The 72,089-nt window shown below is 43.0% G+C and overlaps 3 protein-coding genes across 3 annotated transcripts in view; 1 reads left to right on the top strand and 2 right to left on the bottom strand.

Moving 5' to 3' along the window:
* Positions 1–6,435: 6,435 nt before the first annotated feature.
* On the bottom strand, positions 6,436–37,071 carry DCAF13 (DDB1 and CUL4 associated factor 13). The gene is made up of 11 exons (XM_084751024.1): positions 36,833–37,071; positions 30,901–31,100; positions 30,178–30,285; positions 26,268–26,357; positions 25,085–25,240; positions 20,598–20,675; positions 18,512–18,594; positions 14,447–14,611; positions 10,079–10,214; positions 8,512–8,675; positions 6,436–6,619 (listed from the first exon to the last, which is right to left on the bottom strand). Exons 1-11 carry the CDS (start codon positions 36,900–36,902, stop codon positions 6,532–6,534), a joined length of 1,338 nt encoding a protein of 445 aa, XP_084607150.1. The 5' UTR covers positions 36,903–37,071; the 3' UTR covers positions 6,436–6,531.
* A 171-nt stretch (positions 37,072–37,242) lies between these two features.
* Positions 37,243–54,209, top strand: SLC25A32 (solute carrier family 25 member 32). Its single transcript, XM_084751291.1, has 7 exons — positions 37,243–37,607; positions 43,852–44,002; positions 46,789–46,874; positions 48,572–48,732; positions 50,961–51,074; positions 51,361–51,506; positions 53,017–54,209. Exons 1-7 carry the CDS (start codon positions 37,454–37,456, stop codon positions 53,153–53,155), a joined length of 951 nt encoding a protein of 316 aa, XP_084607417.1. The 5' UTR covers positions 37,243–37,453; the 3' UTR covers positions 53,156–54,209.
* A 7,977-nt stretch (positions 54,210–62,186) lies between these two features.
* The window catches only part of CTHRC1 (collagen triple helix repeat containing 1), a 10,585-nt gene continuing 682 nt past the window's right edge, over positions 62,187–72,089 (bottom strand). The window contains exons 2-4 of the mRNA XM_084748236.1: positions 68,079–68,300; positions 64,792–65,008; positions 62,187–62,688 (exon numbers count right to left, since the gene is read on the bottom strand). Coding sequence (XP_084604362.1) covers positions 62,546–62,688; positions 64,792–65,008; positions 68,079–68,300 — 582 coding nt within the window. The 3' untranslated portion in view covers positions 62,187–62,545. The remainder of the gene's footprint in view (positions 62,689–64,791; positions 65,009–68,078; positions 68,301–72,089) is intronic.

A 72,089-nucleotide genomic window follows, 5' to 3' on the forward strand; every position in this document is an offset into this window, starting at 1 on the left:
TTCCCAGGCCCAGCTGACACACCTGTAACACCTGCTGCACCTGAGGTTCAGGGGTCACTGAGGAAGAGGAATGAGTGGAAGATGCAGAGGAACAAGAGGTTTGCTATGAGATTGAGTCTCCTAGCAATGTATCTACACCCGTGATGTTTCACCAATATGGCTGCCCAAAAACCACCTGGACAAGGACAAAAACATGGACACCCAATATGGAAGGCGAAAGCTCAAGGCCCCAGCCTTGGGCAAAAAACGATGGGCAACTAAGAAATGCTCAGAGTTGGAGACATAGCCTTCCTCAACTGGTTATCCAATACCAAATGCCTGGGCCTAAAAATATACATGCAAGGAACATTATACCAACTGAGCTGTGTGTGTGTGTGTGTGTGTGCATAACAATTAAAGAAAAAGAGGCCAGGAATTCAAGAGAGCGCAAGATAAGGAAAATACATAGGAAGACTTGTAGGGAGGGAAGAAAAGGAAAAATGGTGTTTTAATTAAAAAAAAAAAAAAGAAGTACCTTCATTGGTCAACTCAAAAACTACCCTAGGTGCCCTTGATTTGTTTCTTATATCTTGAAACAAGCAACTTGATCAAGGTTTCTATTTACTGAATTTCTTTTTTCTTTTTTCTCAGAAATCTCTATCTATATAAAGGTGTAGTACCTTGACATATCTATCTTACATATGACATGACAGTGTCAGAGAAGGCAAGTTAGTTATCATAGAATAAATAGATTTGGGATATTAATTTCTTCTGTCTTACTTACTCTATTTTACCAAAACTTAAGAAAAATTATTCAAAGATATCATTTCCTGTAGGAAATACTTGACATTTATTTTTATGAGTGATAGCAATTTGAAAGAAACAGATGGCTGACTAGAAAATTTACTACAAATGAAATTGAATTCATTCATTATAAACCAGATTGCATGATGCTATTCAAAGCTTTACATTTCACTTGGAAAGAAAACTAATTATTCAGATTGCTTTTTACAAATTAGTCTTCTGGCCTATTTCTTTACAAAATGAGACTAGATTAAAACATATTTGTTCTGACTTAGTTATATCTGAGCTTGAAACTTTCATATCTGGCCTTCTATACATACTTTGAACCTAAGTAAATTTTTGAATTAAGATTATACATTTTGAATCTGGGCAGCTTCATGCCTATAATACCAGCATTTGGAGGCAGAGGCAAGTGGATCTTTCTAAATTCGAGGCCAGCCTGGTCTACAAAGTGGGTCCAGGACAGCCAAGGCTACCCAGAGAAACCCTGTCTCAAATAAAAGAGGTTATAAACTTTGAGAATAATAATTTTAGAGGGACATGGATTACCATCATGCCAAACTCTGTATTTGAACATATACTCCCTGACAATTCTAATAATTTAAAGGAATTTTCACATTACCTAATACTGTCATTTCTCCAGCACTTCTATTTTATCCCTGCAAAGGTAAAAATAAAATTCCCTTTCATGTTATTCTGAATTCTGCAAAATTTGTGTCCTTATTGGGTGCACAGAGTGCTGGGACTCAGCTCTGGTCAGGTAAAACTGTTGAGAATGACTACAGTGCAGTCCAGTGGTTTTACAAGCTTGGCCAGAACTCCAGGGCTGACTAGTGCGAAGGCAGACGGCGCAAGAAAGGGTTTCAGTGTGGTTGCTTGGCTTAGCAGCCGAATGAGGCAAGTACAGAGCCCATCATGCAAGCATCCAGCACGTGGTCAACCGACTGGATGAAGCAGAGTTGGAAAGGAGGGGCCCTAGTGGAGTCAAATGGGAAAAGGATGGAAATAGAGCCCTACGCCTAAGATGGAAGACACTGAACCTCAAACCTTTATGTTTTTCCCATCTGTTAGACCAGAACAGAGACCAGAAGGCACTGAGGAGAGTATTTATGGGTGCATGTCCAGAGACCTAGGTGATGAGCTAGAAAAACAGACAACTGAAATGTGCTAAGGTCGGCATTTCCCATGACCTTTCATGAGCTTACCAATGACCAGTCCCAAGTCATTCCAGACACCCTTACATTTTCCTTCATGGTTAAGACTATGCTGCTATTTATTTGTTTGTTTGTTTTTAGAAATATAAACGACTTTATTTATATCTTAGTCTGTTCACAGAGTATCTCATTATGTATGTAAAGTATTTCAAAATCTGAAATCCAAGAGTACTTTCAGTTACAATTATTTCAAATACGGGATAATTAACTTGTACCTGGAAGTAAATCCATTTCTTGACTTGCTTTCAGAGGCAATTCAGCATTTTGGGAAATGGACTCTGACTAACACCGACTTGTTTAAAGTTTATTGGGCCCAAGGTTTTTGTTTTGTTTTGTTTTGTTTGTTTTGTTTTTTGTTTTTGTCCACATATGTTTATTTTTAAATGTTCATTACTACAAGTCATGGGTCTGGTTTGAGGCCTACAGTATCTTTACCAGATCCTCACTGGGACTGCTGTCAGATATCCTGTTGTTGCCGTGTGTCAAGGAGATTCTTAATCTGCAGGTCCAGCCCCTTCATGTGTTTCAGCAGGTCATACATGGGGTAGATGTTGGGGTGAGGTCGACTCAGAGCCCTGGATCAGGTCCCACTGCCTTGTCCTCAGGGTAGGGCCCACTCTCCCGCTCCCATGTCATCAGGGCAGGGCCAGCTGCTATCATGGCAGGGTCAGCTCTCCTGCTCCCATGTCCTCAGGGCAGGGCCCACTCTCCCGCTCCCATGTCATCACGGCAGGGCCGGCTCACCCACTCCTGTGTCCTCAGTGCAGGGCCAGCTCTCCAGCTCCCATGTTCCGAGGGCTGGCTCACTTGCTCCCAAGTCCTCAGGGATAGCTCTCCTGGTCCTGTGTCCTCAGGGTCAGCTCTCCTGCTCCCACATCCTCATGCCCAGCTCTCCTGCTTCCATTCAATTCACCAGATTGTTGCTGGCCATCAAGGCCTGGATGGCCTCCTACTCCTGTGGGTACTGGATCTTGTAGGCCATCAAGCAGGTGGCAAGTGGAGGCCCCTCAAAGTCCTCACTGAGTTGCTTACAGAAACCATTGATGTTGGCCCAGCTCAGCTTCTTGTCCAGGGGAACTTGTGGCTCTGTTGATTAGCACCTCCCAAGTCTCAGCTCCATCATGTGCTCCATCCACCATAGGCCCCGCCCCGGTGCTGCCCTGCAGGATCCAGCTCTCGGCACTGAGCATGGCCTTGGCCTATGAGAGGAGGTCCATGAGGCCTGTGGTGTGGGCGGTGCAGTCCTCACTCTGGCTCAACTCCAACAGCACCTGCTCATCGAATGCTATCTCCTTGGTCATCGGCCTGCAACCCAAAAAGCAGTGGCAGTGGCAGCAGTTGTGGCCTAGGATCTCTGGGAGCTCACCAGAGTGTGGTCCCATGGTCTTGTGGCGGGAGGGCATGGACAATCCATATGGCAGGATTTCCTCCTTTTTGGGAAACACCAGCACTACGTTTTGGAGCTCTCAGTATGCTCCTTTGATGGCTGTGCAGTCACTGCTGTTCCAAGGATCACAGTGTGTGATTGACACCATCTTGGATGATGTCGGCTTGGGTATTTCTAATACAACGTGCTAAGCGTTTCCTTTCAATCAGGCTGCTCTTTGGGGTGAACATTTCTGGGTAGCTCTGGAACACAATCATCTTCCTCAGAACACATTGAGGACCTCATCTGTCCCTACGTTGCCCTTTATTTTGGTGATTAGGTAAACTGTACTGGGCTTGCCTACCTTACACAGTGTGTTCCCAAGACCCTCACTTTTAGGTCATGCTAAGCCAGTGCCCAGAACCAGACATGTAGCTAGTCACTGAGGTCTCTCTGCTTTAAGGACCCCATTCCAAATGGAAGGAGCTTCTCCCCTCAGGAACTGAAATGGAAGGCAGAGAGCTAATGGGTCACTAGGACTGGAGAGTGACAGCAAGTCACTGTTTTGAGGCATGCCCAGCTGAAAGTACGTATGAGAGACCGGAAGTCAGTGTTTGGAGAGCCTACTGAAGACTCAGCTGTCGGGGACGTCTGCTTTAGCTGTGCTGAAATCCTGGCCCTGGGGCTCGACAGCTCCTTCCCACAGACTTCTTCAAGTGCCTTGAGGTAATCCTTTAGTGCAACAAAATGATCCCTGGTCTACAAAATACGTATTAACTAGAAATGGTTTTTATCTTTATGCTGTAGTACCCGCTCTGCCCCTGCCCCATGTGACTCATTATGTAGCTCTAATTGTGCTTGACCGCCTGATTCTCCCACCTCAGCTCCCCGCCAGCAAGCGAGCTGATATCTGAAGTGTGTCCACCATATCCATCTTCCTTGAGTTCCTTCTGATCCTCCGGGCATCCACCTTCCTAGAGCTGGAACTACAGGCACGCCCGCCCGCACTTAAGCTTTATGTTGTGGGTATCAAACCTAGGGCCTCGTGTAGGCAGGCAAGAATTCTACCAGCTGAGCTCCATCTCCAGCCTCTTTGGACTTTGAAAGCTGGCCCCCAAATGGATTTTTCTCCTGTGGGAGGGTGCATTGTGGGGATAAAGACCCAAAGTCATCTCCCTCCCTGCTCCCGTGGCTGGGCTTCTCTGATCCTTTGCCAAACGTGCGAACGTGTTTACACACACTGAAGACTTGGCAGTCTCCACTTTGTACCACCGGCATCTATGTTTCCTGCCCTCTGCTCTAAGGCTCCTAGATGTCAAGGCTGAGCTTTGTGAGCCATTAATCTCTATTACCCAATAAAGCACTTAGATGTAACCTGCCTTCTCTCTGGAGAAAGAATGTTAGCCCATCCTTTCTATGTTGACCTGGAACGGGAAGTTTCTAATATAGCATCGCTGAGACGTTTCCTCCCTTCTCCTTTAATGAACAGTAACACACTGGAGAGCTCTTGAGTGTACTTTGACAACATCCTCCCTCCATTTCCAGGCATCCCAGCAACAGGCAGGCCTGAATCAGCTGGCATTTGATAAACACTGCTCTTCTCTGCGAGCTTCTTCCACAGCAGGCAGGCTTTTCTTTTGTACTGCTGTATTATCTTACTAAGACATCATAATGCTCTACAATTACTTATTTCCTTTGAGGCTGACCCCTTTTGATTATGTGCATTGAGTACAGACTATACGTACTGTAATAAGGCCTCCCTTTGGGGTCTCTTATGAGAGACCAAAGTAAATTAATTTCAATTAAGTACATGCAAGAAACACTGTTTAGTAAACAGCAGGTCAACAGATACTACTGCTACAATTATTAATAAAGGCTGTGGTCTCATACAGAACTTTCTCTTGAGAATCTCTGTAGGCGGTAGGTATGCTATTCAAAGAGAAAATGCAAGAGACGACATTGAGGACTTGGAACAAAAGAACAAGGTCATTTCCTGACACTGGCTTAGGTGCTCATGAAGAAAACCAAGCACAAAGCTGGTACTGCACACACACACACACACACACACACACACACACACACACACACACACACACACAGAGGAGTAAGAGTAGGGATATGAGAGCACACACGTGCACAGCTGCTTGCTAGGACTCAACACAGGTTGATGAAATCAAAGAACACACAATAAGTAACCTGTCTATTCACAATACCTAAACCCCGGCAGACACTGGCTCACCGTGCTTCAAGGTCGCTGCCATCAAATACTTTAGCACTGTAGACGTGGCTTTAAGACCTCACGGGCTGAATCAACAGTGTTCACTGCATTGCAACCAATTTGGAATTCAGTACTCAAAGACCCAAGCTGCCCCTGAATGTTCTCTAAAGACAGCCTGATGACCTCATTTATGCCCATGACATGATCACAAACCAGGCAATGGGAATTATAACCGCGCTGAAGATCAACCTGTTTTCTGTTCCCATCAAAGCAAAGGGTCACAGTGGCCGCACAGCAAGACTTAACAACAAGGTGTTTGATACACAACTTTTCTTCCCCATGGGTAACTCTTCTATCTCTTAAGCAATTTCGCATTACCACCATCCTTACTCCTTCGAGTTCCACCCTGACTATGTCACTTGTGAAAAGCTGTCTGCGGATTTCTCACAGGAGACTATGAACTCCAAAAGTGACACTTCAAAATGGTCAGAATCATGCTGTCTAGATTAGTCTAGGCTTGAATTACAGGAAATTGCTCATGTCTCTAACTAGTCAGGCTCTGTAATGTGTGGGACACTGAAGCATCACTATGGAAACCAGGTCTAGCAGGAGGCCCTGCCAGTGACTCAGCAGGTGGCACTCTCTTAATGACAGTAGCATACAATGCTCTGACAAGACAGCAGGCAAGCACACCACAGTGGTTTCGCTGTTACATAGCAAATGAACTGACAGTTAATTTTGCAATTCTACAACCAGCTTTTAGATCAGCCAACGTAAGAGTAGTTAAAAAAAAAAAAAAAGGCAGAGAAAGCTGAGTCAGGCAGTGAAAAGGAAAGAAAAACACAACTACAATGTTTACTATTAAACCAGAGCCAGAACTTTTATTTACAGAGTTCCCAAATCAAAAGCAGCAAATAATTATATATCAAGCTTGGTAGGAAGGCAAAACATTATTTCACAACTGCCACTACGTGCTTCTTCCTCTCTGACACAACTGGCACAGATCCAGGCTTGCTATGTTTACGACGATTCATTTCCCTAGAAATAAACAAAACATATAAAATATGAGCAAGTACATAAGAAATCATCTCAGCCAAAAGAAAAAAGAACCATAAAGCATTTTCTTTCACTAGAACTACTGAAAAAAGAATCTCCAACTTTTATTACTTAATTGCTTTGTATTTATTAATGATGAGTACCTAAGGCCACACCAACCGGAAAGCACCTGATTGTGTCTGACCTTGGAAGCTCAGCGGGGTGAAAACTTGCTAGTACCTGGCGGGAGGCTCCTGGGAATCCTTAGTGCTGTAGGCTTTTAGGCCAGGTGGGGCTTTAGCCCCAGCACTCAGAAGGCAGAGACAGGGAGATGTGTGAGTTGGAGGCCAGGCTGGTGGGTTCTAGACCTACCAGGCTATCACACTGCAGACCGTCTCAAGAAAAAGAAACAGACAAACAAGCAAAACCACTCAAGCCAGCATCCTTTACTAAGCATAAAAACACAGCACAGTTAGTTACTAAGAAATAGAAATATGACCAAATCCCCCCATGGATCCAAAGAGCACAACAGTGAGCTACGCAGTCGAATAAAAACCACCCCCCAAAGCTCTAGCAGTGACGTCAGCACTGCATTAGCCCACGGCCCCAGGGCTCCAGAGACTGCACTCCACAGATGGGGTGCTGGCTGGGCAAGTTCTGCTTTGGGTTGAAAATGCTAGCTCTCCAGCTGTGCAGAAGGTTGAGCCAGGAGGATCCCGAGCCCAGGAGCTCAAAGGCAGCTTAGGAATCACAGTGAGACACTTACCTCAAGAAACAAGGCAAGACAGCAGATGTCAAATTATAATACAACATATTACAACTTTTCAGAGAAATGATTGCTAAATATGGGTTTTACAACTCTTTGCAGTCCAGGCTGCAGGATGCAGAGTACTGGGATTGCAGGTGTAAGCCAATATGCCCAGCTTCTTTAAATTCACTTAGAAAATACACAGTATTTCATAAGTACAGCTACAGTTGAACTGATTTTTTTGTTTTGTTTTTGTTTTTTGTTTATTGAGACAGGCTTTCTCTGTGTATCCCTGGTTGTCCTGGAACTCTCGCTGTAGACCATGCTGGCCTCAAACTCACAGACATCTGCCTGCCTCTGCCTCCCAAGTGCTGAGACTGAAGGAGTGCTCTACCACGCCCGGCTGGAACTGACTTTTAAGAGCATTGTGTGTCTGTAATTTTAGCACTGGAGAGATGAATTCAGGAGAACCCCGGAACTCACTCACCAACCAGTCCAGCAAGTAGGTGATGTCCAGGATCAGTGGGAGACTGTTCCCAAACAGGAAGATGGACGGTGCTACAGCAGAACACCTGACACTAGCCTCAATACATGTGCACGCTCACTCACACTCATGCATACACAACACACACAAGAGAGAAGCGATGCTTTTAAATGGAACATTTCATAAATTTGTGCACCATCCTTGTGTAGGGGCTATGCAAATGTCCCCTGTAGCTGCTGCCCAAACAAGCACAACAAATACATTTTAAACATCATTTTAAAGTTTTAAATGTGAGTTACTCTCTCCATTTCTTCTTTCATCCATGCTGGCAACTAAACCAGGGTCTTATGCTCCAGGCACTTACTCTACAACTGTACCGTTTCTCCACCTGAGAAGTGTTTTTCACTTTGATAACTCACTTTCTTCATTTGTACTTTAAAGAGACACAGTCTCAAAAGTAACTAATGCAAATTCTCATGTTCTTAGATGGAGTTTTGGGGAAAGCGGGGAAAGCCCAGAGAATCACTCACAGCATGCCTACCATACATTTGCACACAGACCACGCCTCTATAAGAAAGGCTCTGTTTGATTGTGACGGTGGTGGAGATGAGAGGGGGGACAGCTGAGAGCACTAAGGCAAGGGTCAAATGTGTCAGCACATACTTTCGGCGACGAGCTTCCTTCATGACGCGCTGCTCCTGGATCTGGCTGTAGATAGACTTCGGTAGATGCCGATGGCGAGCAATCCGTTTTACGTGCGGATGGTATTGAAATTTTTCCTTTAACTTCTGGTTATAATCAATTGCTGCTTTTTCTCGTGATGTAAGCTAAAAACAAAGTGTACTTCAGTATCTCAAATTCTTTAGTTTCTTGAGTATAAAAATCTAGAATGCACCCTTTCCCCCTTGTCCCCAAAGTTCAACTTTTACCACACACACACACACAAAGTCACCGTGAGCTGCTGGGGCCAGGCTGGTGCGCCTCACAGAGGTGGAGCCTGCTAAGCATAGAGTACAGAAAAGGCATCCACAGCAAGCAACCAATTTAGGTTTTGGTAATAGTCTAACTACATGAAAAAAAAAAGTATTAACTGCATAAGTAGGCTTTAACAATGTTAGGAATAAGAGAAAAACACCAGAACAATTAGTGATGATGACTGTAATGCCCAATGATAACCGAACATAACACAGAATTACCTTCCCTTACTGCTTGCTGCGGCTTGATTCTTCCTACCAGGGCTAAGCAGAAAACACTTCAAACCTAACGCTCCCTTCTCTTTCTCATAAGCATGCTGCACGTTCCACACAGGAGTGCAGCATTTAGAAAGTATCCACAAAAAATCACCATTACACAGTATCTACAAGCCAGACACAGCTGTACCGTCATGGACTCTACTTTACAGTTAGATTTTCAGGTCTGGTATCAGATGACCTCTCAGGGAGGTGCAGCCTTGACAGCGCCAGTCACTAGTGCTCTAACAACGGCAGAGGAGTTCATCAGACTCCACAGCTCAGCTCTACATCATCTCTCCCTCCAACCAAAGAGACAAAGAATAAGGAAAGCCCCATAGTGCCAATCCCAACTGATAAAACCCTCTGGAAGTGCACTTGTGTATGTGGGGGCTCAAGGCCACACCGGGTCTCTCTCCATTGCTCTCCACCGTATTTCTTGAGACAAGCACTAACTCTGAACCGGGAACTTGTCAGCTCAACTAGCTGGCCAGCCACTCTGGCCGGGGAGCCCCAGGGATACTCTTGTCTCCTTTATGACACTGCAAGTACTGGCTTGCTGCCATGCCCGGTTTTTTAAAAACACTAAAGCAAAATAGAAGAAGAGAAGAAAAAATAAAATAAGAGAGGAGAGCAGAGGAGAGCAGAGAAGAAGACAGGAGAGAGGATGGGAAGGGAGAGGAGGGGAGGGGAGGGGAGAGGAGGGGAGGGAAAGGGAGGAAAGGGGAAGGGAGGGAAGGGGGAGGAGAGGGGAGGGTTCTGGGGATAAAACTCAGGTCCTCAGGCTTGCTTTATAGCACTTGATGAACTGAGCCATCTCCCCAGCCTTGAAGGTGTCTTTGGTAGGAAAAAGCACCAGTGTACCTTTGTTTCTTATGTTGCTAACTTTCCATCACAGTGGTGTTAACCTGATCAATTAAGTACTTCAAAAAGCTCTTTACAATGACATTCAACAAAGTCGCAACCTTGTTTTGTAGCAATGAAAGAAAAATGGGTCTTACCACACCCAATTTTTCAGAAGCATTAGCTTTCCAGAGACGGATGTTCATTTCATCAGATCCACACATAATGTACTTGCTGTCAGAAGTCCATTTTACACAAATAACATGTTGCATTCGTTTTGTATGATATACTTCCCTGTAGAAAAGGAATTACGTTAATACCGTCGGGGTGTTAGAACAAATTTTCTTTAACCATTCTTGTGTCCTGAGGAAGTATAAACGAAACACTCAATTTCACTTCATTGTATTCTCATTGAACGTTAACTAATATGATTCTATTCTAAGTACTTGGGAATTAAAACAAACAAACAGATGCCCTGAGAAAAATTATAATTTAATATAATTTCAATTCTAAAATAATTTTGGAAGCTTAAGAAATACCTGCTTCTTCTTTTTGCTTCTTTTATTTATTTATTTTTAGTTTGTTTGTTTGAGATAGGGTGTGTAGCACTGGCTTAACTCACTCTGTAGACCAGGCTAGTCTTGAATTCAAAGATCAGCCTGCCTTTGCCTTCCGAGTTCAGGGATTACAGGAGTGTTCCAGCACTCCTGGCTTGAAACCACTTGCTTATTTATTTATTAATTTATTTATTTTGGTTTTTCGAGACAGGGTTTCTTTTGCCTTGGCTGTCCTGGACAGGCTTTGTAGACCAGGCTGACCTCAAACTCATAGCCTGCCTCTGCCTCCCAAGTGCTGGGATTAAAGGCATGCACCACCACACCTGGCATTCTTTTTTTTTTAACATTAAAAAAGTTTTTTTACATATGCATTTATATTATTACTCATATATACAATAAACTATCTATAGCAAGAAGAACTATGACACAATCAGGAATTATATAAATGTTATACTCGTAGTCTTTTGGCTGTCTGTATTTGACAGCCTTGAAGAAAACATCTTTCCTATTTATTCATCCTTAGTGTAGTTTGGGTCAACAGCCACTCTCCCCTCAATGGCATTTTACTGGGGAAAATAACCCGAATGCAATGGCCCACAAAGAGTCCACCCTGGCACGCTGAACCAGCTCCTTTCTTGGGCACACTGTTTTTAAAACCTAACTCAAGAGAGAGTTTATTTACATGTGTGAAAATACAGGGAGGGCTGCAAAAGTGTCTGATAAGCTGAGGTAAGAATCGTTTAATAAATCGTGATGTCGAGTTGTACCTATTTGGAAATGCTGTAAAACATGCTAAGTGAATTCACAGGAGATACTATATTGGGAAGTGTTAAGAAGAGTACTTCAAACAAGTAAAAGGTCAAAGAAATTAAGATGAGACTTCTTAATTCCAAATATGGAAAAAATGAGTCAAAATGGAGACCGTATGACAGAAAGGAAACAATTCCAACAAATTATTCACAGTAAAATAAAGACCACAGAGACAACCAAATGAAGTAACTCATTTATAGACCATATCTCTAAAGTGCACTCACAAACTAGCCTTGCTCACTGCTTCTACAATGTGTATTAAACATTAAAATTGCAAGAACTTTATTTTTAAAGAGGAATTATGGTTATTAAAACAAAGCTAGGATGGGAGAGACCTTTTCTTCTTTTCAATGTCCTGCTTTTTGTATGCTGATCTCTTACCATCTCTTAATTTCTTAAAAGCCATCTGCTCCCCCACCCCCAAGCCCAACTTTTCATAAGGTAGCATGAGTTTATGTCTGGACATTCAATTAAGCTTCAGTAACCATCAAAAATAATTTGTTCAATTAAATTAGTCAAATCTATGGCTAGGCATTTAAGAACTCAAAATTCTTCTTAGTGGTGAGCTACACAGTTCTTAACATCTCTTTTGCAATATGCAAGATGTATTAAGTTCACTAACAGTTGTATCAGGAGACACTTAAAAATGTGACTCTAAATTTTCTCATGTGAATGCTATTGATTTTCTTTGTTTGCTTAGCAAATATTGAGTGAAATCCACTAGAAACATATTTCCAGATATTGTTTTCACTGAAGTTGAGAAACATGTAGGTCGAAGTGCTGCCAAGCTGATAAACTGAGCAACAGTGGACTGAACCCCACAAGCTACCCCGACCTGTACCGCACACCACAGCAGGTGCACAAGCACGCATGTACACAAGAAAGAGACAAGCATTTCCTGATTGAAGGCCATCACAATCTACAGACCCCACCCCAATGTGCTGGGGCTGGGGAGATGGCTTGTCTAGCAGGCATGAAGCCCTAGGTTTGCTCCCCAGCACGGCATGAGTCCTCGCACGTTGGGAGTGGAGGCAGAATCAGGATTTCAAAGCCATCTTTGGTTGTATAGAAAGTTTAAGCCAGTCTGGAATACAAACAACTCTTAAAACAAAACTAAACCTAAAAACTAAAAACTGAACCCCAACCACTGCAAAGTCTTTTGAGGGGAAACACTTAAAGACACTCAAGGTGCTGTCTAAGCTGGTTGCAGGCTCTGCAGGGACAGAGGGGAAGAGCAGAGCCGGGGAGGGGAACTACAAGTGGCTCAAGTGACGCGGGAGGGAGTGACATGCACATCTAAACACAACAGCAAGTAACTCCCAAGACTGTACGTCCAAATGACACCAGGACCAAATCCTCCAGCCATGGAGCATAAGAATTCCTTCCTACAATTCTGGAACAAGCTGGGCTTTGTAGTTAGATCTGTAGTCAGTAGCTTGTGTGGCTCTGGACTAACTTGTCCTGACCCTAGCTGCTGGGCTTCTGAGCTGTTCCTATGCACCCCAAGTCATTACCCTCTTTGACGTGTTCTGTCTAGTCTTGGCTTACACATGTCTTAGTGATGCTGTCGCCTTTAGAAGGCTGGGTGCCAAACAGATGATGGAGGCTTTGATTCTTCACACGTCTACAAGTGTGAGAACCTTGCAGGAGACTGAAAAAAGTGTGGGGAATACCAAGGTCATTCCAAGAGCCACATAAGAACCAACACCAGCAGTTACCCAGCAGAACGGGCAGTGATAACTGAAACCATCAGGACACACACATTAGGAGGCATCTGCCTCAATCACATCTGTCAGCGTCAGTCATCTGCTGCTAATTAGTGATAGAAGACGTGAGAGTCAGTGTAGCTTCCTCAGATCAGAGCAAAGACAGATGCAACTATGGAAGTTAAGCCCTGAGAAGTCTAGGTAGGCAGACTGGCTAAGGTCGAAGGGTGGCTGTGAGGAAGGTCTCCTAGTAGCTACCGATATTCAGCTGGGATGGGAGAAAGGCAAGTCTCACCACAGTGAGACCCCCAAGGAGTTGCTCATCCTCTGGGAGGGCAGATGCTGGGGGGACAGCAGCAGAGCTCTGAGATTAAGGAGCTCTTAAACTCTATGCCCCTATACCCTGCTGCTTCTCCTAGTCCTGACACTGACTGCCTCACCGAGTCAGGAAGAAACAAGATACACCTTGGAAAGCAAGCATGGCTCCTCCAGAAGGCCCAGAGCCTCCTTAGCTACAGCAGCGAGGCTGGTTTATTATTAGAAATAACGACCTGAATTCTCACTATTGCACTATCATGGTGTGATATCTTCCTCCTGTAGGAACCACACCACCAAGTGAACATTCCGCAGCGTTCTTAAAAAGATGTGGAAGGTTCCAGAAAGATGCATCTCCTGAAAGCTAGGAAATGGCGCCAGCATCTCCACTGTGCTGACTCTGGCTGGCTTAGCACCTCGCATCCTCCCCACACGGGTCTCATCTTCTTCTTCCCACACGTGCGTTCTCCTTCTATTTCCCACCACCTACAATGACTCCCCGCTGTCTCTCACCAGCACTTTCCCTCCTGAACTTCAAGCTTGTCAAGTAAGCCTAGGTCACTCAACCAAGAAAGGGTACACGCACGTGCGCCTATGCGCCTGTGCCTATGAGTATATTTGTTTACATTATTTTCTTCTTATATTTTAACATGTATATAAGTAGCTCTGGGTCTGGCCATTACTAAAATGACTCGTGGTTTTTAACTGGCTTAATCAGCATGGTCGTCAATACCTCTCATGTGGATCACTTCATAAGTAGTGACGAAACTAGAAAGAGGGAATTGAGCTTAACAATTTAAACTGCTTCTCTTCTAATTTGTGTCTGGTCAAGTGAGTTGAATTTGAATGTGTAAAAAACAATACCAGGGAGGATTATTTATTGTTTTCAAAACTACTTTCAGGAAAAGAAGAATCACTTGAGTTCTTCACCATCAAACTACATTTTTATTATTAACTCTATAGAAATAATCTCCCAGTCAATAAAACCAACCACTTGAGTTGCCCCAGCTCGATGCAGTGGAAGTCTATATTCCATGACACAATACCTGGGTGTTAGCCCTACCATATACACATAACATGATTATCAAGACTAAATAAATATCACACACACACAAAGTGGCTAGCCGGTGGCACATACCTGCTTCGGCTTTTGTCCACAGGAAAGATCCTAATAGATTTATCGAAGCTCGCCGACACAAACTCCTTCCCCGTGGGAGAGTAGTCCACATCAAGCACGGCAGACACATGATCCATGTGCACCATCACAGGCGTGTCCAGTGCACGCATATCAAAAGTGTACAAGCTGTAAAACAATGTTAAATATGTGATTCAATTTTCTACAAAGAAGCCATCTGTAGTACTAAAAGACATAGTAAAAATAAGAACAGCAGCTAAACACTGAACCTCATTAACAAGCACGCCAGTTCTGAATATAGGTACGGTGCAGAGACAAACACCAACACATCTCATTGCTTTGTGGGTACAGGCACACCCCTGAGCCTGGCAGACTTGGGTACAATTCCCAGAACCCACACAGTAGGAGGACCAGCTCCCACAGGTGGCCCTTCTCACCTCCACGGAAGCAGTATGGGTTGTGCGCGCGCACGCGTGCATGCGCGCACACACACACCCACAACCCCCCCCCCCACACTAAACAACAACCATGGAAGGGGCCAGAGAGCTGGCCTGCCCTGTGAGGACAGAAGTTGGCTGCTTGCATTCTGGAAGAAGGCCCTTAGGAGATCCTGATTTTGCTGGCAATTCCCAACCTAGGAAAAAATAATTCTCTTCGCTTAAATTATTCAACCTATGGCAATTTGTTAGTTGTCTGGACTAAGATAATGACAGAAGATGGTTGCAAGACATTTGATCACGCTGTGAACCCTGAGACCGTGTTGTTTACTGGAAAAACCTGCTTCTAACTGCAGTGTGACTCAGCCCTCACACACACACACACACACACACACACACCTTTAATCCAAGAGCTTTCTGCTTATTGTAAGTAGGATTGAATAAAGTTAACCACAGGTCAAAGGGGGCAGGGAGCAACCAGTTGACAAAGAGCGAACACAGGCAAAAAACCATAGAGAGTAAGAGGAAGTCAGGAGGACAGACACACAGGAAGTAGAAGGGAGGGACATTCAGCTTGAGGGGCTTTGGAGACAGTCTGAAGAAGATGACTTCCTTTTTCTTTTGAGGGGGGAGCTGAGTGCCTTCTCTGCCCTTCTTAGCTGACAGGCATTCACCCCAGCATCTGGCTCCTGAGTCTTTATTGGTAAAATCGAACATTTGTACTTTTGTTAGAAACAGAAGACAGCACATGCAGGCAAACACTTATAAAAGCGTACAATATCCTTAACAAAAAACAAAGCACTCTGAGTTGGGCATTTATGCCTTTATGTTTGTAACTTCAACAATTAAGAGGCTGTAGCAGGAGGCTCACAAACTGAAGGAAGGGCGGCCTGAGCTATGCAGCAAGTCCCAGGCCATGCTGAGCCTGCCTCAAAAAACACCAAAACAACCAACCCAAATCATTACTCTTTCAAAGAGCCCTTTAACAAGCCACAGGTCTTAACAATTTTGAGGTTAATTTCTGTCTCAATAAGTACAACATACTGTCCACCTAGTGCAGTGGTTCTCAAGATTTTTTTCTCTTAGTAAATTGTGCTTTTAACAACTTGTTTTGTCATTCTGTGGGAAAATACAAATTTGTTCAAACTCCAAGCAAATCAATCCACATGGACAGAAATGCCTAACATTCTGAGTTATGGCCATTTTCAGGCAATTATCTAGTCTAAACTTTTCCTACAGACAATAACACCACGGCACTGAGTTAGATTAAATGACTTGCCCACTTTCTAACTAATAATCAGCTGCTTTAGGCCTGAATTTAAGTTTTCGTTTAAAACCATTCTAATACTTAAAGAAAACTAAGACACAGAACAGAGACAGCACAGCAGGGCCCTTCTGCCTGCGGCAGGCTCTGAGCAGCCAGCCCTTGAGCCACGCACACAAACCTTCTCTGAACCCCTCAGCCCTCTTGTCCCAGCTTCGTCAGTGCTAGGATCGCAGGCACATCACACCACACCACACCACACCACACCACACCCACCAAGACTATTTTAAAAATAAGGAGAATTATGAAAAACTAGCAGCCATTTCTTATAAGAGGTGTGCTTTGTTTTAGGAATTATATGTAACTCTTCCCAAGGGAAGAAATGAGAAATTCCAAAGCGGCTCTGGAAAAAGATTACCTCGGCGCACAGCTAGTTCACGGTGTGCTTTAGAATCTTAGCAGAGAGACCACTATGCTGCAGTATGACTCTTGTCTCTATTGCCTTTAATTGCAACAGCACCATTTCATTTCAAGGCATCCATTAAGTAAGCAAAGGCTTCAATGTGGCTGCACTAATTAAGGAATCAACTCTGCTTCGTTCGTCTCAGACAGGAAATCCTGAGAGAGAACTTCAGTCAGTGGCATCAAAGTAGTCCAGTGTGAGCTAACACTAACATTTACACTTTCATATCTATACTCTGGACACAGTGAAAAGTGTATTTATTTTTTATTGATGTGTTTGGATGTGTGCTTCCTTATATGTGCACTACATATGTGCAGGTGCCTTCAGCAGTCAGAAGAGGGCATCAGATCCCTGGAACTGTGAGCTGCCCAGTGTGGGTTGTGGGAACAGAGCATGGGTACTCCTCTGTAGGAGTAACAAGTACTCTAAACTGCTCAGCCATCTCTCCTGCCCCTGGGGGACGGATTTTAAATACAGGAAATCTAACGGTCAAACTTAGAGAGAATAGAATCTCTTGTGTACTGTGTGGAAGCAGCGCCCGTCAACAAGCTGATGGCTGATGAGCTGAGGCAGGAAATAGGAGGTGGGAATTCCAGCAGAGAGAGATGGACTCTGGGATGGAGTCAGAGGGCAGATTCACCCTGGACGCTGAGGAAGCTGGACACATGAAACTGAAGACAGGTAACCAGCCACGTGGCACACATAGACTAGAATGAGCTGGTTGGGAAAAGAGCCAAAGCTTATGGTCTAGACATTTATTCATAAACAATAAAGTCTCAGGGCTGTTAGTTCCGGAACTAGGGTGTGGGTAGAAAAGCTTGCAGTTACAGTCAAATCCACCAACAAGCTTTTACTTTCTCAAAAAGTGTATTAGGAATGTACTTAAATAATAACAAAAAGCAGCTGAACAGTTGGAGGGTCACATCTTTAATCCCAGCACTCGGGAGGCAGAGGCAGGAGGACCTCTGTGAGTTTGAGGCCACCTGGTCTACAAAGGAGATACAGGTCAGCCAAGGTTTGTCTTGAAAAACCAAATTAATTGATTGTTTAATAATAAAATGTATTAAGACTGTATATAATTTTCACTAGATTAATTTCTCTGATTATACATCTTACCTGATGACAACAGTAAACAGATGAAATGAGACAGCCAATGTTCAATGTTTCAACAACAGTAAAGCATTACAAAAGGAACCCTAAAATCTCACATAGTTCAAATTAACTCTGCTAAGCCAATTTACAGGCACAGAAAATATATGCAAATATTAAGCTAAAAATTGAACTGTCACTTTCTGTTTGCTTTAACAATGACAGCAAACAGTTTGACTGCATGAGCATCACCTACTTGAGTCACAAATACTGGTAAATAAAATACGGTTTGTTTGTTCTGAAACACTGTCTTCCTATATAACTCAAGCTGGCCTTGAATGGACCATGTTATCCTGGGTTCAACCCTCCTGCCTCGCCCTCTAGAGCGCTAGGGAAACAGACATGCACTCCCACACCTGCTGTCTCATCACTACCTCAATGGCCTACATAAGAGATCCTCCACTCTCTTCAGTTTGGTCAAGTGAGCTATGAGCCTTTACTGTGACTATCCACCCAGGCACCACAACACAAAAGTGGCCATACCAGTACATAAGCAAGGCCACACTCATGAACTGTGCAAACAGCATTTACCTACAGACATTAGTTTGCTATTCTTTGTCTAAGCTAGTCTAAAATCTGAGAAAATATTTTTCTTAAAAATCTCTTCTCCAATTTGGAAAATTATTTTTAGCAAAACAAGTAACAGCTTTCAACTCGCATATGAAAGTGTACTTACCAAGTGAAACATACTATATTAACAAGGCAATGTGACGGCCATTTTTGTTAGGGTAAGCTTCTAAAAGGGAGACACTTACTTATAATCTTCATTTGCTGCAGTGAAATTGAAAGCTTCCATTGGGTTCCAGCAGATCGTATTCGTTCTCATGTCCAGGATAACCTGAGAAAGGAAGGATGTATTATCCACTACCACGAAATCAACAGATTTAGCAAATAACTTCATGCACAGGATACAATTCTGAGCAGTGGGAAAAGAAGTCAGGGGATTGCTTCCTGAGAATAATGTGTAAGTACAACAACAGGACAATGTTTAACACGGAGTCCCTCTTCAGAAAGTGAGGCAGAGACTGAATTTTTTTCTAAAGATACAAATAATACAGCAAGATATTACAATATAATAAGCTAGGTATAAAATTAATGGTGAGCTGCTCAGGGGTAATGTTAAGAAGAAATGTTTAACATGGGAAGCAAAATTTGAAAGGAGACCTCTGATGACTGGCAGCTTCTAGTGTTTCTCAATGCAATGGGATTGGTATTGGGTGAAGAGGAAGGAAAAAAAAATCTATGAATTTACTGTACAAAGCTTAGCTTCAGGTACTTTCCCCACTAATTGCTCCTTTCCTATTTTCAAAACTACCATAAATAAAAAAGATAAAGAACGGTAGCCTAGCGGATTAGAATAATATTAATAAAGTTGGGTGTGGCAGCTCCTGCCTTTATTCCCACTACTGAGGCAGGTGGATCTCTATGAGTTTCAGGCTAGCCTGGTCTACAGAGCGAGTTCCAGGACAGCCAGAACTTTTTGAGACCTTGTCTTGAAAATAAATAACCAGCAACTATAAAAACCAAGATAAAGTAGCAGTGCCGTTCCTATGTGGTGGCAAACTGCAATTAAGCCCTGTCTCATTGTCTCAAACAAACAGACAGACAGATGCATGAAGGTTGGGCTCAGCTTCCGAGTGCACTGAGTGCCAAGCTGCAGTCACTCTCTTCCAGTCACAGCTAATGGAACTCCACCGAAAGCAGACTGTGGGTGTAGACATGGGTACCTGCCAAAGACTATTCTTTAGTAAGGTAGAACTTCATGTCAGCATTCTGCTAAATGCTGGTGTGTATCATACCTCATTTCTATAAATACAGTGCAAAGAACTGATTAATACCATCATTTTACAGAAGAACAGACAGCGAAGTTCCCATAGCATGTGAATGAATTACGACATTGGTACTTTTAACGAATAATCAAAATACTAATCTCATTCTTCCTACTTTTGATATTTCTGAATTTATCAACACATCACAAACTGTTTTGCTTCTTTCTTATTCGTTGACAGGTCTTATAAAGCCCAGGCTGGGCTGGGACTCAGTGCTTCAACTATGACCTTCAACTCCTAGTCTCCTGCCTTCACCTAGCAAATGCTAGGACTCCAAACCTAAACAACACTACAAATGCCTGATACCAACTTCGTACTCCTCTGCTTAAAATGGTAGAGTCCATTCTGTACGCAAACAATAGTTCTCTCTCTTAAGTCAGTGTAAGGATGTATTAGCTTTGATGCCCTGAAGTGACCATAGTGAGAAGCCTCTCATCAACAAGACAGTGCATGTCTCAGCAAAGAGTTAAACTAGCATCCGCATATAATTAAAATGGCTCATTGTGGGGCTGGAGAGATGGCTCAGAGGTTAAGAGCACTGGCTGCTCTTCCAAAGGCCCTGAGTTCAATCCCCAGCATCCACATGGTGGCTCACAGCCATCTATAATGTGATCTGGTGGTCTCCTCTGGCCTGCAGGGAGAATACTGTATAAACAATTTTTTTAAATGGCTAATTACATGAATGAGTTCTAAAATTAATTTGAATAAATAGACATGTCATATGATTACCAAGTGCCCTCTCCCAATTAGTACATACAAAGCAATGCAATGACATGTCCTTTATTTTAAAATTTTCAAGTTAGCTAGACCCTCTTAGCTGCGTAAAATGTACTAGGATTATGAAGTCACGAAGAGGCTAAAATCCATGGAGAACTGACTGTTATCACCACCATTCTGGGGTAGACGGCAGCTCTGTGAAAAAACAGCACCGTGCAATACTGGCTTCATTTTTCTGTCATTTGATATACAGAACACCTTACCTGTATAAAACAAAGACAAGACCGAAACCCACCTTTTTCAAAGGAGTAGCTTGCCGCATATCATACAGAACTATGTTCCTATCAGAAGCACAACTTCCCAAGAGAAAAGTCTAAAAATAAGTGTAACAAACATCAATTAAAAGCCAGGCTGGAAGCAAATGGTGTCTATTCAAAAGCACAAATTATTTAATCATCTTTAGTATGTATGTTAAACCCTCAGGCATTAACATTTAATCCACTTTGTGAGACTATAACACATCGCTCGTGCGCTCCGCTGAGTCACGTGCTCAGTGTAGTCTAGGCAGCGGTGAGAGCAGCGCGTCCGCTTGCAGCAGAGCACCTTCTACTAACCCGCTCTTCCGCGTAAGCCTTCGTTACGGCTTTTGACCATCATAAATTACACTTCACTAAGTATTTTCAGACATTTAAATTCTTCTTTTGAATTGTTTCCCTAACATAAAAATTCAGGAGTGGTATTAGTGAACCAAAAGTATAACAGTTTTATGACTTTTGCACGAGGCTAGTTACTGTTAGACGTATACCTCTACACTGTACCACGAGAATGTTCCCTCTGCTACATCTGGGTGCTACATATGACAATATTTCTTAAACACTCACATTTCCCGCTTTATTACAAGGCAAACATTTTCTTTTGTTCATGAATGCTATATAAACTTGGCCTGTCCTTTGTCCAGCCATGTGTGCACATGTGTGTACGTATACACGCATGCATGGCTTACGCGCACATTCTGCTGTGCACGACTGTGTGAGTGAAGGTGTGTGGAGATGAGAGGGCAATGGAGGAGGGCGTCCTCTGAAGCTCTCTACCTTATTCTTTGTAACAGTCTCTCACTGAAGGTCACTGATTTGCCTACACTGGCTGGCAGCAAGTTCGGGGCTCTGCCTGTCTCAGCTCTCCACAGCACTGGGTTCAGACATGCACTAGCCACCCAGCTTTTACATCAATGCTAGAGATCCAAACTCAAGTCCTCACGCTTGCTCAGCGGGCACTTTACCCCGAGCCATCTCCTGATCTGTCTGTCCTTCCCTCCCTCCCTTCCTCCTTTCCTTCCCTTCTTTGACAGGAGTCTCTAGCTCACTATGTTGTCCAGGATGGCCTCAAACTTGTGACCCTCCTGTCTTAAGTCTCCAACTGCTAGGATCATAGGCATGTACCAAACCTTGCTTAGTCGGTTTTAACCACACAAACCACTATGACAGCCCTTGGTGTTTAGTGAAAATGAGCTATCATCCGATAGAGCCCTGACCGCCTGTGTGTGTGCTGGCTGTCCGTGTGGGTGGACTCTCCTGGGCTGCGTAGAGAAGACAACTGTGCTGCTCTCCACACTATTTATTCCGTGCGTACATGTGACCTCCAGGGGGTGGGCACCAGGAAGCAGCTTCGCAGGCCTGAGCTCTCTCCTTCTGACGTATGGAGTCATACTTGGGCTTCAGGCTGGTGACACCCTGGCAAGTGCGCTTACCAACTGAGCCATCTCCGCATCTCCTGAGCCCTCCCTCCACCTCACAGCTATAAAATCTTTAGAATTCACTTATTTTATGTGAATGACTTTTGTCAACATGTATGCTTGTGTACCACATGCACGCCTGGTGTCCCTGGACTTAGAAAAGGGCGTTGGAAGCCTTGGAACTGAGATTACAGATGGCTGTGAGCCATCATTTGGGTGCCGGGCACCAACCAGGGTCTTCTACAAGAATGTCAAGTACTCTTAGCCACTAAGTTATTGCTTCAGTCCCCCTACCTGCTCTTATTTTCTGAACAGTGCCTCACCGACCCTGAAGCTCACCATTTTGGCCAGAAGAGCACCCCCGGCACCCCGTCTTCACCCCAACAGATCACAGGCACACACATGCTCAGCTGCTACACGGGAACACCCCTGGCACCCTGTCTTCACCCCAACAGATCACAGGCACACACATGCTCAGCTGCTACACGGGAACACCCCTGGCACCCTGTCTTCACCCCAACAGATCACAGGCACACACATGCTCAGCTGCTACACGGGTGCACCCCTGGCACCCCGTCTTCACCCCAACAGATCACAGGCACACACATGCTCAGCTGCTACACAGGTGCTGGAGACCCAATTTCAGAGTGCACTTTCTGCAGCAGGCACTCTTACGCACTTGGCCATTTCTCCAGCTCCTGATCCCACTCTCCGTAACACTATTCTTCCTTATTCTTGGGCCCAGGAACCACAGCTCTTGGCTTCTGCCTAGTGCTACTTCCTATTGCAAGCAGAGCGGGAAGAGCTATTTACTAAACAGCTTTATGGACAGCTTACTCCTACTATGTGCGCACAGTTTAAATAAAATGTCAAACTAATGTTAAAACCATGATATGGGCTCCCTTCTTTGCAAAAGCTTGTCTCAAGTGCCGCTTCTGTGACCTCCCTTAGTTGCCCCTTAACCTCTTAACCTTTCATGGCTTTTCATAATGCTATTTTGTGTAAGACCAAGAACAATTTCTAAAACAAAGACTTTGATCTGAACACAGCCAAAAGTTCCACCTGGACTGCAAGATGTGGCAATCCTTGGTAATAACTTCTGGCTTAACCAGAATTTTAGGCTTCAGTATTTTAACAGAAAATTAATTATTAATGGACAGAGGAAATAACTACAGCCTATTTGCTCACAGCAATCTGCCCTGCCCTCTCCATTAATACAGGGTAAGAGACATCCACATCATTTGCTTTATCACTAAGTCAATTCTTAAAATTAAAAAAAAAAAAAAAGCCAGTGCACAAATAGGCAAGTTTAAAAAACATGGTTGTCTTTTCTGACCACATCTCCTGGATGGGGAGGCCTGGCGGCACTCAGAGGAAGGATAGCAAGTTACCAAGAAGAGACTCGATACTCTAAGAGCATATATAGGGGGAGGAGGTCTCCCTCAATCACAGACATAGGGGAGGAGAGAAGGGGGGAAGTGGGAGGGAGGGAGGAAGAGGAGGAAACAAGGGAAGGGCTAATAATCGAGATGTAATACGAATAAATTAATAAATTAATTTAAAAATATGGTCGCTAGGCCATGACCTGTAGTCATGACTTTACAATTGGCCATCAGCTCTTTTGACATGTTCATCAAAGAAAGAAAGTAAAATATTTGTCCCTTCAAAAAATAGAAATTACTATTTGTCTGTGTTTACTTTTGTTTACGACAAATTGCTGTCCTGGATGTACGTAACACTTTTTGAAAATGTTTATTTATATCATCACAATTTACACCACACTACACCTATGGAGTACAGTCAGAGATATGATCAATCTCCTTTAAAAGTAAATAAACAAATACAGAGAATTATGACTTGGGTAAGGTAGGTGGTAAGGCAGGCTTCAAAGCCGGCTGACCCCTAAGGCCAGACCTCACTTCCACAACCAGGGAACAAGGGAGGAGTGCACAGCTCAGACAGAAATCCTAGACTAGGGATTAGAAAACTTTTTCCATAAAAAGTCAGAAAGAAAGAATTTCAGGCTTTATGGGCCATGTGCTTCCCAGAGCGATGTTCAGGTTTTCTCCTGCGGTATAAAGCAGCTGCAGGCAGCACAGTAAGAGGGTCTGCCTGTACCCCTGTAAGACTTTATACACCGGCATCCCTGCTAGCCCTGAGTGTAGCCTTATGCAGAGTGTACACAGGCACATGCTAGGGTAGCCGTGCCTGCTTGCCCCTTGGCGACACTTCAAGCCAGGCCACACTGCAGTGCAGCCACGGGTAATCATTACACTCTGCTCTTTGGCCTGAGCTCTCCTCCCTCCCTGGGGGCATGAATTCTGCACCTCAGAGTTCTCTCTGACAGAAATTAACATGAAATGAAAGAAAAAGCATCTTGACTACCTTCTGGACGATGAGGGCAATTAGTGTTATGCATTCAGAGAATGATCTGAGAAAGCTCTGCAGTCCAAGGGCGCACTAGCCTCCAGGTCAGCCTCTCTTCCTGAGTTCACACACACATAGATAGCATGCAACAGCTGATCTCCTAGTCAGCACTTACACCAGGAAGAAACTAGGAAGAAACTCAAAACTGCAGAGCCAAAGCCCCCAAAGCCTCAAACTGTACCTATCCTGCAGTCCAACACTGGCCATGCACAGTATTATGAAGCATGGCAGCAATATGACTTAAATGCGGATCAGCATGATATATGCTCATTTTCGTGACCTCCAAGAGGGTTAAAAAAAGGAACATTTTCCTCAAAGAACAACAGGACGATCTGATGAAACAGGAATGTGGAAGTAAAGCTAATGTGAGGCTGGGGCAAAAGGGTCACAAGCTGAAGACCAGTCCGTGCCACCCAAGGCCTGTCTCACAACCCAAACCAAAAAGAGACAAGTATGTGTTTGGAGTCTAACTGATGAGCAGGTAAGACTTCACAGAGCCCAAATACGTCCCGGGAAACTCAGCAAATGCTAGAAAACCATTAAGATGTAGAAAGCGTTTCCTAAAACAGAGCTAACATGTCGTGTTAAACAATAAGCAGAACATATTTTTAAAAGACCATTACCTCAATAGGGTTAAACTTAACACTGTTTATACTGTCGAATCCCCAGTTCATCGAGCATATAGGGTTGGTTCTTTGTTCATCCCAAATGTCCACTTGCTGTCCGCATGTGGCAAAGACGGCGTCTTTCCAGTGATGATCAATGCCAGTGTACACTGTCTTTAAAAGCAAACAAGGCGTTACAGATGCACACCACTCCTTTAAATCCGCACGTTTAGAAACGTTTTTAAAAAAGAAATCCTTGCTACAAAGAAACTTCTTTCCTCTTCTCCCACTACTCTTTGCCACGCACTGTGCCACTGAGTCTCCTACACGTGGGGAAGTCACAGGGCTGGCACACCCAGAACGTAACAGGGCAGCGTCACCTTGGAAAGCCCACCATACTGATCAGAGTATCTCCCCTGCCGAAAGACACTCTTTGAAGCCTTTCATTAAATTAGGGCAAAATACTGTCATAACATGCTAAGACAGTTTATAAAATGAAGTCAGCTTTGGTTTTGGAATTACTAACTTGTTACCACTAGAACTGCTCCGTCTTGTACACATGTCCTACTGCCCTCTCCCTGTAAGAACACTCTGAACTTGCTGAAACCTGCTGCAGCACCTAAATGTGCACTAACACTGAATAATGAAACAAAGTGGTAGCTTTTAAAATGCATGTATTCAAGGCTTAAGCCTAACTTCAGAATCCTGTGTGCTTAGTGTAAGAACGTCAGCTCTCATCACACAAAGCCTGTGTGAGCCACTGGTCTAGAGCACACCTGGGCTGAACCTGAAGCCAGCTGACTTGGAGAGCAGTGACAAGTGTAAGGTTAGACAAGACGTAATACTACTCCATGTTTCTTTAAGAACTTCTGAGCTTTGTGTAAGATCTATGATGATATAAGCCAGAGAGACACTAAGCCATGATTTCCCCAACATTCATCTTAACAGTTTCTTTCATGGCCTTCCCTTAAGCAATACTCTATGACCTGTAATGCCTAATATGGCTGGTATTAGCTAAAGAGAAATCAAACTCTACTACAATTAGCACCAAAGAACTGTTCATAGTCTTTAGCTTCAAAGAACTTTAATTACATAAAATGTTAATTTTACATTGTTTTAGCAGGCCAATTATTAGAACTAATTACAAAAGAAGATAAAATAATTTTGATAGGCTAAGCATCAATCAATGTGTTTTTAATACCTTTCCTAATATTGTATGCAGTGGTTCCTCTTCTTCTCCATAGCCTGGTCCATCCATTTTCCATTGCTTCACAGTTTTGTCATCACCAACCTAGATACAGTTATTTTATGATGATTTCAATGATCAATAGTTGTAATCACATATATCAAACTGCAAGTACCTCGTTTCAAATACTAACACATATACCAACCATTCTTTCATTTTCACATCTATTGATGCATTTCTTTTCTACTACTTTATCGTAACAAAGACTTCTAACAATTATATAAAGCATACAAAATAAAAAAAACAACATGCGCAAAGCAAAGGGATAAGAACAGATCAAAGTCAGGTCACATAAGGATAGTATTTCAAATCAGAAAGGAAATGTGTTATAATAAAATGGATATACTGGAATATATGACTAGCCATTTAGAGAGTTTTGAGCCTGGCGTGGTGGCACACACCTATAATCCCAGCACTCAGGAGCTTGAGGCAGGAGGATGGTGAAGTTCAAGGCTAACCCAGGCTCCACGGCAGGCTGGGGGATAACTCACTACCCTATTGAAACAGGAAGTATGGCTTGGAGAAGCAACTCAGGTTAAGAACTCTTGCTGCTCTTCCAGCACCCACACCAGCGCACTCACAGCTGCCTCTGACGCAGAGGATCGGATGCTTCTGGCTTCACCTGCACACATGTGACCCACGTACATACACACAGACATAAAACAGATTTTGTTTTTAAACCTCTGTGGTGGCACACATTTTTAAATCCCAGTTCTCAGGAGGCAGAGGCAGGTGCATCTCTGTGAGTTTGAGGCCAGCCTGGTCTACAGAGTGAATTTCAGGCAAGCTAATCTACAGGAGACCCTGCCTCAAAACAAAACCCTGCGAACAAGAAGACCAATCCCTCCGAGACCCCATGTGAATGCTATGTGGGCACGGCAGCTCACTGGTCAGAGTTTCTGAGGAAGACTCTTAGTATGTGAGGTTGATACTGAGGACATGCTAATTCATACAAATACATATACAAATACACCACACACATAAAGATGGACAAAATATGTTTGAGCCAATTTGGCGCCATATACAATAAATTTCAGATCATTTTAAATGCAAAAAAAAGGGGGGGGGAAGCATGAAAATGCTTGTGAGAAGGCATTTTTATGTAATCTTAAAATAGACAAAGCCCTTCTCTGCCTGTCACACACTCCAGAAACTATTAGTAGTTTTTAAACTGAACTGCAGACCTCTGGAGAAGCCAACATCACATGAGAGAATCTTCTTTTTAGCGTGCTAAGCTTACAGAGGTATAAAAACATAATGGTGATTACTGGTGTCACCTCAGCCCAAATCAAAGGGAGTCAAAAACCAGATAGTTGACAGCCATGTTTAAGACAAGTGAACTAAAAACTCAACCTAGACTGTATAATATAATGTGGCCTGTGATTAATAACACAAACAACCATGTATGCGGTGCCATACAACAGTTAGCAGCCTTCTCTGAAGAACTTGGAACCCGACGTGTTCTGGATTTTGGAGCGCTTACCCACAGGTACCTACGAGCTCTTTGAGAAGGAGACTGTTAGGCCAAGCTTCAGACCCCTGACTTGAAGATAATTTCCTAATATATATATAGCCTGTTTATTTATTTATATTTATTTTGCTTTTTTGAGACAGGGTTTCTCTGTGTCACCCTGGTTGTCATGGACTGGCTTTGTAGACCAGGCTGGCCTCGAACTCACAGAGATCCGCCTGCCTCTCCCTCCCGAGTGCTGGGATTACAGGCATGTGCCACCACTGCTGCCTATTATTTTTAACACTTGTGTATGAAGCAGTTTTATAGTCTTCACTTTGGCATTATACTGATGGCTCAAAAGATCTGGGATTTTAGAGTGTTCTGGTTTTCTGTTTTTTCTTTTTCTTTCTTTTTTTTGGGGAGGGTATCAGTGATGTTCAAAATGCACCCTATTGCTGGTTTTAATTTAAAATGTAATTTCAAAAAATAAAATGTAATTTCTATTAACATATTACATGCATTTACTTCTTCTGTCTATCTTAAAGTTTCTATTCTCAGAACAACATCTTCTCAGTCTCCCTGTAACTCTCAATCTAGGAGTAAAAAACATTTGACCTTTTATGGCTGGCTTATATCACAGAGCATAACATCCATCTAGATACACTGCTGCAAAAGACAAGCCTTCCCCTTTTTCCTATGCTTGAATAGTTTCCTACTACATCGATACACCAAATTCTCTTTATCTTTTTATTTGTTAGTGGACACTTAAATACTTTACAGATTTTATTCATTTTGAATGCTTTAAAAAAAAAGCAAACTACACCTGCCCACCCCCACCCCCCCCCAAAAAAACCAACAGTAAGGTTGAGAATGAGGCTTAGTGACAGGGCCTTGTGTAGCATGTACAATGCCATTTGATCCTCAGCTCCATAAAAGGAAATGACCCATTGTAACTACTCTGGCTGGGATAGTATTGCTGTATCCATTCACACATTCTGAGGAACAGAGGCCTCAGCTGGCACAGCTGACCGGCACCACCCAGTTCCTTTTACCACATACAGAATAATCACTGTGTCATGCATGCCCATGGCTCTATGGCTACATGTTTTCCTAGTTCCTAGAGAGGCATTCTGACTGCTGCTTCCACTACATCTTTATATTTCCTCACACACATATCATACTGTAATCTCAATCATCACTTCTGTGAGTTCTGACTATTCTTCTAAGTCCTAGGACTTCATCTATAAAGGACAGTCAGCGTCACGCACGTAACCTGTACCGAGCCCAGGACATCACAGCAGACCCGTGCCCCTCCCCTACACATGCTGGCACCTGCTGACATCTCCTTTTCCACAGCAGGAATCTTCCAGTGTAGCTCAGTCATCTGATGGGCTCATCAAGCCACAAAACAGTATTCAATCTGACCACTACTTTTTATAGGTTTTATTTACCAGGAAGCCCCCAAGTATTGCTTATGCAAACAATGAGAATTGCCCACAAGCTGAGCATTCATTTCTTTCAAAGCAATCATCTCAAAGCACAGCAGGAAATCTGTTATTCACATGTTATAAAACCATCAATGAACTTGAACTAGTATTTATACATCAATGATCATAACAGCATTACTTATAATAGCAAAAAGGTAAAAACAAACTGATAGTTTGTTGATAAATGAATGGGTAAAAAAAAGTGACATATATACATCACTGTTAATATTATGTAACCTCAAAAAATCATAACATATGTTACATCACAGATAACCTTGACTTCATCATGCTAGGGTTAGGCAATTACACATACAAAAATCATATGATTCTATTTATGTGGAGCACCTAGAACAGTCAGATCCAGAGAAACAGAAAGCAGAGCGGTTGTTACTGTGGGCTGAGAGGGGACACGGGAGCCAGCGCTGAATGAACATAGTAGCACGGCAGCTACGTTCTGAAAGCGGATAACGACAGCAGCATAAGGATATAAACATACGGAATGTCACTAAGTCAAATACTCAAAAATGGCTACAATGGCAGACACCCTTTGTATTTATTCTTCCCCTATGCACATATTTTACAGTGACTCCTTCCTGACAAAGTACACACTGTTCATCTGAGTGCTAAACATACAAAGTCACATCATCATTCCATCATCACCTTAATTCACATCAACCACACCGCTCAGGGAGCAGATAGTAGTCCAAGAGCGCTAAGTACTTATTTATAAAAAGGCAAAAACAGTAAGTATGAGTAAGGCTGGACTGCTTAAAGAAAGCCTGGACTCTTCAAGAGCTAATAAACTCTTTTGTACTCATGAGCTCCAAAGGCCCTTGAAACAAATAAATGAACTTCAAAATAACTTATGCGATTAGATCTTTCCTGTGCATGTTGAAGAGACTTAATGAGCCAACAGTACACTTACAGTAAAAAAAGAAGTCCCACAAAAGCGAGTGCATATTCCTCGAACAAACCCTTCATGTGCTTGTATCGTTCGGATACATTTTCGTTTAGTCAGATTCCAAATTTTAACCTATGATAAAACAGAAAATTTCAGTGAATTCTAAATGTAAAATATTTTAGAAATCCTACATTGAAAAGGCTGTGAATCACTCTACCTGGCACTAAAACCAAAATCCTTTGGATTATAATAATATACTGCATATGGATAAATGTGTCAACAAGCAGAAAATGCAATCTGTCAGGTATGCTAAGTTGATTCCAAAGTCTTTTTCCCTTACAGCTAGGAAATTAAGTGTTCAACCATCAACAACAATTCCTACAAAAAATTCAAATACATTTATTATAAACATGGTAAATGTATGTATTTAAGGATTGAACCTTACACCACTGAACTGATACCATTCAAAGATTAGATGAAAAACTACTAAATATTATTTCAGATTTAGGTTTAAGAATTAAACTGAAGCCTTTAATCTCAGCACTCGGGAGGCAGAGGCAGGAGGATCGCTGTGAGTTCGAGGCCAGCCTGGTCTGCAAAGCGAGTCCAGGACAAGGCTACACAGAGAAACCCTGTCTTGAAAAACAAACACCCAAGCAAACAAACAAAAGAATTAAACTGAAGTCAAACAGAGTAGTCAAAAGGAAAGCGGCTTGTACTAGATAGTTAGTATAAAGTGACACTTGCCTCCCCATCGCATGCCCCAGAAAGGACAGTGGCCAGGCTCTTTGGATGCTTTGCCAGGCAATTGACTCCGTCACGGTGACCATCCAGGGAAGCAAGGAATGGCTTTGCAAACACTCGTTCCAATTTGGTAGCATTTAAAGCTCTTACATATTCTCGTGGGACTTCAAAAGGATGTAAGGTAGGATCAAAGTTTCTAGGAACTGGAATAAGAATAATGTCTCTTAATAACATTATACACACTTACTATTTCCTGTGGAAAGCCGCAGTTAATCATGTAACCTGTTACTCAATAGGCCTTAATTAGGAATATTGTTTTCTGCCTAGCACTATATGAAAGTACACCAGCCACCCACAAACCTTTTCAAAATTATGGGAAAATAATGGACAAGCAGACTATATAGGCATACACACACACACTCGGGAGGCAGAGGCAAATGGGTCGCTGTGAGTTCGAGGCCAGCCAGGACTAGTCCAGGACAGCCAAGGCTACACAGAAAAACCCTGTCTCAAAACACACATACACACACACACACACACACACACACACACACACACACACACAGCTTTCCTTGTATACATCCTACCACAGTCAGCTAGGTTGTGACCTTTCACAGGTAGGGGTTCCAACACTGTTCATTTGTACTCTATCCCTAGCACAGTATCTAGAACAAAGCAAGGATTATAGTGACCTTTTATTCAACTAAACTCTATGCTGCCTGTGCTAGCTGCTGCATGGTGCTAAACACTGTACTGACAGACACACAGCGTTGTGATCTGAACTATACAATACAGCCACCATCACTGTGCACTTTATATTTGCTTACGTACTTGAAAAGCACTGACGTAGAGTTCACGGAATTCCAGACAGGACTCCAAATACCTTCTTGACTCACATAACTTCCACACTTCCACAGTACCCTACAGGTTACACCTGGTACTGTCTTCCACTCTAGAGTTGGTGCAACTGAGGCATGGAGAGGCCCATAAGCCATGTTCTAAACTAGTCTGCCAAACACGCTGTCTCATTCTAAGTCCATGTCTGACCAAATGCAGTGCGCACAGTAAATACTCTTTCCCTTCACCCTGCTGCTGTTTCCCGGCTCCCTACTAACTGCACAGCAAATGCAACATGCAATAAAGCTCAAACCTCCTCATTTCTGGGTTCCATGTTCCAGAGTCTCCAGTCCCCACATGCAGACAACTCATCCTCTCTCTGTCACCCCCTCCTTTCCTCCATGTGTCCACTACCTCAGCGCTAGCCCCTGTCACGGCATGCCTGCACTGCTAGGACAGCACCCCTATTTGATCTGGCAGCAGCTTAAACGGTTACCAGACCAAGCATTCTCATAATCAAAATCATTTAAAGGCTCCGGCAGCAGTCTCCAACCCTTTAGATTGTGTGTCTCACTGCAACATGGCTTTTGAGCTGGTATATTTTGTACACATATGAAGATGCTTGATTTTCATTACAATTTTGTTTCCAATTAAGCCTCCTGAGAGAAGAATTCAAAGCCTCCAAATATGTGTTTTAACTTTTTTTTTTTTTTTTTTTTTTTTGTGGACAAAGAGTCACTGATTTCCCACGGTGCCATGTTAATGGGATGCTGGCATATAGCAACCAAACTCTTGCTGGCACATTTTTCTGTGGTGATTCTCTAGACCTGGCAATATTTAGTTAGTACATTTGCTGTTTGGTCATATCCATCAGGTTTGCAAAAGCTAGTTTTGAAGTGTGTTTAGAAATATTCTATCTACTCTGATGTCAACAGCTGTTCCTACAATTAACTGATACATTAATAGGTGAAAGAAGGTAGGTCATGCTGTTACCAAATATTTTCTTATAGACAAAACCCATCATTACAAACTACATGTTCAGTATTAAGAATTTTTAAATAGTGAACACATTTCCAAGCATATATTTTCAAAAGAAACTCTGAACAGCATAAGATTTTTTTAAAAAGTAATTTCCTTATTTATCATTAAAACAGACTTGGAAAAGCTGATCATGGTGCTACATACCTTTAATCTCAGTGCTCCAGAGGCAAAGGCAGTAGATCTCTAGGAGTTCGAGGCCAGCCTGGACTATACAGAAAACTCCAGGCTAGACAGGGTTACAGGAAGACCCTGTCTCAAATACAAATAAACAAACGGGGGAAAGGACTTGGAACAGATTATATTCTTTATTTTTTCTCTTAAAAGTTAAAAAAGAATCAAGTCTCTGATGGGGTTGAAGACCAGAGAGTTTAGTTTTACAATTAAGCTTAGTTGTTTAGGGGTTAAGATGTTTTTAGGTCTAGATAGATGCTTTAAGTTGATAATGATAAGATATGATAGATATTGATTCACATTAAGAATATCAGATATACCATGATAGGAAAGATGTTTTCTTCAAGGTTGCCAAATACAAATAGCCAAAATACTAAGAATGTAACATTTATATAATTCCTGATTATGGCATGGTTCTTTTTATCATAGTAATAATATAAATGTATATGTAAAAAAAAAAAAAAAAAGCAGCTGGGCAGTGGTGGTGCACGCCTTTAATCCCAGCACTCGGAAGGCAGAGGCAGGCAGATCACTGTGAGTTCGAGGCCAGCCTGGTCTACAAAGTGAGTCCAGGACAGCCAAGGCTACACAGAGAAACCCTGTCTCGAAAAACAAAAAACAAAACAAAACAAAACAAAATTATTTTGCCAATCAAAAATTATATATACTTGAGATTTTTTTAAAAAGTTAAAAAGAAAACATGCTAGTTAATATTCATAACTACAGAAAAGTTTAACAATTTCAGAAATACTTAATTCATAGTTAGGCTCTTCCAAGAACTTTGCCATAATACAAAGTACTTCTGCAAGAACAAATATTTTTAGTCTTTCCCTTCCTTCTAAAAATTATTATACCCCACAATAAATGTAAACCATAACCTGCAATGCTATTCTAAAGGTAGAAACAAGTCCTCCCTTATAGAGAAATCTTAATTTAGAACACAGCTGCTCTGGTAAGAGAACACATCCAAGGCTGGAATACAAACACGACTTTAATCCAGGAGGCAGAGGCAAACAGATCTGAGCTCAAGGCCAGCCTGGTATAGAGCAAGTATCAAGTAAAGAAAAGCTTAGGTCTAGGTGTGGGGGTACATGCCTTTAATCACCCCAAAAGAAGGTAAAGACAGTCTGCAGAAGGAAGAACCCATGTTTGAAAGTTACGTCTATTGAGTCACAGGAAAACTGACAAATCAGAGAATGATTTGACAGAATAGGATTCACCCAACTCTCACAAGAAAAGAGAGGAAAGGGAAGCCACTTAAGGGGCAATGCAGAGAGGAGGCAGGTTGCAGAGTGAGAGAGCGAGCTCAGGTGAAAACTGAATGAGCCAGAGAATGAGAAAGAGCCAGAAGATTCGAAAAGATCCCTGGAGGCCAAGCAGAGCAATCAGAGGCCGAGAGAGAAGCCAGATTGAGTAAGTCAGCTGGGAGAGGAGTTTAAGCTGAGGTGAACCAGCCCGCCCAGAGCTCAGGAAGAACAAGGAAGGGTGAGCTTATTAAGCAGCGAGTCTCAGAGGCTGAAAATGTCTAGGCCTAGGTTAGATTGTACTGAGCCTAGAAGTTTCCAGTTTAGCTGAAGGAGGCAGTGATCGTCCCAGACAACAACTGAAACAGACGAAGGAAAGCGTTTACACCCCCTTGTCAACCCTCCTCCTCTTCCCAGGCTACCCAGCAAATGCTGAAATGGGTTGTAAGTTCAGGCTTGAACCACCAAGCCTGGTTCAATCTGTTTTTTTAAGATAGGCAATGCACTGATGTTCTAATTGTATCCCCATATGGTGATGGATCGTCTAAACATTATTTGTAGAGGCACAGGACTAAGTTCAAACCCCTTTCTGGTCTTCTATAGCTTGGTCCCACTGTTTCGTCAGCTCCAGGTACCTCCTGAAGCTCAGCTCAAGCAGGCTTACTACCTGTTACCTAACACTACCTTGCACTTTCCTTCTATACAACACCCCTCTATCTACACTTAACTTCCATCTAAATCTACCCAAATTTCACTCACCCCTTTAAAAATAGTCTCTCAACAGCTTCTAAATCGCAAGCAGCACATCAGCCTCTCACTTCATTCATCTAGTCACGGACAAAGGACTAACTCTAATGGAGCACCTGCCAGACATGATGCGCACTGGGTACCACAGTGTAAAACTCATAAAACTACATATATTTGTGTAAGGCTCTCTTGTATATTAACCAACTATATCAGAATTATCAAGGATATTTTAAAAATAAAGGTTCACCGTACTTACCGCAACATTTAAACACTGCACAAAATTCACAAGGAAAGAACAGTAAATAAAAACAAAAGGTAATCAGCCAAGCGTGGTGGTACACGCCTTTAATCCCAGCACTGGGGGGGTGGGAAAGTGGCAGAGGCAGGCAGATCTCTGTGAGTTCAAGGCCAGCCTGGTCTACAAAGCAAGTCCAGGACAGCCAGGGCTACACAGAGAAACCCTGTCTTGGAAAAATAAAAAATAAAAAGCTAACAAATGTGTTTTGTATTTTATACTTTACAGCACTCCAACAGTTCTATTTTTCCATTTTGATATGAATATTTCTATTATGAAATAAAAATAGGGAGATATTGGAGATGTTAATAACAAAAATGGCTCTGTCTTTTAGCATGAGAGTCTGTGTCCAGGCTGTCACCCACTCATTCATTAATTCATTTATTCAGACACTTATGAAGTGGCTATTTATGTGTGTCACTGTCTAAACACAGTGCATACAGGACTCTGATGGGAAAGCCTGCTAATCCATATGTAATCATGAGACAATGTGATAAGCACTGACAGAAATCCAGAAATATGTACTGGAAACACAGAAGGGGGTTCTGGAATGCAGGGTCATGGTTAAAGGAAAGCTTCCCGAGCCGGGCGTGGTGGCGCACGCCTTTAATCCCAGCACTCGGGAGGCAGAGGCAGGTGGATCTCTGTGAGTTCGAGGCCAGCCTGGTCTACAGAGAGACCCTCGCAAAACAACAACAACAGAAAACTTCCCATAGGTACAGCTCCAAGAGACAGCCTGAAATGCGCCCATGTTGGCAAGGATTAAAGTAAGTCACCTACCAGCAAAGCCCTGATTGGGGACAGTGGTGAAGAACTAACAAGGTACAAATACTCAATATCAAATCCAAGTGACAGATCGATTTTGCATTTAAGAAATATTATCTTGCTAAAAGCACCTTGGGAGCGGGGACCATATACCACATCTTAGCAATGCGCGCGCGCGGACATACACACACACACACACACACAGATAACTTCGAGTTACCTCTCATTCACTCTAAAGACATGATATTTCTTTTCTATGCCTCGGTTAGAATGGTCTGCTTATACAAGATCGGTCTCCTGCCATTTATGTTACCAAGAACTTATTCATAGAGGGTCAGCATGCTAACAGGAAACAGAGCGGTAAAGATAAATAAAACTCGCTAACTTCTCTCCTCAAACTCTCAAGTGTAGTCACGAGAAAACTTCCTCCTTTAAATCTCTTCTCGTGTTTTTTTTTTCCTTTCCTCACTCAGAGGTAGATAATCTGAAGTGGTAAAGTGTCCAAAGCGCGGCTAAGTTTTTACCAAGTCTTGAGTGCTTGATTCATGAGTTTGGCTCAAACTCCGCTTTCCAACAGCCAGAAAACCTGAACGCAGAGAAGAGCTGGCGGAAGTAGAGAAAACGGGAAGCACTTTTCCTAGACCTAACTACTCCCCCAACGAGATGAAAATTCTTACAAAGAACTTGAAGAGAAGTCATCTGCAGCTCAGTTCCATAACAGCCCCGTGTGGACCTCGCCTCCCAGGCGCTCGCCTCCCGCCCCTCCACTGCTCCAAAGCTCGCAGACCCAAGGAGTCCGGGAAGGCGCTCCTTCCTCGGAGCCAGCTCGTCTCACCTCTTTGAATGTCCAGCTTGGTTTCGCGGATATAGTTGTCAGGGTTCCGGCTCAGCATTTTCACCTTCATCTTGGCGGCTCTGGGTCTCCGACTCCACGAGCCTTTTTGCCGGGTTCAGGTTAACCCGGCCTCCACGCAGACACACGCCTTCCGCCTTCCGCAGCCTTCTTCCTGTCACGTGGCTCCGCAGCGGACAGGCTTCCTGTCCGATGGCTCCTCTGGACCCCGCCGCGTTCCGTAGCCGGAGCCTTGGAGGGGGCGGTCCTTCAGCTGTTGCTTGCGTCCGGTTCAAAGGGGAAGAGCTGGGCGGGGCCAAGCAAGCTAGGCGGGGCCAATCGGGCTAGAAGGAGCCAAGCGGGTTGGGCGGGGCCAAGCCTACTGGGCGGAGCCAAGCGGGCTGGGCGGGGCCAAGCGGGCTTTGCACAGCCGGTTCTCTGACCCGCCGCTCTATCCACCGGTCTCTTTGCTCGGCTGCCCCGTCCCGGGCTCCACTCCCGGAAGTGGGCTCGCGTCCTGCAGTTCCTGGCCCCCTGGCCGCGACTGTCGCCACGGTGGCGGCCACTACATCTCGCCCCACGTCGGCGGCGCTGGGCGCCGTAGTGTCGCCGAGCCCCGAGCCCATGACAGGCCAGGGCCAGTCTGCGGCCGGGTCGGCGGCGTGGAGCTCGGTGTTCCGCCACGTCCGGTACGAGAACCTGGTGGCTGGTGTGAGCGGCGGGGTCTTGTCCAACCTGGCGCTGCACCCGCTGGATCTCGTGAAGATCCGCTTCGCTGGTAAGAGCCCGCCCACGCCCCGGGCGACAACCCCATCAAGGCACTAAAGACCCAATGGAGACACTGGTCTCCCAGCCTCAGTACTACAAGGAGGAGGGACCCCGAAGATAATACTGTGGGGTCCTGCGTTACCTGGAGCTAGAATTTAGAAAGTGGGCCCAGGACTTCCCAGCGTCCCCTAACCCTAAGGGCTGGGGAAAGTGAGTGAAGTTTGAGAGAAAGGAAATTGTCATTTTTTTGACCCTCATTCACTCCTGGGGGTAATTTGAAGTCTAAGGGCAGCCACGTGTTTGGCTGTGTAAAGTCAAACGAAAGTGCAAGTACTTGACCTGTAGCCTTGAGCGGTAGGACTAAGTCTGGGATAAAAATATTCGTGAGGTTTCCTTTGCTTGAAGTACGTATATTATGCATTGTCCGGCGAAGGAAAGAAGAGCTTTTTCTTCTCTAAATTACTGTGCTTAAGTGTGAATTAAATATATGGAAATTAGCGCGGCATTTTAGCAATTAACGCCAAGTTGCGTTTCAGAGGTGATCTTTGGTAACTATATAGAAACCGCTTTGTGTTATTTCAGTTATTACAACTTAAATTCTTTATTGCAAATCAAATCTTTAGAATTGGCTTTAGTAGAGTATTGTAATTTTATTCAATTTACTTGATGTATCTGTGTCCGAGCTAAGTAGTACCAACAGTTTCTGGCTGTGAGGGAACTTAAGAGTCTAATTAGCATAAGAATTCTACACAACATAAAATCAACAGCGAAGTAGAATAAACCCAAATTTAAAATAAGAGTACAAATAGACAATATATAAAGAAAGTTGGGGCTTAGCACTCCCACGGGACCCTCAATGGGTTTCCAGCACCGTCTATTACTAGCTTTAGAGAAATCCAGCACCTCTGGCCTCTGCTAGCACCTGCGCTCACGTGCACATATGCACATACTACATGGGGACACACATATGCATAATATGAAATAATAAATATTTTAAAAAGAAACGTAGCTGGCTTGTATATCTCTGTAAAGGTTCCATGGCTATTCAAGTTCTCAACAGGATTAAAATTTTGGCAGCCAAAAGAGGAGACAAAAAAGGCACTCCGTGGTGGGAAATAGCTGATATTTGTGTGATACCAGAAAGACATAATCCTACGGAGTTTGATATGCATCTGTAAATAACAGTTATCATAAAGTTATGGATATTGAGAAATAACTTTCATTGAGCATTTACTAGGAGTTTATTATCCCCTTTAGGCAGGTGGTGGCGGTAGAAGTTGAGTTGCCCAAGTCACAAGATTGTAAATACCAATCCGAGATTTGAATTCAGCGAGTCCATTCTAAAATGGTCCAGCATTTAACCACTCCCCACGGTGCCTCTGCAAATCCCTGCTAACAGGGCCTCGAACATGAGTAAAGAGTTTTTGGACTCCTTGAGATGTGGGTCTGTCTGTGTCTTGGTGTCCCTCTTACACAGCCTCCTCTAGGAGGGGGAGCTGGGGCTTTATTGAGGGATAGGTGGGCGGGGTTGGGGTTTGCACAGTGCTGCCAAGCTGATCGCGCTGGAGGAAGGAGAGAAGATTCCTTGTCCTCCAGTGAGAAGAGTAATGGAGTCTCGAAGGGCAGAGAAGGCGGTTAGTGGCAGACTAAGGCATTGAGATTGGATAGTAACCCCTAACTGAAGGCCTTCCCAGCCCAGCGTGCGTGCGTGTGTGTGTGTGTGTGTGTGTGTGTGTGTGTGTGTTGGGAAAGCCGCAGTTTGACTGAATTGTGATAGGAAGGAGACGTTTAGGAAGATACAGTGGAAAGTTGACTTGCTTTCTTAGTTACGGTTTCGGTCGTTGTGATAGAACACCACAACCAACAGCACCGTGAGGAGGAACGGTTTATTCCTGACAGCTTTAGAGTCCTTCGTGCAGGAAAGTCGGGGCAGAAACTAAATGCAGAGCACGGAGGAGGAGCTGACGCAGAGGCTGTGGAGGAGTGCTGCTTCCTGGCTTGCTCACCTGCCTGCTTGTAGACCTGCGGTGGGGGTGAGATTGCGGGGATGGCATCTCCGCCCTCATGCCGTCCTTTTATCGTGAAAATGTCTACAGCCTTGCCCACAGGCCATCTGGATGAAGGCTTTTTCTCAACTGAGGTTCCTCTTCCCAAATTACTCCAGACGTTGGCATAAACCATGGAGTTGACATAAAACCGACCAATACAGTCCTCAATAAGCATGAGTACTGAGGAAGTTCTAGATTTTTGTGCTTTCATATTAAGCCCACTTAACAAAATTACTGTGTAGCAATGGGGAGGGAGTTAGTTCTGCCTGCAGGTGCCATAAAGCCAAATACTTCATTGACTCCCATGTAAAGCGGAGCTCCAGTGTCGACAGCTTTAAAAAGAATAGAAATGTTATGTGCGAAAGGTGAAGGAACTAGTTGAGCTCTGTGTGGGAAGGGAGGTGCCCATGGTGAGTTGGTCCTCAGGAAAATTACAGGATGCTGAATTTGGCCTGGCAGGGCGGTGGTACTGTGCAGTGAAATGCTGACTGACAATGTGGCCGGGACAGATGCTTTTGAGAGAGGTATGGCCACTGAAGGAGCGCAGTGATTGAGTGCTCGCCGAGGCACCTATAGGTCGGAAACTCAATACCTAGTATCACAAAAAAAGCAGGAACAAGCCATCCACACAAAGCACACTTGAAGGGGATTTGTTTACTAAGAGAAACAAGTTCTTCGGGTATGACCAAGGAAAGGAGGGGTCAGTGAACCTAAAAGCCAGAGCATGAAACAGCTCGTACCGAGAGTGGTAGTGCTGCATAGTTTTTAAAGCCAGTGTACTTGTTGGCTTTCTTCAAAATGAATTTAAAATTCATGTCTTCTGTCTCGGCCCCTCCAATGGACCAACTTTTTCTTCAGTTCCTGTCTTCTGGTGTCTTTCAGTGTTAACTACTACTGGTCACTACAGTGTTGTGAGGTTACTGCTTTTATAAAATTCCTCGGGACACTGAGGCTAAACCTCACTCTATAACAACTTCTGTTTGACCCTCTCTCGGGTCCTCCTCTCTGTGCTCTCTTGTTTTCTCTTTTTCATAGTCATTCTACTTGAGGGCACCACAGTTCCTTCCTTCCTTCCTTCCTTCCTTCCTTCCTTCCTTTTTTTTTTTGTGTGTGTGTGAGCACATTGTATCATGTATGTATGTAGTATGTATGTAATGACATTTTTACCTTAATAGTAGGGCAACTATTATATTTTTCTAATTAGGAGCGGAGGAAGCCATTTCCTTTCTCAAAGCAGATATGTGATTTTTTTATACACAATTGAACACAAATTGGAGAAACATAAAGCCTTGAGATCATAGCCAAACTTTTTTTTTATTTTTCTCCCCAAGAACCTTCGTAGTTAGGTGAGGTGCAACAAAATACCACTACAAACAGTGTGGCTGAAACAACTCAAGGATTCCTTTCTCTTGGGGATTTGGGGACTGGAAGGCTCCCCAGGATCAGGGCGCTGGTCAGGCTGGTTTCTAGTGAGAACCCTCTTCTTGGCTTGCAAATAGCCTTTTAACCATAATTTCCTCCTCACAGGCCCTGTGTCCAGGTGTAGTCACGTTGAGAACTACAGCTTTACAAGAACTCAGGAGCTAATAACAGCCCCCCCTCCCCCCACACACACACCACCACCCTTCCTTCCGGGCTAATATTCCTTCCTCCACCGCCCAACTCTTGTGCCACCCAAATCTCCAGTTTCCTCTCCAAATTGCCAGTTGTGGTGCAGCCCCTTTTGTGTCTGCTGCTAACTTTTCCACCTCTAAACCGTTCCTGCCTCTGAAGACCTGAAGGCCTAGTCCTTCGTAGCCGCTGTTCTCACAGTTATCAGTAAGATTAATTCTCAAAACAGTAAAGCAAGCGTTGGTTTATAGCCATGAAATCAGGGGTGGTTTGTTTTGCCTTTTGTCTCACAATTGCATTGCGAGCTTATTATTGAGGGAAAACTGGAAAGTTGCCCAGAACCAAAAAAAAAAAAAAAAAAAAAAAAAAAAAATCTGTACGGAACGAGAGGCACAAAACCAAAGGGGCACATCACACATCAGAGAAGTTACAAAACACTTCTCATAAGCAAATGCTCTGCAATCTGAAAATTTCTATGTTGTGTAAACCTTACAAACTTTAGGATATAAATGATGATATACCACTTTACAAAGGAGGACGCTGAAGCTCAGAGAGGGTAAGGCCGCGTAATTAATAAAGAAAATTAGATATCCAACCCAGGCCTCTCACAAAGCCCAGTGCACTTTAATCTCATTTCGTAGTGTAATATTGACAGGTTAATGGTGAGCGAAACGGGCCATTCCACCTTTGCATGGCACTGGTAAACAGTCACGATCTGTCCTTGCCAGGCCCGTTCTATACAGCTGTGGGTGGGGACAGAGAACTGGGCATGCTTACATGTAAAAGACTGTAACTTGTGTGGGCGTTTTAGGAGGTGCTTGTCACTATGTATTTTAAATGTACATGTATGCCCTTTAATCCGTATTACTCTCTTTCTAATAGCTATAGATAAAGAAGTAATAAAAACCTACACAAACTGTAAAGTCTATTCTTTAGAGAACTTTTTTACTAGTAAAAAGATGAGCAGACCAGACAGAGGGAACGGGGCGTACAAAAGAGGGTGGTGGGAGAGGAGGAGGAAACTGAAGCCGTGTAATGGCCGAGTGATGGAGCACACCTGTGTCCCAGCCAGCACTCAGGCGGCACAGGCAGGCGGATCTCTATGGGTTCGAGGCCAGCCTGGTCTCAGCCACGGCTCCATAGAGAAACCTCGTCCCAAAAAGCAGTATGACGACACATACATATAAAAATATTTTGATGAAACCCATTTCTTGCATGCTAAACCTAAAACACGAATTAAAAGATGTGCAACACACATCAGAGAGTGAGCACACAGGTGATAGGATGGCTGTGAGGTGGACGACAGCCACAGCTTCCAGCATCTTGTTTGTGGGAGTGTAGTAGCAAGGAGAAATGCCTGTAAGCTCTGGAGTGGAGAGGGGAGGGATATGCAGAACAAAGCTGGTGTTCTGTATTGTGAAGTGCTATAATGCAGAGCGTGGTTTTGTAAGCTGGCGTCACATGCATGATATGAAATGTCCCTGTTATTGAGACACTGAATATTCTACTCCCAGGATTAAGTGACTTCTTAAAAAACAATAAAGCAGTTCCTGGCACTGCCTTGTTTCAGTCATCTTCCTACAACCTGCCCACAGTACCGTTAAGCATCCTTCACTCCCCTAAATTATCCTATTCCAAATGTAGTTTTCACTTCCTATAGAAGCAGAACAAAAACAAATGCCAGACTTAGCCAGACATAGTAGCACTCTACACTTCAAAATACTACTGCTGCTTGGAAACAGATGGCAACATTTTCTGAGATGTAGACAGGCCTAAGAGAGCTTTGTGTGGTAGAATGAAAAGATCAAAAGAACTTTTTTTTTTTTTTTGGTAAGATTGCTTATTAAAAAGAACGCGGGGTGGTAACGGGTCTCCAGGTGGCGTGAGCATGTCTGTGGATGGTAGTGCCACTTTAGTTGAGCTGTGGGGCCCTAGAACGGGAACTGTTTGGGGAAGGATGGAGGAAACTAGCTCAATTCTAGAAAAGGATGCTCAGGTGAAATCCTTTGGTACTGTTTGTTCTGACTGAGGTATGTGTGCGCGTTGGTAGAGAGCAGGCTGCCCTTCCTCCAGAACCCTTCCCTGCTGCCCTCAGATCTTGATAGAGTTGAAGCAGCTGGCTAGTTTTGGGTTTTGTTGTTTGAGTAATGTTTTTATTTTATACATGTGAATGTTTTTGCCTAAACATATGTGTGTGTATGTACCAGTTGCATGCCTGGTGCCCTCAGAGTTCACTTTGAGGGTGTCAGAGCCCCCGGAAGTGAAGTTACTGCTGGTTGTGAGCCACCACACCCAGGTCCTCTGCAAGAGCAAGCAGTGTTACAAACCACTAAACCCATTTCTCTAGCCACTGAGTAATATTTTCAGTATAATTGAGTATCAGTAACAAGCATACAAGTGTTTTGGGTTATTTAAGGCCTACTTTCTGAAATATTGGAGATTCTAGTCCACTTTGGCTGAATGCTTTGCTAAATTGACAGGTGTGCTAGTTTAAGACAATTTCCTCTACTGAGGTTTTTCTTGTGACCTTCTGACTGCTGTGTACACGTGAGCCATGAGCAGCTCCTCTTCTTACCTGTGTATTCCTCAATGCAGTGAGTGATGGGCTGGAAGTAAGACCAAAATATAATGGAATCTTACACTGCTTGACTACCATTTGGAAGGTTGATGGACTACGAGGACTTTATCAAGGAGTGACCCCGAATGTGTGGGGTGCAGGTTTATCCTGGGGACTCTACTTTTTCTTGTGAGTACATCTTTGGGATTTCACAGTATTAAAGGGGATCGTTGTTTTAATGATTTCTGCTTATAATCCTTTTTCACGTGAGTGACTGATGAGTCATTTAATCAAAAAAAGAATTTATTTATTTTATTTTATTTTATTTTTACATTGAAAGGATTGGGAAGCAAAGTAGCTTGTTAGTTTTCTGTCTGCCAGCTCTTATCAGAGACCTTTGACCCAGAACAGAGCTGCTAACAGGATGAGATGCAGCACCACCCTTACAGAAACCGTTGCTTTGAGATGGATTCAGGAGTGTTGTTCAGCTGGTCACTGTGAGCAGGAGGGTGCTGACACATCAAAGAGCTCTTTGTGTTAGTTAAAACCACTGCTAGCTCAGCATACTCACAGTGACACCGTACAACTTTTTCAGGAATTCTGAGGTGCTGTGACCATAGTAATAGTCCTCTTGTGCACTTTTAATAGCCAAAAGAGGTTAGGAAAATGTGAATAAAGCAGTTGTTTACTAGTGTTTTGTAAGTATTACAGTAGGAACCTCAAACTGTTTTTTAAGATGAATCCCACAATTTTAGTCCTTAAATTCAGTCCTTTAAAAAACTATTTTCTTCATGTGTGAGAGATTGGTTCTAGAATACTCCCAAAGTAGAAAATGTCCTAAATACTGAAGTATCATAACATAGTTATATATTTATCCTCAGTGAGAACCCTACACTGTTTGAGGCAGCTTAGAAAGCAGGAGAGACAGGCCTGGAGCAAGGTCCCTGCCAGGGAGACAGCGCTGGCCTGATTCCTACAGTTTGAGATACTTACTGCTTACACCTTGTTCTTCCCTTCCCCTTCATCTTCATAGCTCATTACCAGTTAGCTAGCATCACTGTTTGGAACAGCTCCTCCTGCGTTCCTCTGGGAACCACTGCAAGCTCTTCAGCAGGCACAGTCACAAAGCATCACGGCGCTGCGCTGCAGTGCAGGGGCATGTGCTGCGATGCTGTGAGCATCTTCTGGCGTGGACACTTGTGTCCTAGTCACTGTCCTATTGCTGTGCAGAGACCAAGGCAACGCTTTAGGAAAGCATTTAATCTGTACAACTCAAATTTACAATGCCGCGCATGTGTGTGTGTGTGTGTGTGTGTGTGTGTGTGTGTGTGTGTGTGTGTATAGATCCCCAAGAATATCTAAGGGCAGGCTATGTGAATTACATGACAAAAATTTCTTACAATAGCACAGTTTGCTTCATGTTAAAATATTATAGGTAAAGTTGGAAAAGTTTATTCAACTAAAATCTTTGAAGAAGAAAGTGGAAGTTGGGGCCTGGTGACACCTAATCCCAGAACTTGGTAGGTAGGTGCAGAAAGATCTGGAATTCAAAGACATCTTTTGCTCATAGTGAGTTTGAGGCCAGCCTGGGTCATAGAAGACCTGTGTGGAAAGATGGCTGATATTTAATATTGATTCATATAATTATTAAGGTGGCAGTTGTTCCTTGACCTGCTATTATACAAATAAAAGACACAGAAACCTGTTCGGGGTTTTTTTTTAAATTATTTTATTTATTTATTCACTTTGCATTCTGGTGTAGCCCCATCCTTCCTCCCTCCCAGTCCACTCTTCCTCCCTCTCTCCATTCTGTGAGATTCTCAATAAGCCTGAATACACCTGCGGCTGGGCAAATAGTAACCCGCTAAGCTCTGTTGACTGTTCCTCAGCCAAGAGTCCCGGAACCATCCGCCACGTTTCCTTATGGGGCTTTTTCTCTCTATCATGCAGAACTCACTTCTCACCCCTACATTAAACAGCTAAACAACCTATCCATCCAGCCTCAGCTGCTGTGGCCACAAGACATATACGTACACGTAATAAAAATTTTATTTACAAAACAAGGAACAAAAAGCAAACCTAGCCGGGCGATGGTGGCGCACACCTTTAATCCCAGCACTCGGGAGGCAGAGGCAGGCGGATCTCTGTGAGTTCGAGGCCAGCCTGCTCTACAAAGTAAGTCCAGGACAGCCAGGGCTGCTCAGAGAAACCCTGTCTTGAAAACAAAACAAAACAAACAAAAAACAACAACAACAACAAAAGCAAACCTAGTTTATCTTTCCTGCTCAGTAGCATTTAGTGGCTGTTCTCTGCCAAACAAGACCCAAATCTGAACCAGCCACTCCTGTGGCTTTTATTCCTCCGCCTGCTGTCCACTCTTGCTCTCGTTCTCCTGGTGTGTATTTCTTTCCCCAATGAAACTGTACCTGTCTCAGTGTCCGGCCAATGCTGCTTCTACACAGGGTTCTGCGCTTTCTTGTTCTCTCCCCTCCCTCCCTCCCTTCCCTCCCCTCCCTCCCTTCCCTCCCCTCCCTCCCTCCCTCCCTCCACCCCTCCTGCCTAAGGGACACTGTTGCCTTTTATTTTGTTAGTGTCTTAAAGGGGCCCGCTGTCCCTCAGAAAGCTGAAGGCTGCTCCTGAAAGGGAGCTCCTCTGTGCCCCTTGTTTGACTTTGCCCTCTTTCCAGTGTTTACATTGCCACAGCACCATGTTCTCCTGGTTTTTGTGTGCTGATGAAGGTGTTATTAGAACATTTTCATATATATTGCTCGGCATATTCATTTATAGGGAGGGTGCTTTAATCCCACTGTGAGACATTTCTGGCATATTATTCTTAAATGAGTCTTAATCTGTGGTTTCCTTTTACTTTGAAGACTATGCTTTAAAATGGACTGTTGCTTTATGACTCGTGTTCAACTTAACCTTGTGTGTTTAATTAAATTAAATTAAACCTGCTTGTGTTTCATATTTTTTAGTTACAATGCCATCAAGTCATATAAGACAGAGGGAAGAGCTGAGCAGTTAGAGCCAGTAGAATACCTCGTGTCTGCTGCTGAAGCTGGTAAGCAGTGTGGAACCGCAATTCCTGGGGAGGGGGCTTCAGTGCATTTATAATTGAGAAAAGGTCTCCATTTGAGACCTCCTATTGAGTGAAAAGTCGGGCCCAGGTGAGCATGTGACCTTTTGCCTTCAGGCTGGATTTTCATTTTCTTATTTTAAAACTTTCCCCCTCCCCTTTAAACAATAGAGGCTTAAATGTGCTCATGGAATCCTATGATGTTGGGAGTCTTTGGCGAGGTGGCTCAGCACTTGAGAACACTGGCTGCTCCTCAGAGGACCCAGCTTGGACTCCCAGCACCCACGTGGTGGCTCAGCCGTCTGTAACCCCAGGGCCAGGGCATCTGGCACTGCCTTCTGGCCTCTGAGGGTACTAGATACACACATGGTGCACATACATACATGCAGGAGAGACACTTGGAAATGCAAAATAATTTTTGAAAAATTATTCCAAGAGATGATTTGAATATGATGTTTTGCAGTTATATAACTTAGTAACTATATTCTCTTTCTCCTGTGTGTGTGCCACCAAGGGAAAATAACGAGACCATCAGTGTTCATAAAGCCTAGTTGATCCCTTGTAGACCTGGTTTCTTCATGTTTACAGAGTATTATTCTTTTAAAGCAAGAAGTATTTTTAAATACTTAGCCACATGTAGAGACCCAAATCACAATAGAATTTGATATTTATTTACTTAAAAAAACTCCTCAAGAAGCTCAATAAATGTGAAATTTAACCAGATGTACTTTTGGTAGGGCAGGAGGTAGGTTTTGTTTTTCTTTGCTTTGTTTTTTTTTGTTGTTGTTGTTGTTTCATTTTGTTTTGGTAAAGATAGAATCACATATAATATGCCGAGGCTAGCCTTGAAATGATCTCCCTGGCCCCACTTACTGCTGCAGTGCACCATATGTGTCACCAGATGACATTTATAGTGAAATTATCACTAGTCTAGAGATTATTAGACTGTTGGAGAGTGACTGCTTCTGAAAGGCTTTGAGGCAAAGAGTGATGGATCTGGGGTGACATATGTGTGCACATGCAGCGTGAGGAACCACACTTGCAGTTCTTTCTTCTCCCCTGAGTCACAGTCCCATGTTTTAAGATCTCACCTCTGCCCAGGCTACACTGTTTAGGAGTCTGGATAGCGTTGCTCTATCCTTACAAGGAAACTAATTCACATTTTATCTCAGAAGTTACCTCTCACTGACCACAGGAGAAACTTTTTGACTTGAGTTTCCTTTTGACTCCCGGGCAGTGCCTCAGAGACCACATCTCCCTGCCCCGGCTGCAGCCTCCTGGTGTCCTGTTCTCTAAGAACGCCTGTGCTCAGTTCATTGCAATATCATTGCCTCATTTCCCTAATTAAATTTAATGTCCTACTTATGCCCAGTGGCATCAGTTGTTTTACTTTATTTTTGTTTTTAAGACAGGGATTCACTATGTAGCCTGAGCTGGCCGGGTTAGCCTTCAACTCACAGAGATCTGCCTGCCTCAGCCGCCTGCGTTCTGGGATTAAAGGTGTGCACACAACACCTGGCTGAACCCCAGTTCTGGGATTAAAGATGTGCATACAACACCTGGCTGTACCCCAGTTCTTGATGACCTGAGCTTTATATGTGCACAGTGTGGAAAATTTTTCTTGATTATTTGGATTATATGAAACTACCTTTTTGCTAATTAATCTTTAAATATGATTTTAGGAGCCATGACACTCTGCATTACAAACCCATTATGGGTGACGAAAACTCGCCTTATGTTGCAGTATGGAGGTGTTGTTAGCCCTTCACAGAGACAGTACAAAGGAATGTTTGATGCACTTGTGAAAATATATAAACATGAAGGTGTGCGTGGATTGTACAAGGTAACAAATTAACATGAACATGGAAATAGTAATTAATACTAGCCTTTGGTTTTGTGACAAAATCTTGCTATACAGCCCGGCTAGGCCTTCACCTCTCAACCTTCGTGTCTAAGCCTACAGAATACTGCAGTGATGCATGTGTCATGTGTCACTGTCCTGGCTTCCGTTGCCTTGTCTGGACAGCAGCTCCTTTGGTCACTTGTAAAGGACCTGTATTTGGTTCTAAAAAGAAATGAAACTTAGGCAAGAAACAATTGAATGAAGCTGAAATCTTGTTTATAATATTGAAATTGTACTTTAACTGTGCTTCCTGATTACAGTAAGCTGTGTCTTCATGACTGTGAGAGTGTCTAAACTTTGTCAGCCGTGCAGTTAGACCGCCCGTTTCCTACTGGAGCCCATGGAAGTTGTCTCTGATGATATGTGCAGAAGAGACCACATGAGTCTTAATGCCATCTTATTTTTGTTGACTATAAATATAAAATGAATTTTAAAATAACAACCAAAAGAAAAAGTCAGCGCCTTCACTGCTAGGAATTGAATGCAGTATATTTGAACTTTATTCTTAGTGGCAGCAAGATTTCCGATTTGTACCTTTTATCTCTTGCCCTAATTTCTCTTGGTGTTATTTTGTATCACTGTGGCCACAGTATGTGAGAGAAACAGCTAAAGAAGGGAGACCTTCAGGGCTTGCGGTTTCCCAAGTGTCAGTCTGTGGGGGTGGCTGGCAGAGCAGCTCCATGCCTAGGGAACAGGGCACATGCTGCTGCCCTACTGGCTTCCTCCTTTTCCACCTGAACTCTCTCCAGGACTACAGCTTACAGGATGGTTGTGTGTGTACCACCCTCACATGCACACCTGCAGGGTGTCTCCCTAGGCATGCTGATAGCACAGATGCAATTGCCACAGTCCTTTTCTGTCTTTTTTGTTTATCCTTATTAAATATATATAATATATTATAAACAAATAGTTTATATTTTGTTTATATTTATATAATTATATATTATATAAAATTATATAACAAATGGTATATATTTATGCTATCATAAATAATAAATATATTACTATGTTTACATTTATATATTTAATATATTTTAAATATTTTCATAAATTTACATGTTTTATGTGTATACACACATGCACACAGATAGTGGTATACACCTTTTATCCCAGCACTTGGAGAGGCAGAGGCAGGAGGATCTGTAAGTTCAAAGCCAACCTGATCTACCGAGCGAGTTCCAGGACAGCCAAGGCTACACAGAAACCCTGTCTTAAGGAAGGGGTGGGAGTGGGAGCCTGGAGAGATGGCTCAGTGGTTAAGAGCACTGACTGCTCTTTCAGAGGTTCTGAGTTCAATTCCCAGCAACCACATGGTGGCTCACAGCCATCTATAATGTGATCTGATGCCCTCTTCTGACATGTAGGTATACTTGCAGATAGAGTAAGCATTCATACATAAAAATAAATAAGTAAATCTTTTAAAAAATTTTTTTACTTTGTTTTTCAAGAATTGTGTGATAGTTTAAAAATCACTAGTATATACACTTAAGACTACTTACTTGTCTATAGGCAATTTTATTTGCAATTATATTATTCAATTCTGTATTTCCTTTTATGATTTGATACTCTGTTCTTTTAGAATACCTATGCATAATCCTTTGAAATATCATTAGCTTAATTTTCTTCACTAAATTTAAATTCCTATTCAAACTCCAACTCCTGTTAGTGTGCATCTTTTTATGTTCATATGTATATTATTTAAAGAAAAATAACCTATGGAAATCCAAACAGCTTACAAAGAAGGAGTACTATTTCATATGTGTGTATTTTAAATGTATGTCATATGTATATATTAAATATATGCATTATAATTTATAATATATTAATATTGTAACTATATTTTGTTATAATAATTATATAGTAATATTATTAATATATCAAATATATAAACATTTATATAAATATATACTTAGTATATTAAACATGACTTGTTAAGATATAGATTAAAATGTGATTTAGGTAAAACTTAGGTGAATTTACATCTTTCATTGAAAGCTATTTAATTTTGATTTTTTTCCCCTTTTTTTTTTTGAGACAGGGTTTCTCAGTATAGCCTTGGCTGTCCTCAAACTCACAGCATTCCACCTGCCCCCGCCTCCCTGAGTGCTGGGAGTAAAGGCGTGCACGCATGCATGGCTAATTTTGTGTGTCTTTATCGTTCCCTTTAGGGCTTTGTCCCTGGGCTGTTTGGAACGTCGCATGGTGCCCTTCAGTTTATGGCGTATGAGCTGCTAAAGCTGAAGTACAATGAGCACGTCAACAGACCGCCAGACGCGCAGCTGGTAAGAGCGGTCTTCAAAGTGACGTCATTTGTTTTTGAGAGTGCTGAATAGGTAGACATTTTTTAAAAATCTGTTTTTTAGCAATATTGGTTTTTGACAATATTGCTACTATAAAAATATTCTGTCACTAACAGCTAAATATCTTATTAATGGCACAAATATTAAATAGAACCCCATATTAAATAGACGTAGTGTTAAAGTGGGAACAGTACTTTTCTATATATGTATTTATATTTTTAAAGTAATTTTTGCTTTTAAAGAACTCCTATTTACATTCTCTTTTTAGAGCACAGCAGAATATATCTCTGTTGCAGCACTATCCAAAATATTTGCTGTAGCAGCAACGTACCCATATCAGGTTGTGAGAGCCCGCCTTCAGGATCAGCATGTGTCTTATGGCGGCGTCATGGATGTCATCATAAAGACGTGGAGGTGAGAGCACGGGACATCAGACGCACACTCATAATTACCTTGCACACCTATATTGTCCCCTCCATACTAGTTTTGTGGGCCTGGCCAACCTGCTGTGGAAAAGATGGCAGGCAGGGGCAGGGTCTTGACTGTCCTTACTTTCCTGTTTACACATTTGTCACGGTAAACAACCTCTCTAAAGCCTGATTTCTTCATTTGAAAAGTTAGGCTGTTTGGACTCACAGAGTTCTTATTTAAAAAATGTGAACCAGCCGGGCCGGGCGTGGTGGCACACGCCGTAATCCCAGCACTCTGGGAAGCAAAGGCAGGCAGATGCTTGTGAGTTCGTGGCCAGTCTGGTCTACAAAGTGAGTCCAGGGTTGCCTAGGCTACACAGAGGAACCCTGTCTTCAGGGGGAGGGATTTGAAACAAATAAGTGCTTTGAAAAGTTATCAGCATAGAATTTAAGGCTCAAAATATTTGATTGACATTGGATATAAGCAATGTCAAAAGCCTAGGTAAATACATTGGAAAAGGCCCATATCTGCTAGTGCCCCACAACTTTTATAAGTGCTTGTCTCTGTGAGTAGACGATGTTATACCTGAGAATAATTAATTATTATAGGTAGACTTCCTTTGCATTTCTCTTTAATTCTAAGGGCCTGAAGAGACTGTTTAAATTTAGTTCTTTTTAGGAAATACTGCTTGAAGCAGAGTCTGTCTCTCACTCTGTTGCCTGCCTTTGGCACCCTTCCCTTTAACTGGGCGGCCTTGTCTATCGTCAATAGAAGATGCACCTAGTCTTACTGCGGCTTGCTATGCCAAGGCTGCTTGATGTCCACGGGAGGCCTGCCCTTCTCTGAGGAGAAAGGGAGGAGAGCATAGAGGCGGGGGGAGCTGTGGTCAGGGATATAAAGAAATTAATTAATTATAAAAAAAATTATGTTTGCTAATCTGCATGTAACTTACTAGGTTTTTATTGGCTGTTTTCAGTACTAAGGAAATACAGTTTTGTTTTTAATGTCAGCTATATTAGTTTTTGTACCACTAATGCCAATTATGAGATAATGGACGCACTGGTTGCTAACAAGCATGCTTGTTTGAGACAGTCTTTGGAGTGCAGCTCTCAGCAGCATGGTACTTAGTGTCTAGTCCAGCCGACTTCAAAGACTTGTAACAACCCTTCTGCCTCATGGCCCTCCAGAGTACCAGGACTGTGGGCCTGAACCACCGCACCTGGCTGCCTGAGAGATGGTTCAGTTAGGTCTGCTAAATCTCCAGCAGCAGCATCCCTGTAAACACACTGACTGCATCACTCACACGGTTCTCTTCTGAGGTATCCTCACCCTCGTCCTTCATCAGTTTATAAAAGACATAGAAATGGCTCCTGAGTTACGGTCCTTCAGGGCATGGCACACAGGCTTTAAACCCATGTGTGAGTCGGGCGGCTTCAGTACTTATCCCAGGCTCTGTGCTAATGAGGTGCTGTCTCCTTAGGAAACTAAGTGTGTATCTGTTGCTCCTTTAAAGGAAAGAAGGCATCGGTGGATTTTACAAAGGAATTGCCCCCAATTTGATTAGAGTGACTCCAGCCTGCTGTATCACCTTCGTGGTTTATGAAAATGTCTCACACTTTTTACGTGACCTTAGAGAAGAGAAAGTAAACTAAAAGGAGAGTCCTGTAGAGCAGCTTGAAGCAGCAACAAATGCCTTTGTGTTCGAAGCACAGACTGAGAAGAACACTACGCAGCAACATCGCTCATACTCAGCATTTGTCTGTTAGAGGTGAAGGACTGCTAAGTTATCTCCCTGTTTCCTGCCCTTCGCTTCTCCATGGGTGGAGCTCGGCTGCCTCTGCCTGGAGGGGATGCCGTCAGCATAGGGCTGAACCTGAGAGCCAGGGAGTCTACTGGTCTCCCATTTCATTGTTCAAGTAAAAGCTGATTTGCAATATTTGTAAATAATTTGATGAATGTTCTTTTTTCTGAACTCTCTTGCCTGGATTGGCTTTAAAACTGACCCCTGTGCAATAGCAAGGAGCTGGCTTCTTACAAGAAGGACTGTATTTTAAGGGTAAAGAAAACGTGGACGACATAGAAATAACATGTTATCCAAATCCAGCCCATTTTGAATAGGAATTTTTTTTGTTAGAAATATTTTGTTAGAAACATTATCAGTGTGCTTTAGTTATAATGCAGTGGAAACTCACTAACTACAGTAATTGGAGAAGGCATGTGTTTCCCTGGGAAATATCTGGCACCTTCTGCTGTCCCATGGCTTAATTACAGTGTGGTTCTGGATCCAGACCTTGGTTTTGGCCATAAACACTTGGAGTGTGGCTGGAGTGTATAAGATCTGAACTTCCAGATCTTTCTTTAGCACATGTCTTTACAAATCACTCCTGAGAAGGGCTGGCTCACGTCTCACAGAGGTGGAACGTTTGCTGTGAGTTTGCTGAGTAGAAATAAGCATATCCTTATATAGAAATAGAAATATCCTTAATATTAAATTTGTGGATCCAGATTCCAAATAATTGATTTGTCTACATTGGTTGTTCAAATTCAGGTTGAAGTACAGATTACATTACTGATTTGATTTGTATATCACTGTAGATCTCTAAGTACTGCCCCAAAGGATGCTGGGATAATGCCTTCCTGATAAGTTGTCAGTGCTGTTGTACTAGTATGTATTTTTTTGTAAATAAAGCATTATGATCAAAGCTATATTTAAAAGGCTCTTTGAAAATAAGCCTGTTTTTTTATATTTTGGAGATGGCATTGCTTTTAAAATAAAAAACAAAAAGATAATTTATATTTACAAATACAGTGTTTACTATAATATCCTTTACCTTTATTTTTAAGTATGTTTATTCATCATAAATGATACATTTAAAATCATAACGTACTAACAAAAAGCAAGTTTTTCAGCATTTCCTGGTGTGTTACTCTGAGATTCAGGGACAATGAATCAGTATTCCCAGGAATTATTGGAAATTTCAAAACTGACTGGTTTAAACATTGTCCTAACTGTACCTACACTTTATTTGGATATCTCAAATTCTTGTTATAGAATAAAATACATGGTGTTTAGTAGTTTACAAAGAGCTACAGCCTACAGCAACATTTAAACAATGAGAACCATAATTTAAGATCCAGATCTCCCAGTTAGGGAAACCATAGAATGTTTTATAAATTATGCATTTCATAGTTCTGGATTTTACTATAATTTGCATGGGATTCACCCAGCTAGATATGTGCCTATGTGGGCAGGCAAGCTACAGTTTCATGAGTCCTCCTGCGTGCTCAAATTAATTTGACAGTCCTTGTCCTCTGGGAGCATACAAGCTTGCGTGATAAGTGTGTTCCTACAGCCCTCAACTGGTGCATGAGCATGTAGGGTAGTACAGTGCCCTGTGAGCGCTCCGTCACTCACTCAGCCGCAAATGTGGAGGGACCTCCTCCGTCAGGAGCACTGCTGGCCACTGACTGCGTAGAGTAAGCAAGCCACTGGACTCATGTGATAAACAAAATACAGAGAAGCATACTGTAGCTGTGGGTATTGACTGCTATAAAACAAAAGCAGCAGTGAGAGTGGTGTTGCCGTGTCAGGTAGGAGAGGGTGAGAAATACGGAGGCCACGGAGCGGGAATTGAGCTGCCTGGAGGAGAGCAGACTCAAGATGCGGCCATTGCAGAGTGGTGAGATCACAGGTTGGAGAACCAGAGTACCTTCAAATGTTGGTTTGCCTGGCTTCCTGTTTGACCGAAGACAAACCATTTCCCTCCCGTCTTAAGTGCCTATATCTGCAATATGGTGTCAGTCAGTCCTAGTGATTCCCAAGGAGGACATTCTTAGTGACGTGACGGAGAAAGTGCTCTAGGAAATCTAATGTAAAACCCGGTGTGGCGGCGCACACCGTTAATCCCAGCACTCAGAAGCAGAGGCAGGACCACATTGCACTCAGAAGCAGAGGCACATTCTAAGACATCTAGCAGTCTGTTTGCCTTCCTGAGCGCCAGGATCAGGCATGTGCCACCATTCCAAGCTCTGCTCATCACTTCTTCAGGAAAGACGTCCAGAGATCTGTCTCCACCTCCAAACTGTCCCCTGTGCAGCCGGCCTTCACTTCTAACTTCCCGTTGGCCAGAAATAACTGGGTATCCTAGTAGCAGTTCAAAGCCAGCATCTTATCCCCAGATCTGCCCTGACCTCACGTCCGTTTCTCCGAGGGTCCCTAGACTGAAACCTTGAAGTGATTCTTAATTTTCCTATAGCCCATGTTCCTATATCCTGCTTGAAATCTTTACATTTTAGATATGTTTAAATTCTCTGTTTTATTGCTAGGTTCATCAATAAAGTCATATTCTCGTAGCTGCTTTTTAAAAAAGATTTATTTATAGTATTATGTATACAGTGTTCTGTCTGCATGTACACCTGCAGGCCAATAGAGGGCATCGTTACAGATGGTTGTGAGCCACCATGTGGTTGCTGGGAATTGAACTCAGGACTCTGGAATAGCAGTCAGAGCCATCTTGCCAGCCCTCTGGTAGCTGCTTTTAAACGTTGTGGATAATATACATAATAGGAAGTTCCCGATTTGTATCTTTGATGTGTATGATTTTGTGGCATTTAATGTACTCCTTGCTATGTGACATCACCACTACATCACTCTAGAATGTGAACACTATGCACATTGCCACTGGTTCCCTACTGAAGTTCAACTTTGTCCACATACTTTTTTACCACCTTTTTCCATGTTTTTAAATTAGAGCCTGCTAATAGGGATAAAGTGGTAAACTTGTGGTTTTAAGTTTAATTTTGTTAATGACTAGTGACACGGGGAATCTTTTTTATACATTTGTGGGCTGTTTCAGAGAAATACCTATTCATTTTTATTGCCTAGTTTTTGGTTGTCATTTAGCTTAAATTCTCACTCACTGGCTCTCTATTGCCCTACAGATAACTCTGAGGTTTTCACTCCGTGGTGTGCTCTCAGCTTCCTCTGCCAGCTTAAGTTCTTAGACTTAATATACACACACATATCAGTTTGTTTGGTTGTTAAAACAACCTGAATGTTGTCTTAAAGAAAGAGAATCCCAAACGTTTGATTTTTACCAAAAAAAACAAAAAACAAAAACAAAAACAAAAACTCAGGATCCAGATGCTGGGGTGAAGGCCTACTAGCTCAGAGAAGGCAGAGAAAGCACCTAGCTGACCTTCCTACTCAGCTGATGTCCTAGAAGGAAAAAGCCCCTTCTCCTTCTCCATGCTGTCTTAAGTGCCCTTCAACTCAGTGTCCCTCCTTTCTACTTCCTGTGTGTCTGTCTATTCGTCCTCTGGACTTCCTCTCACTCTCTGTGGGTACTTCCTGTCTCCCTGTTGCTTGCTCCACCTCTTGACCTAGGATTAATTTTATTTCATTCTGTGTACGGAAAGCTCTTGGATTAAAGGTGTGTGCTAGGGCTGAGCCAAAACCACAAGTGCTTGTTTACGGTAAACAGAAAGCTCTAGCATCAATGGCTGAGCCACAGCGCAACCAGAACTGGGGGAGGTTGTAAGCCATGAATCCACACTTACAGATGCCTTAATTTGTGAAGGGTGGAGAGGGGGTGGTAGTCCAATGTTAGCATTCTTTCTTCATTAACATTAACTATTAACGTACAACACCATATATATGTGACATGACTTTGTAGTCCTTATGTTGTGTTTATTTATTTTGCGTGTGTTTATATGGCATGGTGCGTGAGATCAGAGGACAACGTAAAGCAGCCACTTCTTGCCTTCCACTGTGTGGGTCCTGGAGATTGAAATCACATCACCAGGCTTGGTGGCAAACGCCTTTATCCCTGGACCTCCTTGTTGGACTCTATATACTTTTTTTTTAATGTGCATTGGTGTGAGGGTGTCAGAGCCATTGGAACTGGAGTTATAGACAGTTGTGAGCTGCCATGTGGGTGCTGGGAATTGAACCTGGGTCCTTTGGAAGAGCAGACAAGTGCTCTTAACCACTGAGCCATCTCTCCAGCCCAACTCTATGAACTTTTAAAAAGAGTAATTCCTTCATTCATAAATGCTTTGGTTACTCAGGGGCATAACCCAGGTAAAGAAGGCAGACTCTGGTTTCCAGTCCTGAATCCAAGTTTATTTGTCTGCCGTCCCACGATTTCAACAATGGATTTCTATTTTAGCAGACCACGAATTCATGCATATCATCTTACTATAGCATGTTGGTTGGTGTGTTTCAAACGCCTGCAGCTATTATCTTTATCGATACATCAACTTTGCCGGTAGGAAATGACTCGAGCTGCCCCCCTCGGATCCTTTGATATCTCTTTCACAGCTGTGTTGTTTCCCAAGGGAAGGTCTACATTTCCTGCCTGAGAGATAAAATCACTTATTCCTCCCAGGATCTTGCTATTGTAGTGATCACATCTGAGGATCACTGAGATGGCGGTTGTTCCTAGCCTGCTTAGTAAATACAACATGAGTTCTTGCTGACACTTGCAATTCAAGCTTACAGTCTCATCTCTCTCACACCGACCCTGGCTCGGTGAGTGCTTTCTGATCACCTCAATTCAAAGCAATTACTTCTACATCCTTCAACTATGTAATTTTTGTGTATAGCTTATCCTTCCTACAAAATGATAAGCAGTCTGAGGCCAGAGTATTATGTTTTTACTTTATGATACATTAAAATTAAAAACTCCTAAAATACTGTTATATTCCTGACATATAACCATCCTTATGCCTCATATCCCTCAAGATACATAACCATGTTATGCATATGCTAAGATTTCATAAATTGCTAAATGAATACTTAAATTTTAGATTTATGTTTAACTTCTCATATGTCAAGTACTGGAAATTCAATCTTCAGTGACAAAGTCTTCAGTTTAAAAATACTAAAGTTGGAGAGATCAATATGGCGGCACTGAGTCTGTACGGTATCTGAACAGCAGGACAGCGGTGAGAGCAGAGGGACCAACCGGACGTGCTGTGGAACCCAAAACCCCAACCCAGGTGAGACTTGAGGGAAACTCATGGGTCCAACCTCAGTTCACCTGGCTAAACCCGAGAAAATCTCTCAGGCCCCTGCTGGCTCAGCCTCAGCCTCAGGTCACATGCCTGCTCCCACTCTCTGTGGTACTGGGGCTGCTCAGCTCCAACTGAGACCCCCACACTCACCGCCATGGACCTTCCTGTGGAGTGGATACCTTCAAGTATGGGGGTGCCCAGCTCCAGCCTCGGGCTTCCTAACTCAGTGAGCACAGTGAGTGGTGTGGGAGCACAGTGTCTGAGCACAGTGTCTGAGCGGTGTGGGAGCACAGTGTCTGAGCACAGTGTCTGAGTGGTGTGGGAGCACAGTGTCTGAGCAGTGTGGGAGCACAGTGTCTGAGCACAGTGTCTGGGCAGCTGGACCTCATTAGCATTGGGGCAAGAAATCCAATAGCAGCGCAGCCAACCCAAGAGACTTCCCCTTGGCGAGAGGAGGGTCCATGGGCTCCTGAGACGTCCACTTATATAAACAAACTGAAAGAAAAAAACTACATGATCATCTCTTTCAATGCTGAAAAGGGGATTGACAAAATCTAACACCCATTCATGTTAAAAGTCTTGAAGAGATTGGGGATACAAGGCACATACCTAAACATAATAAAGGCAATATACAGCAAGCATATAGCCAACATCAAACTAAATGGAGAGAACCTTAAATCAATTCCACTGAAATCAGGGACAAGACAAGGCTGTCCACTCTCTCCGTATCTCTTCAATATAGAACTCGAAGGCCTAGCTAGAGCAATAAGACAACTAAAGGAGATCAAGGGTTACAAATTGGAAAAAAAGAAGTCAAATTACCACTATTTCCTGGAGGATATGATAGTATATGTAGTAGATAGTATATGTAAATGACCCCAAAAATTCTACCAAGAAACTCCTACATCTGATAAACACCTTCAACAAAGTGGCTGGATACAAAATCAACTAAAAAAAAAAATCAGGCTGGGCGTGGTGGTGCACGAGGGAGGCAGAGACAGGCGGATCGGTATGAGTTCGAGGCCAGCCTGGTCTACAAAGCAAGTCTAGGACAGTCAAGGCTACACAGAGAAACCCTGTCTTGAAAAACCAAAAAGAAAAATAAATAAATAAAAAAAATAAATCTTAAAAAAATGAGTAGGCCTCTTGTATACCAAAAACAAACAGACTGAGAAAGAAATTAGGGAAACAATACCCTTAATAATAGCTACAAAACCCATAAAGTATCTTGGTGTAACTCTAACCAAGCAAGTGAAAGACTTGTACAGAAATGAAACAAAATAAAACTTCAAGTCTCTGAAGAAAGAAATTGAAGAAGATAGAAAGAAGAAGATAGAAAGATCTCCCACACTCATGGATCGTTAGGATTAACATAGTAAAAATACTATCTTACTAAAAAGAAATCTATAGATTCAGTGCAATTCCCATCAAAATGCCAACACAATTCTTTACAGACCTTGAGAGAACAATTCACAACTTAATATGGAAAAACAAAAAATCCTAAGACAATCCTGTAGAATAAAAGATCTCCTGGACGTATCTCCATCCCTGATCTCAGGCTGTACTCAAGAGCAACAGTAATAAAAATTGAATGGTACTGGCATAGAAACAGACTGGTGGATCAATTGAATCTAATCAAAGACTCAGAAATAAACACACACATCCATAGACACTTGACCTGTGACAAAGAAGCCAAAACCATACAAGGGAAAAAAGACAGTATCTTCAACAAATGGTGCTGGTCTAATTGGATGTCTATGTGTAGAAAAATTCAAATAGGTCCATATTTTTCACCCTGCACAAAACTAAAGTCCAAGTGAATTTAAGAACTCAACATAAAACCAGACATACTAAATCTGTTAGAATGAAAAGTGGGGAAGAGCCTTGAACTCATTGGCATAGGAGACAACTTCTGAACAGAACACCAATAGCTCAGGCTCTAAAATCAACAATTAATAAGTGGATCCCATGGAACTGAAAAGCTTCTGTAAGGCAAAGGACACTGTCAACAGAAGAAAATGATAGCATACAGACTGTGAAAGGATCTTTACCAACACTACGTCCAAAAGAGGGCTAATATTCAAAGTATATAAAGAACTCAAGAAATTAAACACCAACAAATCAAATAATCCAATTTAAAAATGAGGTACAGAGCTAAACATTGAATTCTCAATGGAAGAATATCAAATGGCTAAGAAACACTTAAAAAAGTGTTCAACGTCCTTAGTCATCAGGGAAATGCAAATCAAAACAACTCTGAGATTCTGTCTTAACACCTATCAGAATGGCTCAGATCAAAAATTCAAGTGCCCGCACATGCTGGTGAGGATGTGGAGAAAAGGGAACACTCCTTCATTGCTGATGGGAGTGCAAACTTGTACAAGCACTTTGGAAATCAATCCGGCACTTTCTCAGAAAATCGGGAATAGATTTACCTCAAGACTCATCTATATCACTCCTCAGCATATACCCAAGAGATGCTCTACCACACAAGGACGTTTGCTCAACTTTGTTCATAGCTGTTTTATTTGTAATAGCCAGAATCTGGAAACAACCTAGATGTCTCTCAACTGAAGACTTGATAAAGAAACTGTGGTACCTTTACACAGTGGACTACTACTCAGCTACTAAAAACAAGGAAATCTTGAAAATTGCAGGCAAATAGATAGAACTAGAAAATATCACCCTGAGTGAGGTAACCCAGACCCAGGAAGATATGCCAAGTATGTACTCACTTGTAAGCGGATGTTAGCCACATAATACAGGATAACTACACCACAATCCACAGACCTAAGAAGCTAAGTAACAAGGAGGACTTTAGGGAGGATGCTTCATTCTCATCCAGAAGGGCAAAAAGAACAGACACTGGAAGCAGTTGAAGAGAAGGCACAGGAAGGGAGCCCACCATAGACGTCCTCTGAAAGACTCCACCCAGCGGGGGATCGAAGCAGATGCTGAGACTCACAGCTGAACTTTGGGGTGGAGCTCAGGGAGTCTTACGGAAAGGTTGAGGGATAAAAGGACCTGGAAGGGTCAGGCACTCCACAAGGAGACCAATGGAGCCAACAAATCTTAGAGGAGTGGGTGCTGCAGAGACTGATGCACTAACCAAGGACCATGCATGGTGAGGACCTAGACTCTCTGCTCAGATGTAGTAGACAGGCAGCACAGTCTCCTTATGGGTCCCATAATATGGGGAGTAGGGGCTGCCTCTGACATGGACTCTGGTGCCTACTTGTTGGTCACTTCCCATTGGTGGGGCAGCCTTGCCAGGCCACAGGGAAAGAGGATGCAGGCAGTCCAGATGAGACTTGATAGGCTGGGGTCAGATGACAGGGGAGGAGGGATCCCCTTTCTGAGGACTAGGGGAGGTGGGGAGTAGGGATAAGGGAGGGGGGTGGGGCCAAGAGAGGAGGAGGGAGGGGCTACAAATGGGATGTAAAGTGAGTCAATTTTAAAAAAAATTTTTTTTTTAATTTAAGAAGCAATAAAAACCAAATGAAACAAACGAAACACTAAAGTTGCCAGGCGTGGTGGCACATACCTTTAGTCCCAGCCCTTGGGAGGTATAGACAGGTAGATCTCTGACTTTGAGGCTAGCCTGGTCTACAATGTGAATTTCAGGAAAGCCAGGGCTACACAAACAAACAAATGAGAATACTAAGATTGTTTGGAGCATTTTATTTAACAGATATAAAATAAATCTGTACAACCCTTACAATGTATTAAAATGTTGACAGATACTAAAGACTGTAATAACATTCCAAGATATAGGTTCAAAGATGAGAATCATGAGAAAAGTAATGAATGAAAAAAAAAAATCCTGAAACCATCTTTGGTTGAAACAAAATGGATAAGGCTGGATTTTAAAGTGTGAAATCACACTTGGGTCTGTCAACATATTTAACTTTGCTTTTTCATTCAGCTGAGTACATAATGTGATTTCTTAAATGTCGTCAAAAATGAACCATTCAGAGGCTTGATTCCAAAAATAAACGAGGTAGGGAATGAAAGCCCGAGAGGCTTCACTTTGGTAGTTCTTCGATGATGATGCGAGACACTGAGTTCCACCCAGTCGAAGCGTCTCCTTTGGGGTAATCTGAACAAGTGCCGACCCAGATGGCCACGTCTACCAGCCCAGCGCCGATTCCTTCGCACAGCCCTTCCACTGCAAAACACAGCCAGCAAAATCATTCACTCTGCATTTCCTGTAGAAACTCAGGCTACGATTCTGCTTAATGTAAAGCTAATTAAAGATCTAGCACCTGATGGGGATTTTAGAATAAAGTTCTCTTTTCCTTAGCTGGCACCTGGGTGGTTTTGAAGGCATGTACATAAGCTCTGTGCTGTCACCTCAACAGGCAGTGTTCTCAAAGCAGAGTGTGTTGGTTACTTACAGCCAAAGAAGGATTTACCCAAGCGCACAGGAAGCCTAGACTTCCAACTGTCAAGTCTTCCCAATTCTGGAAGAGACCTGAACCAGAGTCTGAACCAAGATGTGCAAGTCTTTTTAAAGAAAGTCCTGCTCAGCACTCAACCCTAGAGCTGATGTTATTTAAATCCAGGATAGGACTTTTATATGAATATAAGAAGTTGTAGCTTATTAATCCCAGCACTCGGGAGGCAGAGGCAGGTGGATCGCTGTGAGTTCGAGGCCAGCCTGGTCTACAAAGGGAGTCCAGGACAGCCAAGGCTACACAGAGAAACCCTTTCTCAAAAAAAAAACAAAAAAAAAAAAACAACAAAAAAAGAAGTCGTAGCTTAATCTTATACCAGCCCCTCAACATGTGAATCTATTTTACAGATACTTTGTTTTACAAAAAAATTAAATCTACATATGAATGTATGTATGCATCTATCTATCTCTATCTACATATCTACCTATGTATCATCTATTTATCATTTATCTATCATCTATCTATCAGCTATCTATCTATCTATCTATCTATCTATCTATCTATCTATCTATCTAATGTGTATATGTAGGTGTGGACACACACATGCCACAGTGCCCATGTGAAGATTAGAGGACGGCTTATTACAGGTGTTGGTCCTGTCCTTCCATCAGTGTGTCCCGGGGACCAAACACAGGTCGTCAGGCTCAGGGTAAGCACCTTCTGCCTGCTGGACCATCTCTCTGACCCTTTAATAGAATTATTATAGTTAAAAAGAGGCCCTGCTGTTTGTTCTGTTTTGTTTTAATGCGGTGTCCTTTGTGTGTCCTCTGGGCACACACAGATCTTGCATTCCACCTTACCAAAGTTCTTCACTCGCATCTAAAGAAGACGTCACCGTTGGTCACTAAGACAGGCAGAGAGACACGTTGCCTTCGGTTTGCGGAGTAAGAAAGGAAACGAGTTGGCAGGCTCTTTAGCTTCCCTACTTGGTTGAGATTAATGCGCTGAGGCGCCCTGTCAGGTTTCCACCTGAATTGACATTAATGCAGTCTAGCTGAGGCCTCCCTGGCTATGGCATCTGTAAGTCAATTCATGTCAGAATATGGGGACCTGTCGTGAGTTCAGACCTCCTCTACAGTTGGGAGAGGTAAGAAGTGAGCCCACCACAGTCCCATCTAAGTTGTCTGGGCATCTGTACCACGCTAGCTGAAAATGCATGCTACCAATACTCAAGTTGCCCCAAGGGCCTTGACTCCTTATGACTTAGAAACACGTCCACTTAACCATGAAGCCAACAGACTCCAGATAAGTGTGGGCCTAGCATCAGCCTCTCAGCAAGGCAAATGCTTAGATGGTGACCTTTCACAATCAAATCCCCATTAACTCAGTTATTCTGGAGGAGTGGCACCCAGGGCAGGTGTGTTTGGTTCGTTGGTTGGTTGGTTTGGGTTTTTGTTTTTGTTGTTTTTGGTTCCCCTCTGCCCCCAGGTTTCCCAGATGAGCCCATTGTGTAGGGAAGGCTCAGACCAAAGGTACAGAATTACTTGGCTGTTTCTCCATTTCTAACCCATCACTGACTTTCACTTTGGGGGCACATCATCACTTCCAGGGTCTTTGTTGTTATCTGTTTTGTTTTGAAGATGCAGGTTCTGGAAACTTACACCAGAGATTCTGAGTCCCTTGGTCAGAGATGGCAACCCCACCATCTGCACCCTTTGAACAAAAGATCTGTAAACAATTGTGAACTGCCGGCCAGGGTGGAGAGTCACATACTATGAACCTGCTGGAAGCCTCGTTAGAACAGGCTCCTTCGCTACCCAACATGACAGTGGACATCAAACAGGCACGTTCTGCAAGGCCACTGTGGTACATACCGGAGGAAGTACGGTGGATATTAATAGTTGAGTTTAATTCAGGGCTTCCTTGGTCCAGATAGATGATGGCTTCAATGGGAAGAGGTCCTGAACACTCAGCTCCATTAAATGTAAAATACCAGCGCTGGCAGCACGCATTTCTGCATTTCAGCCGGAGTGAGCCACTGAACAGAACTCGCAGAGCACTGTTGGAGCGCATCTTTGTAAACGTGCATTCCTGCCACAGCAGAAAAACAGCTGAACATTTTTTTTTGTTTTAGTTAAATAGCTACTTCGACCACCAAGTTTTGGAGGCCTACCCAGAGCAGTGGCAACAGTCTGAGATTTGGGGGAGGGCTACCGGACACCACGGAGCAATAACTCAGAAAGTACCCCATATCTGTTTTTTGGTTTGTTCTGTTTGTTTAATTCAGTCTGTGGTGTGTAGGGAAGCACCGCTTAAGCTCCTTTTGCGCATGCGTACGTGTATGTCTCAGGAGGCGTCTACAGTGTAGTAGGTTTCCATGTGGCCTTTTCCAAATGCCTTTAGTGTTTGTTCTTCCTTAGGCACGCTCCCCTCTCCTCCTCTCCCAGGAGCAGGAGATTTATTTATTATTTATACAATGTTCTCCTGCACGTAGCAACTGCAGGCCAGCAGGGGCACCCTTCCCGTTCCATAATTCCCATTTCCTCCTCCATAACATCTGCAGTCTACCCACTCCCCTTGAGCCCCATAGCCCTTTACTAGCTTTATAACCTCTCTGAAGTTATAAATTTAAACGTGCTCATCTGAAGATTCAAAGGTAGCATCCGTACAGGAGAAAGAGCATGCAGCGTGTGTCTGTCCGGCTCTGGGGGGGGGACCTCACTCAGAATGATTACTTTCAGCCCCTACCCATTTACCTATGAATTTCACATTTTCATTTTTCTTTACAGCTGAGTAATATTCCTTATTATTGATGAGACTACATACTTAAGTCATAGGACACGGATAACTAAGCTGTCAGTGACATGGAAGATTCATCCCTCCTCGCTGGCTTTCAGAGCGCTGGAGGGCTCAATGCATGCTGCCGGGGTGGGGGTGGGGGGAGTCATGACAAGTCGTACCCAGCTGTGACCTATGGTAACAGTGGGCCCACTGCTGCGGTAATGGCACACATGTTAGCGCAGTTACCAACTACTTAATGATGAGTTAAAATCCAGCTCTACACGATGGAGCTCATGCCCTCTTTACTTAACTGGACCCCAAATCCGTATCTGGCTAGCTCATAAGGCCCTAAGGGAGAAACTAATATGATTATTCTGCTAAAAGGACACAGTAATAAACTGAGTCCTAAGGGTTTTTTTTTAATCTACTCATAAATTACTATATCTCTTCAACCTCATCCGAGAATCTCCCTTTTGCAGTAGATGGAAATTAATACAGAGACTCACAGAGAATAAGAGGCAGTAGACACCTTCAGTGAAACAGAATTTGCCAGACATGACAGGACCATGGCACACATGAACTCAGAGCAGGTTACATGTGCAAGGAGTGCACAAAATTAGTCTAACCAAAACTCCCAGCATGCATAGGGCGGAGCTCATGCAGCCCCGCCCCTAGCTAGGGAATGTTGGCTATGACACTGTGGAACTGGCACCAGGCTAAGGTAACTGATGGCCCCTGAGAAGCAACCTCCACCCACACACAGAAAGGCAGCACTAAGTGGACTTAGTGGAGTTTTAAAATGAGTACATGAAGTGTCAGATGTTTAAATAACAGGCAACACTTGAATAAAATACTTTCTATTAAAAAAAAACAAACAAATATAGGGGCTGGAGAGGTAGCTCAGAAGTTAAGAGCACTTGCTGTTCTTCCAAAGGCCCTGAGTTCAATTCCCAGCAACCACATGGTAGCTCACAATCATCTATAATGAGATCTAGTGCCCCCTTCTGGCCTGCAATTGTTACATGCAGGAGAACATCATATACACAATAAATAAATAAATCTTTAATATATATATCACATAAGAAAGAGAAAGATCTCTGTCACCAAAACTGTGGTACTTAGATGAAAAGCCTGTCATACAAAAATCAAGACATTCTTGAACTTTTAAAATAGAGCAGAAAAGGTTGATATGAAAAACATGGATGCGTAAAACCTTAGATTTTATGAAAATGAACTGTTCTCCTGGCCATGAGCAGAATCTTGAAGCACTAAATTACATCTCTGGAGGAAGGGACAGAGTTGGTCATCAAAAGAAGAGTTGCCAATTGCACTTGACCCAGCGCAGGGCCTTACACATCCAGGGTACACCACTCCACCACTCAGCTGCATCCCCGTGAGTCAAAGCACTGTCACTGAATCACTCAGTCAGTGACTGGATCATCCATCAAAATGCCTGGATGGACAGGCTATTTCGAGTGCCTCTCCTTGCACAAATGCTATGGAATCACCATAGTGATTATTCTAAATCAATTTCAATTCCCTTAACTTAAAAAGCAGTTTTGAGCCGAGCTTGAGAATAAGAACAAATGGGCTTCGGTTAACATGGATCGCAGGCCACGTGGTAATTTTTAGAACCATCTTCCACTTTTAGGTCTGGAGCTACAGCAGGATGTGTTACACTAATTTAAATTTACTTCATGATAGGATTAGAGTGCCTGTCACTGTCTCACTTCCTTTTGCATTTGCCTTAAAACTGTTATCAAATTTTTTTCATTAATTTTAAGTGAAAAGCCACACATCACCTATTCTCAATCTCTTTATTTAGGGTCCTTCGATTTTAACAACAACAAAAAAATTTGCACTGACTTATAAAAAACTCTCACATCTTGCACACAAACTCTGGTGCCTGCTATTTGACCACGTCCCCTGGAGGGGGAGGCCTGGTGGCACTCAGAGGAAGGATAGCAGGCTACCAAGAAGAGACTTGATACCCTATGAGCATATACAGGGGGAGGAGGTCCCCCTCAGGAACAGTCATAGGGGAGGGGAGTAAGGGGAAAATGGGAGGGAGGGAGGAATGGGAGGATACAAGGGATGGGATAACCATTGAGATGTAACAAGAATAAATTAATAAAAAATTAAAAAGAAAAGCTGGGCGTGGTGGCGCATGCCTTTAATCCCAGCACTCGGGAGGCAGAGGCAGGTGGATCGCTGTGAGTTCAAGGCCAGCCTGGTCTACAAAGGGAGTCCAGGACAGCCAAGGCTACACAGAGAAACCCTGTCTCAAAAAACCATAAAAAACAAAACAAAACAAAAAATTAAAAAAAAAAAAACCTCTCACATATTGCTTCAACTTTAACATAAATCGGACTTTACTTACCGCAATTTTCCCAAGATCTATGCCGTAATTCAGTGAATTCCACGAACACTGCTTGTAGTTTGGGGTCCAGGACTCCTCAAAGCTTTCCCTCATGCATTCCCCCTTTTCTCCTTTGAATCCATCCCGGCCTGGGATTCCAGGTGTACCAGGAATGCCATTGGCCCCAGGGCTCCCGTCGCGACCAGGAACACCTGCTGGTCCTTGTAGGCACATTCCATTGTACTACAGAGCCAAAGGGGGGTGGAGGAAAAAGGCGTGGTGACTCAAGATGCAAACCAGGGATGTACATGAGTGGTAGCACTCTTGCCTAGGATGCACAGGGCTCAAAGTTTGATCCCAGTACAAAATAAGTACATAAGGAAATACCTTTGTGAACACATAAACAATACGTAAGAGTCGATGATTTCAGTGGCATTTATTTATTTATTTATTTATTTATTTATTTGGTTTTTCAAGACAAGGTTTCTTTGTGTAGCCCTGGCTGTCCTGGATTCACTTTTTAGACCAGGCTGACCTCGAACTCACAGAGATCTGCCTGCCTCTGCCTCCCAGAGTGCTGGGGTTACAGGCATGCATCACCATGACCGACTACATTTATTTTGAATCTGTCAAGAGCCTCTTTGAATCGCCTTGTCCATGCTCCCATTGGATACCAGGAAGAACTCATTTTAAGCTTATTTAGAAAACATTGTCACTTCTTCATATTTTTTTTATTGCACAAACTTACACAAATCAAACAAAAATATTTTCATTTTTCTTTCTACTTTTGATTATATATAATTTTAACTAGCTATATTGCAAGGTACACAGTGTTTGATATTTATAATTTCAAATCTGTTATTATTATTTTATGAGTATGGTAGCAGACCTGGCCTGTGCAGGCTAGGCAAGTGATCAAATCCCTCATAACTAGAGTTATAGACTGCTGTGAGCTGCCCTGTGGGTGCTGGGAACTGAAGCCAGGCCCTAGGGAAGAGCAGCCAGTGCTCTTAACTGCTGAACATCTGTCCAGCCCCTGATATTCTATGTTCGTCTCTTATAATCTCCCCAATGCCCCTTTTTGTTGTTTTTGTTTGTTTGTTTTTATTTGTTTGTTTGTTTTTTGTTTTTTGAGACAGGGTTTCTCTGTGTAACCTTGGCTGTCCTGGACTCACTTTGTAGACCAGGCTGGCCTTGAACTCACAGTGATTCACCTGCCTCTTGCCTCCCAAGTGCTGGGATTAAAGGCGTGTGCCACCACACCTGCTGTTTGTTTTTAGACACAAAGGTTTTCTGTATAATCCTGGCTGTCCTGGAACTCACTCTGTACACCAGGCTGGCCTGAAACTCACAGAGGTCTGCCTGCCTCTGCCTCCCAAGTGTTGGGATTAAAGGCGTTTGCCAACACTGCCTGGCTCACAATCCCATATTTTACCAAAAGTCCCATAAATGCACTTTTACATTATAATACAAAAAATTTTTTGAGGCAGGGTTTCTCTGTGTAGCCTTGGCTCACTTTGTAGACCTGGCTGGTCCTGAACTCACAGAGATCTGCCTGCCTCTGCCTCCCAAGTGCTGTAATTAAAGGCATGTGCCACCACCACCTGGCCTCTATACAAAATTTTTAATGCTCAGTTTTTTTGAGCATTTCTATTTTTGTTATAAATATTAATATAATGAAAATACTTATCCATATAGATTTTTTCCCTTTGAATGAGTTCCTTAAGATTAATTGCTATGAAATAAAACCTTAGTAGGCAATAGTTATCTTGTATTGCAGTATCTCTAAGTTGGACATACATATGCTCTGCTTCTGTTATTTTTATGCGAAGGAAGATGCTCTATGCAGGAAGACGCACCACTAGGCAGAACTTACCCAGCCCACTCTGTCTGCCTGAAGAGGAGTCTGTGGCCCAGTTTCATGGGACCACCTGTCCTCAACAGGTATGTAACAATTTACATACCTATTACATACCTGTTACATCTCTGTCTGATTATTTGTTTGTGCAGGGTGTAGAATTTAAATGCATGGATTCTAGAACCATTTTATCTTTATTTTAAATATTAGCCTCATCCTTCTTAGATATGTGCTACCAAGCCATTTGCTCATCATTTCAGTAACATGCGTGTTCCTTACTTCTAAAATGGGGATAATAATAAACATCCTTCCTTGAATGTTAGTGGTGGGTAGCGCACGCCTGTAACCCCTGCTTTGGGGGAAACAGAGGCAGGAGGGTCCAGAGTGCAGAATCCTCCCGACACAGCAAATCTGAGGCCAGCCTGGGATATATGAGACCACATCTCTGTCTCTGTCTCTGTCTCTCTGTCTCTGTCTCTCTCTGTCTCTCTCTCTGTCTCTCTCTCTCTGTCTCTCTCTGTCTCTCTCTCTGTCTCTCTCTCTCTTACACACACACACACACACACACACACACACACACACACACACGCATGCATAGTGCAGCATGGGCACTCAGAGCCTCTTGCATGTTAGGCAAGTGCTCTACCATTGACCTACAAGGCTGATTGATATTTGAGCTTCATCTGTCAATTCCAGTGCCTACCCTTGAGTTAGTTTACATGGAAACAGGGGTGCCATTAGTTAGACCTTTCAAAACACAAGGCATTCCAATTAAATTTTTTACTTTAACATTTCATTTATTTACATAAATTTCTCTAGTATTATCTGATATTTTAACATTTCTCTCAGGCAAGATGCTACATAAAATAAGTATGTCTGCTAGCCCCAATACTCGTCAATGAAAGTCAACAAAATGAGTAACCTTGAATGGAGGCTCAACTTCGCTCTCCCAGCTCGCCATTTTTTTTACTGTCCAGCAGGGGGCAGAACTTAGTGGAAGCCTGAAAGGACTGCTTTGAAAGCGCCCATACAAAGAAGTTGCTTTATAGAGTCCGTGGAAACCTTCTTAATGACTGTGTGGACTCTTTCTGTCACCAAGACCAAATCCAATCTACAGGATGCACCTGAGCCTGGCTTTTCCAAGTTGGGTTGGAGCTGCGGGAAACCACAGGTACTGTAAAATCCTTAGAGGAGGAGAATACTAGCTTTATGGGGAACTTATGCGGAAAGGGACTGGTTTATGTATCTTAACTGCACACTCATAAAATGCAAACTGCACATGGGCCACATTCATGTGGAGCAATTTTTTTTTTAACAACTTAGGTACTTAAAATAGAATCTTAGCTCCAACACAGTGTGCTTTTGTGCGGTAAAATTATATATCAAAGCAGAAAACAGCACCAAAAACAAACAAACAAGCAAACAAAAAACCCACCACCGCTGTATGAAACAACAGGGATTCCCTCCCCGCCCCCATCGTACTCCCCCCCCATACACCCCCCCCCCCCCCGTGCTTTTGAATCCAGTTTAGAACGATCTGTCAGGAAGCTTGGTTTATTAGCTCAGCTTAAGAAATTCAAATCTAAGAAATAAAAATAAATAAATAAACACCCCCTGTCAATTTTGTATCACAATGCCTGACAACCGTATGGGCTGGGTTAAGGACTCAAGTTTATGATGTGCCAAGGACTGCAGACCCATAACGGCTGGCTCTTGCACGGGACAGAAAAACTCTCTGCTCTCCACTAGGTTTGTTGACTTTTAGAGGGAAGGGCTTTATGCAAACAGACTTTCCCACAGATTAGCCCCTCGGAAAGAGCTTGGGATATTTGCTTTCCTGGAAAAGCCCTGTCTTTCCCTCTAGCTCGGCTACAGTGTTCCTGGCTGAGAGTCACAGGGTGAAGACCAGACTGCGCATCTGCGTTGAACACAACAGGCAGAATGGGGTCCTCCTGGGGCCCTTTTATTTTCCCCTTCCAGCTTCAAACCCTCTGAACCATTCCCGGCCCTAGCTGCGGTCCTCCACGGAGTAAATTGTAGTTCATACACCCGAGGAAGAGGACCCAAATGACTCATCATCTTCAAGTTACAAGAAACTGGACACGTGCTTTGTGGGGGTGTTAGTCGCTCCTCAAAGGCAGACGTGGCCACCAGTCCCAACAAAGGACACGTTG

This window comes from Acomys minous, assembly GCF_964271855.1.
Source record: "Acomys minous genome assembly, chromosome: 12".
NCBI lineage: Eukaryota > Metazoa > Chordata > Mammalia > Rodentia > Muridae > Acomys > Acomys minous.

Excerpts from the sequence above, each read along its gene's own strand:
- SLC25A32 (XM_084751291.1), top strand. The coding sequence starts at position 37,454 with ATGACAGGCCAGGGCCAGTCTGCGGCCGGGTCGGCGGCGTGGAGCTCG. Across the intron at positions 46,875-48,571 it reads CGTGTCTGCTGCTGAAGCTG|GAGCCATGACACTCTGCATT; the intron begins GTAAGCAGTGTG and ends ATATGATTTTAG. Across the intron at positions 51,075-51,360 it reads GACCGCCAGACGCGCAGCTG|AGCACAGCAGAATATATCTC; the intron begins GTAAGAGCGGTC and ends TTCTCTTTTTAG.
- DCAF13 (XM_084751024.1), bottom strand. The coding sequence starts at position 36,902 with ATGAAGGTGAAAATGCTGAGCCGGAACCCTGACAACTATATCCGCGAA. Across the intron at positions 25,241-26,267 it reads TGCATACAATATTAGGAAAG|ACAGTGTACACTGGCATTGA; the intron begins GTATTAAAAACA and ends TTGCTTTTAAAG. Across the intron at positions 20,676-25,084 it reads TTAAGTTTAACCCTATTGAG|ACTTTTCTCTTGGGAAGTTG; the intron begins GTAATGGTCTTT and ends ACTTATTTTTAG.